At 37.4% G+C, this 72,089-nt stretch overlaps 1 protein-coding gene across 1 annotated transcript; it reads left to right on the forward strand.

Moving 5' to 3' along the window:
* Window positions 1-740: 740 nt before the first annotated feature.
* Window positions 741-60,016, forward strand: LOC124364978 (frizzled-2). The gene is made up of 3 exons (XM_046820839.1): window positions 741-2,302; window positions 53,965-54,191; window positions 54,344-60,016. The coding sequence occupies exons 1-3, from the start codon at window positions 1,057-1,059 to the stop codon at window positions 54,635-54,637; spliced, it is 1,767 nt and encodes a 588-aa protein (XP_046676795.1). The 5' UTR covers window positions 741-1,056; the 3' UTR covers window positions 54,638-60,016.
* The last annotated feature ends 12,073 nt before the right edge of the window (window positions 60,017-72,089 follow it).

Raw genomic sequence — 72,089 nt, forward strand, 5'->3', positions numbered from 1 at the left:
ACAATTCGAAAGTGCAGGTATAATTTTTATTTCATACCATCATTAGTAGATTTGTATTTGTTATTAATTTCAATATTAAACTAGAACAAATATCTATATATTCAATTTTGTAAGAGAATCGGTTCTCAGGAAATTTCGCAAGCTGTGAATACAAGGAAGAAAACAAGATAGGTTTATGAGATTCGTTTTAAAGCTGAGTGCCAAGGGCGGTGGGAAAAAACTAACAGAAAATGACAAAAAATATGCAGAATCCAACCCATTGGTCTCTAAATGTTGAATGAATTTCCATAAGAAAGGTATTAAAGAATATTAGTCTGTATTTTAGTCACATGTTTGAAGTAGGAGTAAACTCTGCATCACTAGTAGTTAATTATAATCTGTTTTAAATATAACAGCCGTTTTAAGAAAAGCTGATGTAAATATTGCATATATTATTGTTTATTAGTACTAACGTTACGAGCCACTAGTAATTTTATAATTTTTTATGGCAAAAATGACAAGACAACAAGATAATTAATATCTAAGATAGCAATGAAGAATTAATTCCTTGATTTTAGCCATCTATCATGTAAAACTAAAATACCCTAACATAGGATTGTTTAAAAATTTGTTATTTTAATCACGTATTATTGTATGTAATAAATCATTTGAGTTGTGGAAGGAAAATGAGAAATTTAACTTTGTTCTTTTGGCTAACTTGATTTGGGTTCTCCATTCCACCACCAGAGGCAGACAGTACAGCAGCCATGTTGGATTTTGTTTTCTTTCCGCTCAGTTCGTTCCGTCAGTTGTCGGCTAGATGTCTTGATAAAATTTGACGTAGTCTTGTCGAAATGTATTAACATTTTCGTGTTGTGCTTTTAACGTGTCTTACTAGTGCGTAGATAGTTGGGTCATCAAACGTGATGAAGTGTTCAACGCCTGTGCTTTTAAAATTACTTCGATGTGGTGTATAAAAGTTTGTGTTTACTATACACATAACCTTAAGTGTTGTGCTTTGTTTGGTCAATTTTAAGAAGTGTAAAGTGAAAATAAACAAATCTACCATCTTCGGACATGGGCATATTTACTGGAATTCTACAAATTTTAATCATCTGCAAATTAGGAGTCTGTTTATCTTCACAGCATGGCTCTTCAAGAATTTCGGACAGGGATAGTTTACCTCATCATGGGAGATGTGAACCAATAACTATCCCCTTCTGTTTGGATATAAAATACAATGAAACAATAATGCCAAATCTGTTGAACCACCAAAAACAGGAAGATGCAGGCCTAGAGGTTCACCAATTTTTTCCACTTGTTAAGGTTAAATGTAGCCATGATTTGCAATTCTTCCTCTGTTCTATGTATGCTCCAGTTTGTACTATATTAGATCGAGCAATTCCACCTTGTAGGTCATTGTGCTTGTCAGCTCGAAATGGTTGTGAGGAGCTGATGAATAAATTTGGTTTTCCGTGGCCTGAGGATCTAGAGTGTTCTAAATTTCCAGAAGCGGGAGGAACAGATATTTGTGTTGGAGAAAACAATACTGCAGGTGCTAATAGTGGTTCCAGTAAATCTAATATTGGCCAGACTGCACACAATACAGGTATTGGGTACCCAAGTTCTGTTTATGGTCGTGTTTACAATTCAAGAATTCCCAATGATCCTAAAATGCCAAATTTTCCTCATATTCCTGAAGGAGCACGTGATATTGGGTTTGCTTGTCCAGTTCAGTTCCAAGTTCCTAAGGGCATGGATTATTCACTTAAGGTTGGTGACAAAATTGAAAAAGATTGTGGTGCTCCCTGTGATGGAATGTTCTTTACTGATGATCAGAGAAGGTTCGCTCGAATCTGGGTTGGTGTTTGGTCTGTTCTATGTTGTGCCTCATGTTTATTTACAGTTTTAACATTTATGATTGACACTGATCGTTTCCGCTATCCTGAAAGACCAATTATATTTTTATCAGTGTGTTACCTTGCAGTATCTGTTGCTTACGTCATTGGTTTTGGATCAGGTGACTCAATCGCTTGTCGTAAACCTTTCCCTCCGCCTGTAAACATTCCACATCTTCATATGGTTTCTCTGATTACCCAAGGTACAAAGCATGAATTGTGCACAATAGTTTTTATGGTATTGTATTTCTTTAGTATGGCCTCCTCGATTTGGTGGGTTGTGTTGACATTGACTTGGTTTTTGGCTGCCGGGTTAAAGTGGGGACATGAAGCCATTGAAGCAAACTCTCAGTACTTCCACCTAGCTGCATGGGCAGTGCCAGCTGTAAAAACCATCACTATTCTTGCCATGGGAGAAGTTGAAGGTAGGAAGTATTTTATATCTTAGGCTATCTTTAAATTTTAAGTTTAGCTATCTACACTTAGAAGGCAAACTAATTCATTAATAGCGGTAAATTGGATCTAGATTTTTGTTGGTAGTACGTATCTGTACAGTACATGAGCTGGGTGATAAAATATTTATAGCATACACAATAACATATGACATGTTTACATTATTTTTAGTAAACACTCAGCCAAATACCATAGAAAGACATGCCCATCATTAAACACAACATTTCTTTTAAGTAAAAATAAAATTAGTCTACATGCAAAATTTAAAGTCTATAGCTCAATTAATTCTCGAGATTTCACCCTGGGCTCCAATATAATAAGTAGCGGGTAGGGTACGATAAGCGGACCCGGTTTTTTTATATTGAAGAATGTACCTAATATTTCCATATCAAATCCTACACTATTAATCGATATAAAAGTATATATAGTCCTCAATAACAATCATATGTTTTAAATTAAAATATGAATTTAATATTTACAGTGATCAAACACATTATTATAACCAAAAATTAGGAAAACTGAAGACGACCATATTTGCTCCTCTCATAGTTACAGTTGTTTCTTTCCCACAAATTTCACATAATGGGTTTTTCGGTACGAGTCCAACATGTTGAAATCACATAAAACATGTCTTATCATCTTTCCAAGCAAAGTCGTTTAGTTTTCTAAAAGTTGACTGTCATTTTTAATAATAAAATGTTACTTATAAATAATTGAAATATTACATTACGAGTATTATTTCAAAGTGTTTAGAGCTGTTGATGTAGATTATTTAAGTTAATGGTTCAAAATAATTCATCAGTATCGATTGATTATATCGATGGTTATGATTAAGTAATATCGTTTGCCAATTTCGATATAAAAAAACCGGGTCCGCTTATCGTACCGTACCCGCCACTTATTATATTGGAGCCCAGGGTGAAATCTCGAGAATTAATTGAGCTATAATATAACCCTAAGTGGCCCCTACAACAATAGAATCATCAATATAGGCCTAACTACTGAAATAAAGTTACATTATAAGTGTTTCAAATTACAGTATAGTTCGGTTGTTTTTATATCTTAAAAAGATAATAATTTAATTATGAGTAAAAATATATTTTAGCCTATGTATATTTACAAAATGTCAAAAACAAAACTGTTTAAACTTTATTTACGTTTTACTATTTTAAAATAGTTGATTTGATTGTTGTGGTGGTCGCTTATTATACTAAAGTCTTCACCCTGAGTTACAGGATTTGCTAAAGCTCAGCTGAATTCCATGCAGGGGTATTCCCCATAATCAAACTATGCTTGTATGTATACAAATAAACTGATACAACAGAGTATTGAAGGACCCGTAAAAATGTATCAAAAGTCTTGCCAACTATTTGAACAAAGTAACCTCATAATATGTAGTTATGTCATTAAAATGCCAAATGGTTGTACTCCAAAGTTTGTTTATAAATTTATTCATCGTACAATTTTCTTGCCATTGTTATCCCTAAGACTTTTAATGTAAAAATGTTTGCTCATGCTCAACCAAATACCTATAGAGTGACATGCACCATCATCCAAATCGATGTTGGCTTAATGTATAAATGAAGCTTCGTGGTGAAATTTCAAGTCTATAGTTTGTTTTCGAGATATTGTGCGGACAGATAGACGGAGAGAAATGAAATTTTTTTGCCTCTCCAGTGATATGTTGTGCTAATGCTAATAATAATTTACAACTTAAAAATTTGACTGAGACCAATCTATTCCTGTTGCAGTAGGCTTATGCCTAATGAGCCCAATGTCCTTACTACAAACGCATTATTCGGATTCGTGTAATGTATTTATTGACTTCATATGTTTACAAAAACATTGAAATGTAGGATGGCAGTTGGGTATATTATATAGTATAAATAATACTCTGTGTTGGTCTTTGATTATTATTCAGGCAAATGAAGTCTCCAAGTACAATTGTTTGCAATTTAGCTGAAACATTAATTTTTATTTGGCACAGGTATATCATATATCTCTAAGATTAATTGGTTTCATATTTAAATTTTACACGCACACACACACACACACACACACACACACACACACACACACACACACACACACACACACACACACACACACACACACAATAAATAACATATACATTGTGTTCTCCATAGAGGTCACAGATATTTTTTATTTTAGTGTTTTATGGTTTTTTTTTTAACTTTAACTTGATTTATTTTCAGTGGTACAGTCTTAAAACAAAGATAATATTCTCAGTAACTCAAAACAGGGCTTACTTAAGTATAATATGTATCTATACAATGGAGTATCAAAGAATTCAACAGAATGTAATGAAATCCTATCATTCAATATTCTGTCGCATATTTAAAATTTCATATGACTATACTCAGTTTGTTCATCCTGTGATTTTCGTGTTGCAATGTACATAATAATGCTGATTATCTACTCATGAAACCAAAGTAAAACTATTAAAATATTAGTTTTTACCTTTTATACCGAAAAATAACACGTGCAGTTTCTGGGACCAAGAGGAACCTATGTACCAACTTTCAGTCTCTGGAACCTTTAAGAGTTATTGTGTGGACGGACTGACAGGCAAGGGCATGATTTTTAGAAGGTTAAATATGTTAAAGGATATATGTTAAATTTAATTATCAATTCTAATGCGATACATGTTCACCTCTATCTACACAATTAAAAGCACTATTTCAACAATCCGTTTTTTTAATTCAACAGAGGTCTGTATTGTTTTCAAACTGATTTCAGCAGTCTCGATTACAACTGTAACAAGCTGTGTGATTATAATGTGCACAAGGACTGAAAAACGTATAATTTTTTGTAAATAAAGTAACATTGTGTTCAACATTAACAACCACTTTTACAGTTATTATTTATTTAGACTTAAGCTGTGCCTACTCTTGGCGAACATTCACGATGAACATGTTCGGCAAACTAAACATGTTTTACAAAAACATGTTTGCCGAACATTTATTTGCTTAGATGTGTGCCAAATAAATTACGGTGTACGCTGTGAATTCAGTATTTTGTGCTGAGTGAAAATGGATGTTAGTGCGCGTCGGCATTTACTTGCTTGTACTGCTGTTTCTATTGCAAATATCAGGTGTCAGCCATCAACGACGTCAACGGTGATGGGTATGGGAAGTTATTAAGACGATACGAGTGTAATGATGCAGACTTCAAAGCGGACTTGACATATGGTTGCTACCTCTCCAACTTCACTGGAATGTCGAGTTTGAATTGCTACATTAATATTGATCAAATGCACGTCATACCTATATTAGAAATTAGTAACAAATCCCATATTATAATAAAAATAATAGGTCCTGAAATTTCAAAACAGAATATGATATTTTTAAATTACAGAAACGTACAGCTTATTCTCCTCTATCGATCTATATAAACTTAAATTCCTTATCAATCTTTCATAATCTTAAATGCTTCAGCCTTGTTTGGCATCTTTTTTGGGCATCACCATACATTATATCGCTACCTCTCTTCCTCTTGTACTGTAAAGCTAGAAAAAGTAGGTCTCATTTTTTCTTTTCGGCCATCCCTATCCAAGACTTTGCCTCAGCAATGTTTTTCTCTCGTCTGTACTTTGCTATTATATTGCTAATTTTCTTCTTTAATAATTAATAAATTAACGTCTGTACCAGTTTCTGTAGCAGTTGGTTTTAAACTGCCATTGTGTCTGTTCTTCGTTGTATACCTTTTTTCTCGTGGATTCCGTAGTATTATGCTGTTCATATATTTTAATAATTAGAATAAGATAAGGTTTTCTTTACTGTCCGAAAACTAGTCTTTATTCAGGATTGCTTCTTCACTGAACTCAACAAAAGTTCGCTCACATGGCCAACACTTTTGCCGAACGAAAATGGCGGCGTGCAACCTCTAAGAATGTTCATGGGGGCGACCATACTTACCGAACACCAAACATTCGCCGGCGAACAATAAAATCTTCACTGAGAATTTTTGGACGAACAATGTTCGTACAGTTTGGACGCACCTTAACATTACAAAAACAGGCACTTTCTATGTAGGAAACAGAATTTAACTTCGTTAATGTAGGTTAAAACATTTATACAGTTTGATGTTAACTATATCAGTATACTTATTGTGGAATAACAGCCAAAAATACGGAGCAATCATCTTTTTAGGATTTTGACAGCTAAAGAGCACAACATACACAGCTAGCAGAGAGTTGTACATAGCTACTCGAGAACTCTTACCATCCAGAGACGAAACTTCATGGAATAAAGTAAATAATAGTGAAAAGTAGAAACTGAATTATAAATAACATTATGATTGAATTAAGGTCCAATTCTTTTATCTAAAAACACGCTGTCTGCTGCATTGTTACCAAATCCAGTGTTTTTATTATAGCACGAGAAGGTATCTTATTTGAATTGCGTGTGGTTTCTGTTTTCAATAAGAGGTCGGCCAGAGCGTCCCGTCGTGTTAGAACAGCTTGTCAGGCTGTCTCTAAACACCTGTTGGTTTTTTACCTGGTATTTTTTGTGTAACCAGTTTGATTTAGGGCCTGCCTTACAGCCCTTTGTCTGCCATCCCCTTCTCTCCCGCCTTCCAATCCACAAATCAAACACCACTTTGCCCAAGTCGACCTTCTTGGGAAGGTGTTTATTTTTTATGTTTATTATTTTTTTACACATGCTTATCTTTTTCTATATATACGGTAATAAAGAGTACGGTAATGGTACACATTATTCTTGTTATAAAAGTCAAACAATTAAGAATAGCGATAAAAATCAATACCTATAAAGAACTACATGAAATAATAGCTAACAAATAATGATAAGATAACCTATTATCACAGTACATTACGTTGTATTTGATTTTAAATAGTGAAAATGACAATGGTTTAACAAAAATAGTATATAGTTAACATTTAATTTAAAAAATTTAGAACTTTTAAAGAGTCAAGGTGTATTGGATTGTTTCAATTCATTTATATACTGAATTTACCTATAAATTTTAAATTTTGTACGCGAGTCCAAACAGTTCGGCACCTAATATACATACACTGTCACTAGAGCCAAATATTATATTTTGAATATTCAACTTTTAAAAATATAATATCTTAATCTCATTATTCCGAATGAGAGGATATATAGATTTTCGTTATAGTCAGCGTTGCTGCAAAACTATGATCACTTCACATTTATTTGCCATTGACATATTTAAATTATACAGCACGGTGGAAATTATATTGCTATACCGTACAAGAATCTAATGGTGTCTGAATGTGTGTTAATGTGTGTGTTACTAAATCACATAAAAACTACTGGACCCATTGAATTGGTATTTTACGTGGACATTTTTAGGGCCCCTGGTTAATATATAGACCTATTCTTTTTTCGAAAATAAATCCATCCAAACTACTCCCCACTGGTCTCTGAAGTAGCGAAAGATCCTATCTTGGTGTCTAAAGTTACATTACAGCAAGCAATTATTATTAGGAAAGAGCCCGTGAATTGCAACCAACTGTTATGTGTGGACAATGTTTTATGACAGCACAACCATACGTTTAATTAATTTAACCACTATTTGCAATTCTTTTACTTGAGAGCATAGAGTACGCTTGATAGTAACTACACTTCTTATTTCAACGTTTTCTGCAGTCACTGTTAAGGTACAGAATAAGGAAATATCCAGATAAGAAAATTAAAAGTTATAGTAAAAATAAACTTTTAACTGTACATTTTAGCAAATATTAAGTATGCAGTGCTTGGTCAATACTAACCAACTTTTACTATAAATTTACAGAGTTATACAACCCGTCATAGTGGTGTTTTGATAGAAGTAGGCTTCTCAAATCTGTGCATGTACGATTTTCTTCATCATGGAAACTAAGGAAAATCAACCATAATGGAAAAATACTAAAAGTAAATTGCAATAGCCATACACACACGCGTGCGCACGGACATGCACTTTTCGATATATTTTCTAATTCAACTTTTGGCGTCGGAAATATAATTCGCTCATATGCGTGCGAAGCCACGGGTAACTGATAGTAGTATTATAACATTAATTATCAATAATAGGATTCCATATTTTTTGTGGGGTTTATTATAAAAATTGGGTGGGCAGTATTTTTTTCTCTTTGACGAATGGAACCACAAACCTGTCTATTCGCCTTGAGAGAGGAACCCCCCGAAGAGGCCTGACAAGGGTTCTAAGGCAACCCTAGTCCCCTAATAAAGGAAACGAGAAATGCCCTTTCCCAACAGAGATTCCAATGAGTCATAAATCATTCGTAATGTACTACTGCATTGCAGTTGCTATGAAGTCTGTAACACACTACGGAGTCAAGTTGTTTAACCTTTCCGGAAGGTTAAGAGTTAAACTTACAAAATGTTGATGTATAGCTGCCATTACATTTTGATTAGGCTATTTGTCTGCAGTTTCGTTCGTAACTGAGCGAACATCATAATTATCGTTGACTTTACGACAAACTCTCCGACTTTGCCAGGTTATTGCACTTTGTACTTAGTATCCTGGACTATGTATTCATCTATATATTTAAATCTGCGTGGTATTTAGCTAGGAATATAATTAATTTTGTCAAAGTAAGATGCTTATTGCGAATACATTAGCCACTCCTTTACATGAACGCGAGTTGTGTAGTAAATTGTTAAATCTTTGCGGTGAAGAGGTTTTCTGGACTATTGAGGGTACATTATGAGGCGAGGATGCTGGTTTGTTAACTGAATTGTACGCGTTGAAGAGGTATTCTGACTATTGAGGGTACATTATGAGGCGAGGATGCTGTTTTGTAACTGAATTGTACGCTGTGAAGAGGTATTCTGACTATTGAGGGTACATTATGAGGCGAGGATGCTGTTTTGTTAACTGAATTGTACGCGTTGTGAAGAGGTATTCTGACTATTGAGGGTACATTATGAGGCAAGGATGCTGGTTTGTTAACTAAATTGTACGCTGTGAAGAGGTATTCCGACTATTGAGGGTACATTATGAGGCGAGGATGCTGGTTTGTTAACTGAATTGTACGCGTTGAAGAGGTATTCTGACTATTGAGGGTACATTATGACTGAATTGTACGCTGTGAAGAGGTAGCATTCTGACTATTGAGGGTACATTATGAGGCAAGGATGCTTGCTGTTTTGTTAACTGAATTGTACGCTGTGAAGAGGTAGTATTCTGACTATTGAGGGTACATTATGAGGCGAGGATGCTGGTTTGTTAACTAAATTGTACGCTGTGAAGAGGTATTCTGACTATTGAGGGTACATTATGAGGCGAGGATGCTGGTTTGTTAACTAAATTGTACGCTGTGAAGAGGTATTCTGACTATTGAGGGTACATTATGAGGCGAGGATGCTGGTTTGTTAACTGAATTGTACGTTGTGAAGAGGTATTCCGACTATTGAGGGTACATTATGAGGCAAGGATGCTGGTTTGTTAACTAAATTGTACGCTGTGAAGAGGTATTCTGACTATTGAGGGTACATTATGAGGCGAGGATGCTGGTTTGTTAACTGAATTGTACGCTGTGAAGAGGTAGTATTCTGACTATTGAGGGTACATTATGAGGCAAGGATGCTGGTTTGTTAACTAAATTGTACGCTGTGAAGAGGTATTCTGACTATTGAGGGTACATTATGAGGCGAGGATGCTGGTTTGTTAACTGAATTGTACGTTGTGAAGAGGTATTCCGACTATTGAGGGTGCATTATGAGGCAAGGGATGCAGGATGCTGGTTTGTTAACTAAATTGTACGCTGTGAAGAGGTATTCTGACTATTGAGGGTACATTATGAGGCGAGGATGCTGGTTTTGTTAACTAAATTGTACGCTGTGAAGAGGTATTCTGACTATTGACATGATTGAGGGTACATTATGAGGCGAGGATGCTGGTTTTGTTAACTAAATTGTACGCTGTGAAGAGGTATTCTGACTATTGAGGGTACATTATGAGGCGAGGATGCTGGTTTGTTAACTGAATTGTACGCTGTGAAGAGGTAGTATTCTGACTATTGAGGGTACATTATGAGGCGAGGATGCTGGTTTGTTAACTGAATTGTACGCTGTGAAGAGGTAGTATTCTGACTATTGAGGGTACATTATGAGGCGAGGATGCTGGTTTGTTAACTGAATTGTACGCTGTGAAGAGGTAGTATTCTGACTATTGAGGGTACATTATGAGGCGAGGATGCTGGTTTGTTAACTGAATTGTACGCTGTGAAGAGGTAGTATTCTGACTATTGAGGGTACATTATGAGGCGAGGATGCTGGTTTGTTAACTGAATTGTACGCTGTGAAGAGGTATTCTGACTATTGAGGGTACATTATGAGGCGAGGATGCTGGTTTGTTAACTGAATTGTACGCTGTGAAGAGGTAGTATTCTGACTATTGAGGGTACATTATGAGGCGAGGATGCTGGTTTGTTAACTGAATTGTACGCTGTGAAGAGGTAGCATTCTGACTATTGAGGGTACATTATGAGGCGAGGATGCTGGTTTGTTAACTGAATTGTAGGCTACGCTGCGAAGAGGTATTCCGACTATTGAGCGTACATTATGAGGCAAGGATGCTGGTTTACAGCTTGTCTGATGCGAGCTTGTTTACTTGATGATTTAGGTTTAGTCAGTTTTGTGTGGAGCCATGGTATGTTTGGCGGCGGTGGGGCAGGTAGAGTGGACTCGGGCCCGACCGGCGTTAATGGCACACCCTGTAAATCAAGCTGACAGCCCGCCAGATGGCGGCCGCCGTACTATTCCGGGCTCAACATGTGCTGTGCGTCCGCGTCCGCAGTCGTCTCTACTTAAACAAGGTCGGAGCTTTCATTGAAGAATGCATTTCAGAAGCTGAGTCTACTCATGGCTATTTTAGATGCAATTTCTCAACCATCCAAGATAAAGAAAGCCAAACATTAAATACAAAAGATTTTAGTTTTTTAAGAGCGCTATTAGTAGGTGTAATTAGACTCATACCTTGCAATTGGACTTTTTAAGGTTTTACGAGTTTGAAATAACCTAAATTTGAACTGTTTTCAAAAATTCGAAATGTGCTGAAAAGAGACAACTGTAACATATTTTTTAGAAAGAGAACTTGTTTGATAACCTTGGTTAAAAATCTGGATTTGCTAAAATGTTTATAGAGGGGAATAGTAATATAAACTGTGAAACCGTACAACTTTGTCATTTTAGACCATCCTGTATACAAAGAGTGAAACAAAATTTTTCAAAAAGATCAGTGAATAGAGAGACCTCTAGAATGACGTACATCTAAAAACTTTTAAATGACCCCTACAACTCTCCTCAAAGTGCAGAAACTTTAGTGAGCTATTTTACGGTTATTTTATTCTCTCCCTGGTTGAAGGACCACGTCATGTGTATTGGAGGAGAGTCAGTGCCGAGCGCCAGCGATATTCACAAGCGCGCCGGCTGCACAGATACTAACATGCCTTAACTGAAAATCAATGGGGGCGAGGGTGCATGTGATTGGTAGGGTAGGGTAGGGTCAGCTTGGCTCCGTCTCGGGGAATGACGTAAAGGCAAACAAATCTGTCACTGCACCGTAAGTTAATAACACAAATTCTGTATTACTGTTTATGTTGAAACGTAAAATAGTTCTTAATTGCAACAGTAATATTTACTATTTTATATTGGCTCTATAGAATGGGGTTGACAGGAAATCATTTAAAGTACCTACACGCGTTTTCCTAACCTGGAAACAAGACAGGTTATATTATGTAATCTCTATAATGTACAAATATTTGCACTCTGAATGTTAGGTTTTAAAAGAGCGTTCTGCGAGAGGAAAGTGAGCTGGAGCTTAATCACCATTCACACCTGGCATGGGTTGAACTATTTTCAAAGTTTTGAAAAGGCATTCGGACGTTCTTGGTTTGGTACTTTAACGGTGTCCAGGGGATACTATCTCTCATGTTAGTAAATTTTATTTTGTTTTGTTTTAGACACACCAAACAACAGCCTCGAAATCAGAAAAATTACCGCCTTTAAAATTTAAAGAGATTAATTGCAATACTAATGAATGGTCTCAGCAAAGATCAGAGGCATATCATGTAAAAAACCTGATGACTTATAGATATTTGACTTATAATGGGCTATTTATAATGTTATACAGATTAGAAAATTAGTAAAATGTCGTTCGTTTACGTATGCAAACATTTCTAAAGTTTGAATTCGTCAAAAACACTGCTATTTTGTATCAAGGAAGAAAATACTTTTAATTTGATGCCGATATTAAACAGTAATGGGTAAATATTAATGTACTTCTCTTGGTTCCTGATGAATCGAATTTTTGAATGAGGGATTTCAAAACCTAATATGAAGTGGTTATCATTTAAAGATAAATATCTTCCAGTTTGGTAAAGTTTAGTAAACTACTTTTATGGATTCAAAAATAGCTTTTATCATTCTTTCCTCCAAGAAATCACTGTTATATACATTTAGCAAATTTCCTTAACATAAAAATGAGAGAAGCTTCCCAATGTTTAAAGCCCAATTATTTTCAAAATTCACTTGATAATCTTAATGAGAAGTCCCGAATACTTCGTGTCAGTCATTCGTTACAGATGAATATAAATATTAGATAAATATGGGTATATAGCCTTCAAGATATGTAAGTCTATGATAAGAAGTCCATTTTGTTACCTAATTATATTCGATTTTAGATAATTAACTTGTATCCAGATTTTTTCATTGGCAGTAATGCACAATAGACAGACATTTATGAAACACGATGTAAAAATAATTATAGAAAGGCTAGGAATGATATAGAGGAGCTATATGCCTAAATGTAGAGGTACCCTACTGTACGTATCCCTTTGACGACATGATGCCAACACAACAATCGTGTGTTTTATATCGACCAGATGTATCGAAACTATATTTACTATGTGATTTTTTAATCAGCGTTGAAAAACAATAATCTATTAACTTGATAATTATTCTGGAATATACGATTAAAAGCCCCTCAATATCTAAAGGGGAATAGAAAAAGTAAAAGTTTATAAAATATTAAGCGTCGAAACAAACCCAGGTTACATACAACACGTGGCGTAGGCTGCATTAGATAGCATTAGCGGCATGTGGGAATGATAATGCAGTGGAAACGTGAAATCAATGTTGGTTATGGCGCAATCTTCCCCGCATATACGCACCCCTTGTAACTAACTGTACTGCTACACGATGTTAGCGTACACCCGGCACTTGTACCGTACACACTGTATTTGTAACATCCACTGAGGCGGAACGTTCCAATGTTTGTTTATGGCGCAATCTTCCCCGCATATCCCGTAACTAACTGTACTGCTACACGATGTTCGCGTACACCCGGCACTTGTACCGTACACACTGTATTTCTAACATCCACTGAGGCGGAACGTTCCAATGTTTGTTTATGGCGCAATCTTCCCCGCATATCCTGTAACTAACTGTACTACTACACGAGGGATGTTCTCGTACACCCGGCACTTGTACCGTACACACTGTATTTGTAACATCCACTGAGGCGGAACGTTCCAATGTTTTGTTTATGGCGCAATCTTTCCCGCATATCCTGTAACTAACTGTACTACTACACGAGGGATGTTCTCGTATACCCGGCACTTATACCTTACACACTGTATTTCTAACATCCACTGAGGCGGAACGTTCCAATGTTTGTTTATGGCGGAATCTTCCCCGCATATACGCACCCGTTGTAACTAACTGTACTGCTACACGATGTTCGCGTACACCCGGCACTTGTACCGTACACACTGTATTTGTAACATCCACTGAGGCGGAACGTTCCAATGTTTGTTTATGGCGCAATCTTTCCCCGCATATCCCGTAACTAACTGTACTGCTACACGATGTTCGCGTACACCCGGCACTTGTACCGTACACACTGTATTTGTAACATCCACTGAGGCGGAACGTTCCAATGTTTGTTTATGGCGCAATCTTCCCCGCATATCCCGTAACTAACTGTACTACTACTACACACGAGGGATGTTCTCGTATACCCGGCACTTATACCTTACACACTGTATTTGTAACATCCACTGAGGCGGAACGTTCCAATGTTGGTTTATGGTGCAATCTTCCCCGCATATACGCACCCGTTGTAACTAACTGTACTGCTACACGATGTTCTCGTACACCCGGCACTTTCTTTTACATTAAAAATATCTTATTGGTGCATCCAAAATTAAGCTTGTCCATTTTGTTATGTTGTATAAATTTTCGTAGATTACGTATAACCGCTGGCGTAACTAGAGACTTTAGTAAGGGAGGCTCCATGTTTACCTTTTTCCGATATGTTTTGTTAGCGGTGAGGTAAGCAGTCCTCATGGTGTTGCATTTGAAATGACCTTTAAGACGACAATTTGTTTACTTTTGTTGTCACCAATGATGAAATAAAACGTGTTACGGTCAAATTTTAATAATCACGTTTCAGCTACTTATTTTTGTTTATACTTTAAACTATTCTATTATTCGTCTTTGAACTTAGAAAAATAATAGTTAAATTAGGGTTCGTAAATAAAATGCAATACACGAACTCTGTAATGTACTTTAATATTACATGTTTCTTAATGTATAATCCCGGCGGAGCAAGCACTTTTTGTGATTAAATGTTTATTGAAATTAAATCTTGCTATTGCCGTTTATAGAAATTTATTGTAGTATATACATACACACACAATAACGAACGTATTCACTGTGCTTCCCATGATTAATCCAGTCAATAGTTCTGTGCAGTCTTCTGAACTAGTTCCTTCATCAGTGCTGTCAGATAAGGTTTGATATACAGCTCTAGCCGTTCATCTTCAAGCGGATCTGCGTCACTGAGAGTCTAGTCGCAATATAATAATAAATTTAAATGTTTGTTTAGACATAGCAGTTTACTGATATCTGTGTTTTTACAGTTAAATATTACTATGACCCAAGGTTACCTCACAATTTTGTCATATCGTGTTTTAGTTCAAAATGTAATTAAATTACATTATACGTTAATTATTTTATAATAATTAAATTACATACTTATTAAGTAGGGCTAGATTCTCTGCTCTTGAAAATGGATGTCAGAAATATATTTTAATTTCCTATAGTGAACCAATTGAGGACTAATAGATCAAATATTGTTGTAAATTAATAACAATTTTAAACATATAAATAAATAAAGTTGTATTTAATATTGGACCGTTCTATATGGGAACATTATTTCCTAGCCCAATATTTGTTGATCATAAAATGGTAGTTTCAGAAGTTGGGGAGTATTATTGCTTAGTGAATCAATTTGAAACAAATGTTAATTAAAGTATGAACCCGCAAAGGCATGAGAATTTAAAGTAATTGGAGTCTCATTAAATCGTTATTCTATTCTAGGAACACATCTCGGTCTTGGACAACACGATACGCCACTGTTAAGTACGCGCGACCAGGTTCCGGCCTGCAATCTTGAATAAGCAATCAGGACTGCGGCAATGGCTACGACAAGCGTACCTCCGATGTCTTACAGATTACCAAGATACCTCTCTACCATAGACAACATGATAGGCCAGTATAATGTTTAGGAATAACAGGCTTTGTTGACATCAACAACTGTGTCCTATACTTCCACAGCCTCAATATCACAACAAACTCTTCAAAAAGCAACGTTTTGAGTTTTGCCTTGCGCACTTCTGGCAACCAGAGTGGGCCTGCCATCTTGTTAGCTGACTCCACTCTGGAGGAAGTCAGCTCTTCAAAATTACTAGGAATCCATCGATGGCTGACTTGGAATGCGTACATTGACTAGGTTTGTGCCACAATCCTCTCAGGAATGTTTGTTCTGAAATCTTAAGCTAAATACTGCCCGAGTCAAGTACTGATTAACGCGTATTAGCGCCTGATTTAGTCCCATCTGACTTACGGAGCTTTGAAGAGGTTGACCAAATACACAGTTTCAAAGAGCATTCAGACTCCAAAAAAGCGATTAGAATAATCGCCAAAATCGAATTAAAACAGTCGTGCATTAAAGCTTTCATGAAATTGCAGCTGTTGACTCTGCCGTGCCACTACATTTTGGAAACAACTTTGTTTTGTGTGAGTAAATGTGCCTTACCAGAGGTCAAGACATACACACGTGCGTGAGCGAACTAACGAAATGGGATATACAGAACGGTGGTTTATGAAAGCCTGCCCTCGATAGCGGGTGTTCATTTCCTCAACAGACTTCCCAACTCAGTTAAAGAAGCTCCAACGCCTAAGGAGTTACAGACTCGCCTTAAACGCTTCGTGGTGTCTTAAGCACTCTATAAAGCAGGTGAGTTTTTGGCATTCGACTTTGAGTCTGCTCTACTAGAAGATTGACTCCGCTGTACTAAAAGGATTACATTGGCGATGCATGAAAGAGGAATAATTGTAAACTTGTATGTATGGGTGTGTGTATTTGTATGAATGTCATACATTTAAAAACCCCGATCGGTTTGTCATACGATATAAATATTGTGACTGCAATAAAAAAATTTTAGTTTTGTTTTTGATCGTAGGCAACATGATACGCCAGTATAAAGCACGCGCGCGCGGGTTCTATCCCGCAATCTTGAATAAGCAATCAGAACTGCGGCAACAGCCACGACAAGCGTAGCGTACCTCCGATGTCTTACAGATTACCAAGAGACCTCTCTACCATAGACAACATGATATACCAGTTTAAAGCACGCGCGCGCGGGTTCTATCCCGCAGTCTTGAATAAGCAATCAGAACTGCGGCAACAGCCACGACAAGCGTAGCGTACCTCCGATGTCTTACAGATTACCAAGAGACCTCTCTACCATAGACAACATGATATACCAGTTTAAAGCACGCGCGCGCGGGTTCTATCCCGCAGTCTTGAATAAGCAATCAGAACTGCGGCAACAGCCACGACAAGCGTAGCGTACCTCCGATGTCTTACAGATTACCAAGAGACCTCTCTACCATAGACAACATGATATACCAGTTTAAAGCACGCGCGCGCGGGTTCTATCCCGCAGTCTTGAATAAGCAATCAGAACTGCGGCAACAGCCACGACAAGCGTAGCGTACCTCCGATGTCTTACAGATTACCAAGAGACCTCTCTACCATAGACAACATGATATACCAGTTTAAAGCACGCGCGCGCGGGTTCTATCCCGCAGTCTTGAATAAGCAATCAGAACTGCGGCAGCGGCCACGACAAGCCTACCTTCTAATCCGTGAGAGATTACTAGGAGACCCCCGCGACTGATAATGGTAGGCCGAATTGCAGATTACTATTAGCCAGTAATTTACCAGCTGGTTTTGTCCGGTTCCCACTCCGCCTAATTCCCGTATAACAAATTTCATTTTGATTGGGAACGCCAAAATATTGATATTTTCTCTAATTACACGTCAGCCAATTTAGGGAGTTTGATGGTGGCCTCGGGCGAATTCATAATTTACTGTAATTTCGGATTAATTTGTTCCGAACTGAGCGTTCGCCGTTACAAATTGTTAGTGACCAATGGTTTAGTGGTGAAAGAACACAGAGCGGCGGCGGTTCCTTGCAATTTCCTGCGGTGTTTTTATTTAAATATTTTAATGTATGGCTTTAAGTAAATAATTTATTTCTTTAAACAAACCTGAAGCGCATTGTTGATTGGACTGATTGGAAATGTAGCAAATGTTTTTTTTTTTAACTTTGATTTAATATTGCTTCCTAGTAAACGTGTTGCAGTTCTGTTTCTTGATGGTTATAAATCGTATATTATACTACCTAGTGTACTATTGTTTATTGTAAAAAAAACAAAGCCTTTCTTTACTCCCCTCCTCTCCTTTTGTACTAGTTTTACTCCTCGCTCTTGCTTCTCACTATCCTTGTTCCCCTTCCGGTCTTCAAAGATATCGTCTCTTTTGGGAAACACACATACTGCTGAAAAACTGTAGTATACTAGAAATATAAAAAAAATTCAGCAAGAATTCTGGCATTGATAATATTACAGAATATGTTTCTACATCTACAGGTGACAAGATGTTAATTGTGTGGCCACATTGAAGAGATGGCTATATAGTCCCAGATACAGTGGGTTTTTTACAAAGAGAAACTTGTCGAAATATCCTCGACGTGCATAAAACTCTTATTAAATTAATTAAAAGCTTTTCGTAAAGTTTATTATGCACATCTTTTTAATAAGCCATTAGCAGAATTAATACGCCCATTTGCGTTTCCAACCCAGTCAGCTATGGTTGTACCGAATTCTTGGACCCGTTATTCTGGTTATTTCGCTGCCATTGACACTGTAACTTTCCACTGTCAAAATAGTGGTCTGCTTTTTCTCAACGTCTATTGAAAGGACGAAACAGGACAAAGGATAACACTTGTGGTTTCATCCTAACTAGGATAGAAACATCTGTGCATTCTAATAGTGAAATAGACGTGGGATATTATTTTGTTCGGCTGTAATATGTTCGGCTTGGGTCGATTTCCATAAATATATGGTGAAATGTTACTTAAGTGATGGTGAAGGTACTGAACAGTTTTTTCCTAACCATTCTGCGTTAAATCGTTGTCTAATATTTTTATGTCGTTATACTTTTAATACTGAAGGTTGTGGATAATACTGCACCTAAGAGCTGAGCAAAGTTCTATAAGCTTAGTTGAGTTGCATCACTTAGTTTAGTGTAGAGAACACTTTTACTCAATGCCGTGTTGTGAAGGAAGTGTGAGGTGTGGTGAAGGGAACAATGGTTTCCGCGGAACAGTTAGCATATGGAACGGTGAAACTGGAACAGGCGTGACCCACTGGAATACTCAAGTAGAGTGGTTTTGGGACCGTGACTCCCAGACGTAGGGTCCGCTCTTTGTGAGGCGTGACACATAACATATCTAAAGATAATATTTCCGTACGTTTTTTATATTTGTGTAAGATTGTGGTTCGCGGGAAGTAATGGATGGGTTTAGATTTTAGACAAAGAAAGACCAAGCCTACCACCTTAGTATTTTAAGGTTATAATTAATCTTTCTAGTAACATCAGACTGACATAAGGGGTTTGACATAAATCTATGAAATGGAAAGGATTTAAAATCAAGTGTCACAAATGTTGCTACAACTAATAATGATCATATAATTTTCCAGTATTAACTATTATTATTGGAAAAATACAAATTAATCTTAGAAAATTGTGTAGTCGTATCAAATTTAAAATGTTCATATTGCTTCAAAAATCTATATAATTATTGCTGGTATTACAGTCAACTTTTCGCGTGCCGATGGCGACAAAGTGGGGATTGGATTTTATAAAATTGCTGTCTAAAAATACCACCGAGTAAACTAATCTTACTACACACTGATTAGGAAGCCATGGTAACAAACGTGTTAAGAAATACTTAGTGTAATGATCAAAAGGTGAATCAGGAGTTGTTTACTTGAGTTTCATAAAATAAAATTCTGGTGCTCTTCGACCATTGGCGTCTAAAGACAATTTTGAGGGGCTCACACACTGGGTGGTTTAGGAAGTATAAAATACCCTCAAAAAGTAGGGATTCGCGAATCTTCCTTCTGGACATAATTGAGCTTTGAGACCTCATAAATATGTTCTGACTCAAAGCAAACTACAGGGTGAAATTTTAAGGTGTCTTTCAATATTTCGGGGGGGGGGGCTTGAACCCTCTGAGCCCCCGCCTTATTACGCCCATGGCTTTGACAAAAGGACAATATTTAGAGATATATGAGCTTTTAAATTTCAGTGTTCGTTGTATTGGTGTAAGTTTTCAAATACAAATTGTATTGTTCCATATCCTTTGTTACTTTCATATTACATATCTGTAGGATATATATCGGAGGAAGCACTCCAAAGTTCTATCTTCCAATACAAGTGGGTGGAGTGCAGGAATACAACAGCACCCGCAATGCAATAAAGTCCAGGGTAATAACCACAAGTACGGGAGGACGACGTTGGCTGAACATTGCGGTGCGGTGCGATGGTAGCATAGCGTAGGTGTCGAGTGAGACGCTCCCCATTTAACGACCGTGGAGGACAAAAACACGACCACGACCACGACTGCTCCGGGCCGGGCCAGAATGTCGCGGGACCGGTTGTGCCTGTGATAGAGTCATTGCCGTCCCTGCAGCTTACACGATTCTTTTTGTACCATTCGGTCGCAGCAACCGCATTTATCGGTTGGAGTAAGATTTTCCGCTTAGAAATAAACTTGTTATGGAGTAATGACGTGTTGAAAAAAGTCAGTTTCTGGATGTTGATATTTTTTTTAATATACCGAAGTAAGGATGGAGTGAATAAGGAATCAACAGTGTTATTGTTTTAAGTATGACAAACTCATTTTGTCGATAGGGTAGTAGTGAGATCAAGAGTACAAGCTTAGCTGAGTACAAGAGTAATATGCTTCTGTCCTATAGAAGCATGGTCATGTTAAAAATGAACGAACTGACGACGTTAAACCTCTTTTGTGTGGATCTATTATGAACAAGCTTTTGACTTGGGTGCACAATTTCTGCTAGCTAATACAAAAAATAAAAAGACATAAATATTCGTCAAAAATATCCCATTCAAACTATGTAACAGGATCGCCATTTCGGCAATTCACTCTGTGTACTCCAAGGGCACTTTCCTTTTGAATTTCGAGTACAGCCTTTGTAAAATTGAACTTAAATTACCTTAGAGCTCTTTTTTGAAAGTGGTTTCTAAATTGCCACAAAACTGGCATGAGTCTGGATTGATTAGACAATTTTATTATCGTAGTACTAGTCTATTATACCTACTGTTAATTACGTGGAATCGATATCCGAAATAACATGATTTTACAATTGTCATAACATTGTTAGGATCTCGTAAGTCCAGAGTTTATCTGTTAAATAATGTAGATCTAAACGGAACATTGGTTCTTGAATCTTGTTTTTGATAAGGAAAACACTTTTGCTTGCTAAAAATTATCTAATTAAGTCTAGCCTGAAGTCATGCGATGAACAATACTGGAGTAGAACATAGGTCAGTTAGTTCTTCATTCGCCTTATTTTCTGAAACTGATGGAATATAAACTGGCATGAGAATGGTTTATCGACATAGTAGTAATGATCACAAATTGGAAGTTGCGTGGTTGACAGCTTTTCTCAAAAATCACCGAATGTCCCATTCGGTTGTTAATTATGTTTAATACCCATAAAAATGTAACAATTAAAAGTAACTAATTAAGATAAGTATTTCAGTATTATTTTTCTACTACTTATTTTTTACTTATTTCAGTACATAAGTGTGTATTTATATGTTAAGATGTGAATAACAGGAGGTAGATATTACGTGTGAAAAATAGTATTTACATCATGGGTACATTCCTTCTTGATGCATTTCTTTACGCATAAACGCCGGATAATACGATGTGTCGTAAGATCGTGAACGTAGCTCAACGTGCGCTGTAATTTACATTTATTGCTGTCGTTATCCCTCAGTACAAAGTACCCAAATTTAATGCGTCTCGACGAACAATTATCAATTATTCCTGATAGTGAAAGGAGAATAGACGGGGTTAATGAGTTCAGCGCCTTCCCGTGCCGTTGTTAGGCAACCAGCTTCACGCTTCTCGTGAAATAATCCCCTTGGATTTCGCTGCCAGCAATCCGATAAATTAAGCGTTCAGCTTAATTTAGATGTTTAATTCGTATTGCACTTATTTCAGCGTTACGGAACTACTGATTTATGATTATCAATTAGGGGATTTATCACTATGTGTTGTGAGTATGGTAGATCCTCAAATATAAGTTTAAATGTTGTGTTTATATTGAGTTAAGTTTTAAGATTTTAAAGTAATAATTTTCTTTTTTTTTGTTCCAGGTTTGTATATTAAGCTGTCTAACAAGGGTTTGGTGAGCGAAACTTAGTTTTTATATATTAGTGACCTATTTTACTGACCAGTGTAAATGACACTTTTCATCGACATATTTCGTGAAATCGTCTTTATTAACCAGCAGATAAATATTTTCGTTTTCAGAGGGTAAACCACGTTTAAATCCAATTTTAGTTCATAACATATGCCATTTTAAAATATAAATTATAGAGCTCATACAGTACATGCTATATACATATAGCAAAATATAAATCGGTATGATTTAATAAATGTGTATTTTTACGTGCGTGTATTTAAATCTCATACGTTAGCTATTGGATCAAGCTATTAGCTACACTCCCTCTCGATGATATAATCATAAATAGACCCTTAATAATTATTGCGGCCAGATTGTCAATGTGCGAGTACCATTTGAGGCTGAACTTCAAGCCAATCTCTCTGAACCAGAACGAAGGCAAATTCGTAAGTCCTGGACTTTCTGCCCATTTCAGCTCAGCTTATTGGCATTACACCGGTCATCTATTTCACCTGACTTACAGGTAACAATATCTTTAGCTGTCTGAACACTAAATATCGTGATCCACAGGTCATCTGCAACCATAAAACACTTACATGTTACTCTATGAGGTTGGTTTGAAGATCATTCATGTACATTATGAACAAGGTAGGACCAATTACAGATCCCTGTGGCACGCCTTATACAGTCTGCAAAGAACTAGAAAAAGAACCATTTAAGTATACAGAATGCCACATATTTTTCAAGCTGGATCTAGAAAAAAAGATATGGCAACACTGCCAAACGAGTAAAAATACAACTTATATAGCAACACCATTGGACACATCATAACACTAATGAGATCTAAAGAGTACACTCGTTTTAGCCATCAGACCTTTAGAAATTTGAAGAATGTTTTAATCATTTCTTATTTAGAGAGACTTTTTACTAGCTGTTCTTTTTGATGCGTTATTTAAAACGTCTGTTTCAAGCGTTTAGTTGGCATTTCTATTGTCATAATATGTATTTTAGTTAGGGTCTGCGATTTACTTTTGGGTTTTTATATCATTGGAGTCGTGGCTTTTTCGATATGTATGAACCTATTCAGTGATGGGTTGTCTTGATCAAAATTTCCACTCAAACCACCCGAAATATTTCACTTCTGAGTATTTGGAGTGAAGTGCAGTACATTGAAGTGAAGTAATAACACACCGGATGTTTTGATAGCCTCAGACCGTATCTGTTGTGCGGGGATCATAGAGGTCAAGAGCCACTGAGTAATGATCTAATTACCCTTATTTAAATATCCAATGCGGTTGGTATTCAGATTGAAAGTCAGTTAGGCAGTTAAGAGATACAGCATGAATGGCAATGCATCACAATTATAGCCATTATAGGAAGGTATGTAATGAGAGCCCGGCGGCGGCGCACAGAGGTATGTTAGCATAGAGGTATGTTAACAGCGTGCACGTCACAAGCCGCTACTTGTCGACAGTGCTGATGATGAATAAAGCTGTTTAATAGTCTTTGCTAAAATAACAGTTATTACAGTTTTCATTAACATTCTGAATTATGATATGGAGTTCAAATTGATTAGTTGATAAATTCAAATTAAAACCTCCATCTCACTTGAATCACCAGAGAAAAATAATGAAATTCTCTACAGAAATGTATTCTTGCTAATAATTTTGCTGTGGCACATTTGCTGGTAACAATATAAATGAACAAATTTTGATTTAGGAGTGAGAAAATGTTTATTAGTTTCTTCCATCCAAATCCTACAATTATGACGAATTCCCGATCAGCTCACGTCTCGCATCGCGAAACTTCGTTTATTATTGTGAATGAGAAAATACGAATAACATTAAGATTGTTGTATTAAATTATACATACATTTAAATTTGGCATTGCCTGTTTAATGAGTAGCCTATTGAAATTGAAGTTTATAGATTTGTATTGCAGCTAGATCACGATTATTCAATCCGCACAAAATATTAGTTGCTTGATTTGGATCCCTTCAAAGTCAAATCCTGGATCTCCTATTATCACTGGGGTGGATATGTTACTGGTATTTTCACTAATCTCTCTCATGATGGCAGGTTTACTTTAGTGTTGGTACTTTTAAGCTGCAACTATACGAGTTTCTGTGATACGCTTAGCTTCCCGTGGTACCGAGCAGAATTATGATTTTTTGTCATCTTGGTTTCCTACTTGGTCAAGGTGAAGAAAAGAACTCGCCGGACAGGCGGGAATGTGGGGTACTCCGACGCTAACGAAGCCCGTGTACACCGCCGACTCACGGCCACATAAAACCGCGCCGCAGGTGGCTTTTTACCCTCCCGACCTCTCGTTACCTGCGCGTCGGCCATTGTAAGTGTCCAGATAGCTCTTCCGTTAATAGCGCGTTAGAAATAATTGTTACACCGCTCAATTGATTTAAATTGACATTTTAATAAAAAGCACGGTCCACACAAGGCCTGCAATCTGGCCTGTCGCCGCTCCTTTTCAATTTTCACGCCCTCCGTTTGAGAAACGACGTGATAGAGTCGCGATCGCACACTGAAGCCCGATTTAGTATTCAGATTGAGCTATAGATTTTCTGTGAACATTGGTTTTGGTTTGAGTTGTTACTCTAAGCTTCGACCATTGCAAATTTGCGGTTCCAAATGAGTGGATAGACGAAACAGGCCTTTGAAATCTATTTTTAATAATCAATTAATAGTTTTGGTTAGTGTATTTTTTGTAATTTTTCAATAGCGAACTCTACCATCTGTTTGTAATGAAATGTTACCATTAAAATTATACCACTAATTAAATGTAGAAGGAAAAAAAAACTAACTGAGATTATGGAAGGTTTTAAATTGTTTTAATTTACCGTAGATAATTATGGCGGTGTCTGGACAGTGTAGTGCTAATCATATCGGTTGATAGATAGCGACAAGCATGGTTTACTCCTGCGGTACGTGACCGCTTATGCATCCGGATCTTTCAAGTAATGCGGCCATTGGTGATGGATGATTATAAAGTTGTTGCGAATGTAAAAGTGGGTTCTTGGCCTAATTTCCGAATAACAACCTTATACTATTACAATTGCTTGTAATAAGTAAATACCACCAGCAGTACTTAGTTTATCATTTGAGTACACTTCTGCACTTGTACAACTTGTAGTATATTTCAAATTTGGACTATCCTTTTTAAGATTAAAAGGCGGTATTTAAAATAATAACTTAATACACTTCGTCGCATGTTGAAGACACGTTTAATTAGTCTTGTAATTAAGTAATTAAACGGCCAAATACGTGTAGATAATAGGTTAATTACACGTATTAGTATTGCGCCTTGTGAATTTCTGTTTATAATTTGATAAAGTATTGTGGTTTGAATAATTTATTTGGCTCGTACGTAGCTTTCTGTACTCATTGTTGTTTATCTGTGAGGAGAATAATAACATGTTCAGGTACATGTTGTCCACTGCAGTCAAAGAGGCGGGCTCTTGTTAACGCCTACAGTTTTATAACCGGTAGATTCGCCGATAACTCAACCGGGCTGCCGGTTTTGTGCTCGTAATCCCATTATGTACCTACTCTCTATAACTCTGGTTTAGCCGGACTGCCGAGGAGTGTAAATTAATCAGCATTAAGCAGCGCGGCTCGGTCTGTGACCCCTCTGGTGCGCATGCGCGTACCTCAGTATGTGGTAGCATTACGCGTGCGCACGCCGCGGCGCTCAGATACGCTATACGCATATTGTGCCAACTTTACTGCGCATTGTGTGCAGATCCTCCAGTAAACTGGACAGACTAGACCGGTCCTCTCCAAGAGCTGCTGTTGTAACTGACCCGTTTACCGCCCATCCATGTACGCAAAGAGCGTGGCGAACATAACCTGCAAGGTTGTTCCTGCACGTCCAAATTTGTTGCGTTATGTCATCCCCACGTAGTATTTTTGTACTGCTCCTGAACACTTGCCATTATTACAGTGTTGGCCTCATATTTTCGTCGTTTCTATGAAATTGTGCAAGTAATGCTGGTAACCGATACACTAACTCAAAAGTTTGGAGACCATAATGCTTAATAATTTAGTGTATTTCCTCTTTATAGGAGAGTTTAAACCACATATTCTTAATTTGTCGTTAAAACATAATAATCCTTTTATTGCATTATATTCACAATGTACATTGTATCGGAATATGAATGTAAAATATGGATGGATTAGGCCTTTTTCTTCGTCCATTCTTGGTTTTAACAAAAATTTAAACTGCTTTTGAGAATTGAAATTGGTCCTGCTAGCGTGTAGCCTGTGACACACTATCAGCACACTTTATCTATTAAAGATTTAACGCATTTTCCATCATTAAGGAGTAAGGGTTAGAAGTCCCCAATTCGCTGTTTATAGATTACCAATGGTAAATATTAATAAAAACGCTTAAAATTCATATCAGTCAATAAAGTTCAAAGGAAAGAATCTGCGTAAAGTTCCGGACTTTTGTAGGCGTTTAGAGAATAATAAAGTCCAGATTCATTCGGGTAGAGTTCTGCTGTGATTTACGCTTGGCTGGCGGTACTCTTGAGTGCTGAGGAATAGGCTAGGCAAACTGAATATTTATGAATTTATTACATCAGCTCTGGTCTGGTCACTACTTCATTTACAGTAAATCACATAGTTGGGTGTCTTCGCCAGGTCTTGTTTGTGGAGGTCACTTACATGGAAATAGATGGTGTATGCTGAGGTCAAATGTTGTTGCATTTAAAACTCTAACTTTAGTTTCACTCATCTACATTACCATGATGAACACGGTTAATTAACGTGTGCATAATTTCTTGTCTGGCGTGAAAATAACATAAGGCGATACACTGCCGTGTGTAACTAAGAATAGGAAGTTTGAGTTAATCATTCGCGTGTTCTAAAACCTTCTGTTCCGTTCATGGCGGTTAACTACTTCCAGCAAACCACTCTCCTTTCTTACATCTTTCGTCACGGCTTGCCTACAGTAATATCTTCTATTTACAGACCCTTTCTTACTTTTGTTGCAGTAGCCAATGCTTTGTATAAGAAGTACTCAGTATTTCTTACATGCAAGTCCATTAAAGCTCACTACTCGATATAACTATTGATAACATTTATCAAGCAGTTCGTTCGCTTCGTTAGTGTTTTTTTTTTTGTAGGTACACAACCGGTCAGGTTGCTTCGGCAGATCTGAAGAAGTAGAATCCTCTGAATTATTTCTTTAACTCGCCAGTAGAGTAAGAACGCGTCGGTTGTGATCTACACAGCGCAGCGGTGTCCTGCAAGTCGCCAACGACGGGACGGCACTACCGGTTTTGTCTGTTTCCATCACCGTCCACTGTCCAATACGTGCGATATCCTGGATGCGGCCGATCCACACTGACTCTAACTGTCGTGTATGAGTGTTTTTAGTTAGTATCTTGGCGTGAGTTAGTACAGTTTCAAATGTTGCCGCCTGAATAAGAGACAGCGTACAGTTTGTTGGGCAGGTCATTACTGTACTCTCACACGAAGTTACGCAATCGTCGAACGGGTTTAACTTACTGGACGTTTTCATCGATTTCAAACCCAACCCACGAGTGCTAACCTGTCTGAAACAATCAATGCGTACAATTGACGATTGTTGTCCTCTTAAGGGAACATAATCCGGAAGTAGATACTGGTAGTGCATGAGTCCTCTTGTACAGCTAGGACGATAAATAGAATGAAGCCACAAATGGGGATAGGTCAGAGGACCCTTACTCCATCATCAATGCGTTGCCGATTTAGGCGACGCGTCCTACAGCTCGACGGCAAGAGTGATGCGACCAATAAGGACGAAAGTATCAATATCAGTTCTTGTATCGGTATCGGTAAAAAAGTACTCTATACTATTCAGGTATCGGATGAAAAGTATCGATACCTGATAGTATCGAGTACAACGAGCCAATCCACGTCCGTCTCAAGTCATTCGTGGTTAATTTCGTGTTATGGAGTTGTCTTCATACTGTTAAGACACTATATTAAAGAACAACTTCAAAGAATTATTAATATTAGTTTAAGGTTAGACATTAATTTATCCAAGTAACAGTTTGTGTAGTGCATGTTATTGTGAGGAAAAAATTTTAACAATTAGTGAAACTATAAGTTACAAATTATATGTATAATAATTTAAACACATTAAATTTACCCATAAATTACTTGAACTATTCATCAGCTGACAACCCTCTGAGAAACAAAAGCATATCTAAGTGCTTGCTTGAAAACCTATTCCTTGTTTCAGTCATTGTACCACCAGCTTTGAAGAATGACCTTTCACAAGGCCCAGGTGATGCAGTAATCAACAGAACTTTTCTGGGCTCTTTGTACAACACTGGGAAAACATACCTCATCTCCTCCCATTGTACAAGGGGGTTTGTTAAGAGATTTCTTTGGAGCCATTTTTAAAATTTATTCTTGGTAATCAACTTAAATATGGCAAGCTACAATAAAACTTCAAGTTGCATGTACGAAAGTGTTTAGCATTTTAAACAACACTAACAACAGGCCAAAGTACTCATATAATTTGATACCAAGTACTGTCTTCCGATACCAAGTATCGAAACAAAAGTAGCGATACCAAATGTACTTGGTACTGAAACTAAAGTATCGATACTTTACTAGTATTTACTTGTATCGGAACAACCCTATATGTGTCCACAGTGAGCGGCGCGACATGGCGGTGCTTGGTCACCTGACGACGAGCTGTGGTGGATGCCGCTCTGTCGCGTCGCCGGTGTAGCTCTACCAAATAATACAAACCTGTTTGTATCTTGAAGCGCTTGCAGCGCGACCGACACTCGCGACTGTCGCCGTTGCTGCTCAACTAGGACACTCACGTTACTTACCATGTGTTTATAGCCGTCCAGCTAGGACGTCGCCCTCAGTGACAACTTTGCGACTTCATAATGGCAATTAAAGGGACTTTTACAGCGCAGTTGCAAATTTTCCTTTATTTGCCGTCGCTGTTTGCAGTTAGAGATTTAGGTTTTACAACGTTTTGTAATTTGGGTTTACAACGTAGTACTTTTTTTTACTTTATCTTTGCCTGCAACCGAATCAGATTATGGCAGGTGACACACCCAATCAATGTCTAGTACGGGCGAGGTGGGGTGATAAAGATATGTTAAATTTAAAATTACTAATTAATTTAATTTGTGATACTACAGATTTTTTGGCAGGAGAATATTTAGATGTCTAACAACGGTTTTGAAATTTTAATTGTTGGTATTGAACATATAATTTGCAAGAAAGACACTTACTAGGAGCTGGAACTCGCATTTCCCACCGGAGTTGATCTTTACCAACTTCCATCGGAATGAAATGTTTAGTGCCAACCCGTAAAATCGGCCTGCAACCACCCAGTAGTCAGGCTTCCGCAAAGAGCACTTATTTACTTACAGATTGGCTGCCATTCCCGTGGTATAAGGAATAGAATACGTGAACATTGATTCTAGATAATACAACTGCAGAAGTTATTCCACGGATCTGTCGAATCTGGAATATCTAATGTGGGTATCCCGGATCAAAAAGTATAGATATATACCAGAGTTTGAATGTCACAAACTCACTTCGAGTAAAGCTGAATGAAAATGAATGAATTGATTTATTTCCCAAATTATTAGACAATATACAATCTGTACAATTAATTTCTAAATTGTTACCATACCGAACAAAGTTTTGTGAAGAAAGGTATAAGAAATAATCATCATAGAATAAACAACATAATACATTTTTCATTTATAGTCATGTATTTAAAAACTTTTGGGAAATGAGCCTGCATGGGCTATGATGCCTGTGCGCAGACTCGAGTTGCTCACGCCTGAAGAAATAACGGACTGGATTATTTATAAATATAGTACAAAATAATACACCATTACACACCACACACATACATATATACATATATATATATATATATATATATATATATATATGCATGCACATACACATGCGAATATGCAATGAATATATTAAAAGGTAAAAACCGCGTAATGATATAAAGCATTAAATATATATTTTAAAACATATATATTATGGTAATTAAGCAGGGTATATAATATAGTTAGTGATAATGAATGATGATGGGATAGGAGTGGTGGCTGTTTACATGTCAAACTCACTAGTAGCTACAATGGGGAGTTACATTACAATTTAGCTTGTTATTATTTGTTATTGAAAAATATTCCAGTTTTTATGCCGGTAACAACGAAAATGATATAGGTGTTGGTGCTTGTTGACCAAACAAAGACTTTCGAAAATTCATAACTCGGACGGAACTTATGGTCCGTTTATACCAAATTTTTTTAAAATATTTTCTGTACACGAGTGTTATTTTTGAGTATACAGTTATAAAATATACGGTATTTGTATATATTTTCCTTATGTACTTGAGAGTATTGTTTAAATAAAATAAAAATTGTCAACCATTTTACTTGTCTACCCTTATGCATTCATTTATTACCTGCTTGAATGAATGCCTATGAATATATGTCTTAAGGTGTATTATTCAAATTTATATATAACATTAAATTGGTTAATTAAATTTGTGGAAAAGATTCAAGATTGAGATACAGCTAATTTTAGGGAACTACATAATTTTAATATATTAAGATACGTGGGTTTTCCAAGTTGTTAATGTCCCATAATTCATAATATTCTTCAGTTTATTTTCATTGGATATGACACCAAGAACTGTTTACACTTTTTCGCGTGACTGAGTTTTGTTGCGAGACATTTACACAGGGACGAAAATAAATCACACCTTGTCATGAGTCGGTTCCAAAACAAGTTCTGCTGGCTGTAGAACGGCCTGCAGCTACAGGCCAGTTTATTTATTCATCCAGCTGACAAAGGCGCCCAGCAGCGGCTGCTATTCACCAGCAGCCCCTGTGGATGTTTCTCGGCACAGAGCCTTTGTGTGGCTTCCTGCGCGTGTGAAAGCGTGTCACCCCTGACGCCCTCATCTTTGTCCCCTCCTCAATGCTCTCCGGAGGATTGCTGCCAATTTGTATTTTGTGTCAACGTTCACAGTGCCAGGCGATTGTAAGGGGCGAGAAAGGCGGCTAGCTCTGTGGGATCACAGGCCTATCGCATTCCTTCCCAGGTTTTCAAGACGAATTAAACATCTGCGAGTTGATCGCCGCATTTCCAGATCGGGGCTAGCGATTTGTCAAATGAACTGACGAGTCCTTAGAAATGGCCGATTTCAAATGGAAGAAGAAATCTTTCACGCCATTCTAAGTCTCGTTTAAATGAACCGGATGAGCGTATTCCTTCCTGCACTAAGATCAGACGGCTGCAGTTGTCTGTCATATGTAAACTATTATCTTTATTTGGCTTTCTATATACAGTATAATTAAATACAGTCTCTTTGATGCGCGAACTCTTGCCTGTTCATCACATTGCGATTTGTTTTTATTAATTAAAATAGATTAGTTTTATTATTGTTTACAACAGAGGCGGCTTTCAGCATTTTCTGACCTACCACAAGATTCTTGCGTAGAATTTCTCAGAGGCTACTTACTTACAAGATGACATGAGAGCGGTTGTATAACGTTGAAAACAGGTTTATTTCATTGTCCGTACAATAGAAGGAAAATTTGTTATTTATTGTTGCTCAGTATAACCAAACAAAAGCTGTCCAGGGCAGTTTTTCCTAAACAGCAGCGTACCACACTATCTTTTGTAACACGAGATTTTCTACGAAGGCTCGGCTTTTTGTGAATGGACAGTTGAGTTAGTAAATAACGTACCTATCGTATTTCATCTACTGACTGTTTTCTAAACACCCGGTTTAGGTTGACGTTCCCATCAAGATTTATTACAGACCTTTGTCAGTGATTTTGAAAGGAACCCAAAAATTTAGTTCTGAATGAAGCAATTTGAAAAGCAGCCTGGATTTCAGTAAAGTGATAGGAATAGTGTGGAGGACAACTTCCGGCAAAGGTGTTCGATGTTGGGTCCTCGGAAATCTTGATAGTGGTGAATTGTTTGGAAAATCTTAAATATCATGTAATTTAGAATTTTTTTAATGTCATGTGCTACCAGTATACTTGTTAAAAGGATAATACCTACTTTGATGTCAGATCGGATAGAGTTAATACTGTAGTTTTTACCAAAAAGTAAATTATGTCCAGCGACTGGACAGATTTTACTAAAGATTTACTGTATCGTCAGGTAACATTGTAATCGTGGATTACGAATTTGAAGGATTCAAAGTAGGCGCTGTGCTTGCTCATGCAGAGGATAGTTTAGTTAGGCGTTAGTGAGCCTTTTTGCGTCTGAAGGAAGATCTATTGTCTGGAAATAACACGGTGGATTTAGTGGAGTTGCTCGTGTTCCTGTAGTCACAGGCTGAGCGGCCCTGGTGGAATGCTTTGTCTACTCCCCCCTCGCTGCGCCGTCCGCGCATAAATCAACGGTAACCGCCGCGCCAAGCCTCTGCCTCGGACCACGGGCCGCCTGTATAAGGCGAGCTGGCCAACATGGCGGCCTAGACCGACCTTCGTGCTGGCTGTCTCCGTCTGGAATCTTTGGGAGAAGCTGAAAAGTCAGGCACCATCTTCTGACTACTCGTAACAAGAATTGTGCTTTATTTTGTTGCGTGGAATATAGGAATGAGATTTCCTGAAAGATACCATCAGTGTTATTACTATTGAAAATCTAATTCCAGGTGTAATTCTCATTTAGCCTACTTTTTTACAAGGTAGAAGTACCCCACACTGCTTGTCGCATGACATGCTTCGTTGAGGTCGCATTGCAAAATTTAAAGTTTATAGCTCATTTCATTCTGACAGGTTAGATACGTTTACAAATTTCTACATTCTGCGATTGTACATTTACAATCATGGTTACCCATATGACTAATGTAAACATGTTTACCAATTCACACCCAAATTTCGTGAAGTGACATGCATAATGATCAAACACAATGTTGTTTGTAATGGAATGAAGCTTAATGCAAAATTTCAAGTCTGTAAGTCAGTTCGTTCTTGGGATATCGTGGGGACAGACATGTAGAAATGAACACTTTCAGCCCCTAAGCTTCATTAACGCTCAGCCAGTTAGAGCCGTCATTTATTCTTCCTGTAAGTAAGATAGAATACATTGAAATGTTGAATAAAAAAGCTCCCGAACGAAAGTTATGCACTGAAACTCTTAAATAATGTAGATGCTCGGCTAAACCACCCTCGTAGAGTTCAGGGAAGGTAGGAGATAGACATACAAGAGTAGGAAGATAGGAGATAAATATCACTCGAAATTTAGACATTTACATAGATTGAAAAACATTCACTTCGAAACAAGAATATAAATATTTTTGTATTTTCAAGTATTAATAAAGTTAGCTAGTAAAGGTTGCACATTTTTGTACTAATAAAACCAGCAATATGCACTATATAGGTACTTACGACAATGGTGGCACTAATCAACTAATGTACACAATTAGTGTAAAGTTATATTTCGGCTTGAATAATTAAAACGCAAGATTAGTACACCTTACTGAATTCTACACTCTGCTCAGAAAACTTCTTGAAATTTCCAAATTAAGTACTTGATAAATTCCTCTGCACATCCACGTTGACATTACTGTCTAATCTTGCTTATTGCTCCAAGCATACCTGCAAAGCATCGTACACTAAACGATCTTTATAGTTTTTAACGTGTTTGACAAACTACAAACTACACTCGTATAGTGAGTTACAAAAGTGAGGGAAATAATTGGAATAATTGAAAACGTGCGTAATGCTTAGTTCAAGTTCTGACAAAGCACGATTTGACAATTCAGGTCTTGCTGAGCTTTTAAATGTCAAATCTATGATTGTTTATCACCTTTTTATAGACATCACAGAGTTCCTCAGCGAATCAAAGCTCAGTGATTCGATTCGTAACCATGCAAATAGTATAATATGCTTCCACGAATCATATTATAGGGAAGCAACTGATTCTGATAATTATTGAAACAAATATTTAAAAAAACAAACTCGAATATATATTTTAGCAAGTCAACTGTGAATGACCAATATTAGTAAAGTATAAATTTAATCTGGTGCTTTATTTTGAAACGGGTGTCATAAGGAAACTGTAAAAAAAGCGTTGATGAAAACCACTACCAGTAATCCATATTCACTCTCTTGTGTGACCATATCGGTTCCATCTCGTTAGTAGACAGCCGCCGCCGCCGCCGCGCCGCTAACTAAGCAGTGATCTTCTGACGCCCCAGATACATTAACATTCGGTCCGTGACAAACCAGACCTGGACTCCGGAGTGGCGACCATCCGGTACACTCGGCCCCGCCCTGTCCGGCCACTGTCGAGACGGATGCGACACACTCCACGTGTCCAGTCTTTGCGATCATTTCTTCAACAGCTGAACAGCTCACTCGGGAGTGGCTCTTAAGAGATAACCTCTGGCACGTATAAGAATACAAGGGTATGCACTTGCCCTGGTTCCCCGACCGACTTGCAGAACTGTGACCTATTGTGGCTTCGCTTGACTTCCACCAGAAATAATGTTGCAACGACTGAAACCTGTTGTTTCGGGTGTCGGAGTAAGAAGTCCCAAGACAAACTCCCGCATCTACTCAAATAGCGCTGGGATTTACTCCAGGATTCTCAGGTCTCTAGCTCTATCTCAACATGCTGATTCCACGTAGTTGTCAATAAGAGGCATTTATTTCGCATTAAATAGGATTTTAGCTCTATAGTAAAGGGGGGTGTGCTCGCCCCCAACAAATCACCAGTCACTCTCATCATCCCCAAACCCTATGAGAATAGTTCCAGTTAGTAGTAACATCGGTGAAAGTTCATTTCACGATGACGCAGATGTCAACAGTTCTAAACCTAAATCAAACAAGTACACATTATCACTTTAGTTGGAATTAAAGTTAAGTTTAAGTCTAGACTAATCTCGTCCCGACGTCATGAGTGCCAGGCTGTTGTTCTTCAGCCATTTTCTTGAAACGAAATTTAAATAATAATATGTATAGACGAAAAACTTGTTGTATTTGTAAAATTTATTGCATTGCATGTCTAAACGCAAAAATAAACAAGCTAGCTTTTAATACAACTCCCGTTATTATAGGTCTGCTATAGGTATGTGTGTGTATAAATAAATATATAAATATATATATATATATATATACATTTTTTGACCCGAGAGTAGTGGAGTGTCAAATCTTAAAGGGCGGTGAATGTGTGTAGTGGCCCTACAAGCGCTCGTGGTTCGCTCGCAGGCAACCATTTGCGTCTCTCGGAGGAATTATGAGTCTGGCCAGTTAGAGATTTACTGTGTATTTAATGGATTTTCAGTATTGGATTTGTAATGTATAATACTATGTCACGCTGTGACATACTGATAACGCGAACATAGTATTTGTAGTTCAGAACTGACGGGACGGTAGTTACGTCATCGCCCATTGTAAAATTGACTAGTTTAATTTATTGAGGTCTACCAGATAATATAAATATATCGAAACCTACCAGATAAACATGCAATATCTCTAGCAAAGAAATCATTTGTACAGGCAGATTAGGTCGGAGCAGACGATGCTTCTATAGAACATAACAGGCAATCATCTCGCCCAACGGACCAGAGTGTGGTCTGGGGTCTGGTCACATCCGTGATGGCTGGCGGCCTACGCCGTGGTCCTGAACTCCTGTTCGTGATTCTCGCCGGGTTTGACCGTGGTTGTGGTCGCCAAGGCTGATTATTACCAGACGTTCGTACGTGCTGTGGTACGCACTCCCAGCTTGTCTATATAAACTCCGTAGGTGATTACATAGTGAATAACAAACAGTTGGATATTAGATGTGAGTTACCACAGTTTAAGTTACACACAGCCTATTTTTGTATTGGTAGATAAGAAAAGTAATGATGTATATAAGGTGAACTTTCGGTAGTCTATTCGGGACTAAACAACTATTTTTTTTATTACACAATTCAATTATGTATTCTAACACTTACCTTTCAAATATATTTTTTTCTAATTTCTAAGACTAAAACGTAATTTAAAATGAACTTTTAAATAATTTTTATTGAAGGTGGTAGCATATTTTACTTGGTAAAAGGGAAAGAAAATTATAATTAGTAAATTTATGTAAAACTTGGTGGTTGATGAGGCTAATCTTTTATAGTTACTTTTAAAAATTGGAATATAAGAAAGTTAGTTTAATTTAATTTCATAGTGTCATTAACGTGTAGGTTTCATTAATTTTAACTATGAATATTCAGGGATGAAATTGAAACTATGTAGTTAATGGATTTACAGTTAAATAAACGGATGTAATATAAGTTGGCAAGTAAACGTTCATTTTATACGAAGCAGATTTGCTTACTTTTAATTGAGCTAGGCAAGCAAAGGTAGTAAAAATATTTAGTTTGTTATATCTAGCGTTCCTAAGAACAACGATTGCTATAAGTTGCTTCAATAGACCACAATAGTCTGGACATTATTCGATGGGTAGTGTTCAGGAAGATCCACAGTCTCGAGTTGTTGGTGTACCCACCAGTGAAGAACGAGAGCGGGGAATCGGCAAGGACAAGATGTGGTGAGCCTGCGGCGGTACAGGTCCTGAGTCCTGCCTCCTGATCCTGCCTGTCATCCTTCAACAGGCTCTGATAGACTGGTCCTGGACCCGCGGCAGCAACTGTAGATCTATCATCGGACCAGTTCCGCACTGCTGGAGCCAAGGTCGTAAATACCTAAATACAGCAATAGTGAGCGATACGGTGTTAAACGGTTTTATTTGGTTCGCTTTTTGAAACACTGTTTTACTCCGCTCCAAAATCGGCTTTCAAGATCTTGTATGGTTTAATGTTGCCATGCAAGTCGGGCGAATACTACGTAAGTACTTCGAGGGCGCAGTGAATAATTTTGATTATATTGTTTTGATTTATATACGACAGGATATGTTTAATATTTAATTAGAGGAAGGTTTCATGTAGTCTATTCCAAAGACGCCTTTGTTCAAGATAGTAATCGAAAAAAAAAACTAAACATAGAACACTCAACATGATATAAGTTAAACACGTTCTACAAAAGGAAATATAAAAGATGCAAAATCTAAAAATACATATTTTTTATGAAAGCAACCGAATTTTATAATTTTCGTAAAGGAATGGCCATGTTACCTCCTTTACTGTAAGATCGTATAATTCTTTTGAGAAGTAAATTAAAGAGTACCGAAGTTGCAACTATGCGATCGATAATAAGGTGTATAAATATAAACAAAAACAATTGCTTTAAGTAACGTTTTGATTAACATTTTCATTGTATTGGAGTGTGGTTTGCAGGGATAGCGAACCCTGCTGACTCCTGGTAGTGTTTGTTGTCTAGTATTCGTACCGTTCGTTGAGTTGTCACCATACTGTACAAAACGAAAATGACAGTACAATGGAATTCTGCAGACTGACCTCATTGACCCCTCTATAGCGTATTGGTTTGGTTTGCCTTAATTCAAAAGATTTCACAGTATGAAACTGAACACCATCGCGAAATGTCTTATTAAATGATTTCATCCGAGATTGAAATTCTCGGGGCGCTCCAGGAATCCAGCATCGATTCCGAAAGTGGAGAACAGCTCTATCAGACTACGTCGTGACGCAGCGCTCAGGACTCGAGATTCCTGGGAATAGTGGCGACCCCGAACCGGCCACTGAGGCATTCCGGCGGCAACTCAGCACAAAAACCAAGCGCAGCGAGCCTGTAATTAGGCGCAGCTGACATAACCAAATCACTGCCTAACTGATGCCGCGCACAGCGAGCTTCAACTGCGCGCGCGATTATCGCGTTAGTCCATCGCCAGCATTCGTCCAGTACCTAGCGCGCCTATCTCGCCAGGAGATCTGTGTTAGCAGGGTTTTTACTTCACTTTCGGAGGGGTGGGTGGAATATTTTTTACTTGGTCTGTTTAAATACGTACACTTGTTATGGTACCCTTTGATCCGGAATTTACCTTTAACATGTAGACGGTCATTTCAAGGGAAAGAGTTGTAAATTGTGAGAATAATCGATAAACTATGGATAGTAACGACTGGATAGTTAGTTAACCAAGTACAATAACCACGGTGGGTATACAACTGATCAGGAGAAGGCTGACGAATTGATTAAATGTGACTAAACGTGATGTTCCAATAGAAAATTAAACATTACTTTACTATACACCACCAAGGGAGAATGTAAACTTCAGGTTCCAATAGAAAACCACGCATTACTTTAATATACACCACCAAGGGAGAATGTAAACTTCAGGTTCCAATAGAAAAACCACGCATTACTTTAATATACACCACCAAGGGAGAATGTAAACTTCAGGTTCCAATAGAAAACTGACACATTACTTTAATATACACCACCAAGGGAGAATGTAAACTTCAGGTATGAAACTTCAGGTTCCAATAGAAAACCACGCATTACTTTAATATACACCACCAAGGGAGAATGTAAAACTTCAGGTTCCAATAGAAAACCAAACATTACTTTACTGTACACCACCAAGGGAGAATGTAAACTTCAGGTTCCAATAGAAAACCACGCATTACTTTAATATACACCACCAAGGGAGAATGTAAACTTCAGGTTCCAATAGAAAACCACACATTACTTACTATACACCACCAAGGGAGAATGCTCTTCTGTAACAGTTTCACCTTGAATCGCTCTTGTTAAATAAACTCCAATAGTGAAAAATAGAACAGAAAGATCAGTGTGCAACATTCCAGTGGAAAACAGGCAGCTAAATTTGGCTTCCTACCATCCCCGCACTCGTGTGTCAGCGATCGTTGCAGAATTTACAAACAGACGGACAGCCGATAGACGCTGAGAGGGAGCCTTGTTTAGGCAGCGATAGTCGTTCTGTAAATAAAATCGGCCGGTTCGATAATAAATGCCGACTGGGTGTCGGGCCTCTGACGCTACCAACAGCTGATTGAAAGTAAACGAGGGGCGCTTCCGGCGCTGGCTCGTGTCAGCTGTCACTCACTTCCGGTGTCCTGTCTTTCTGACCGATACAATCAACACATGGTCAGCAAACAGCCGACAAATGATGTCAGTGTTCCCGGCTGCTTCTGCAGGTACTTGGAGATAACGTCTTTGTCGTTGAGTAACTTTTGTACGGGATAGAATATTTAAGTGGTTTACATTGGGCAAACGCTTTTTTTTATAACAAGCTGAGGTACTTTCAACAAGAATTTCGAATAATTAAACTGCGTAGGATCATATGGTGCACGAAATCAATTTAACGGTTTACTGGGCGACACGTTAGCCACATATGAACGTAAATATGAGTTGTCTTCTGGAAAAAAATGTGAACTACTAAAAATAAATTAAAATGCAAAAAACCTGCCCCAAACGTTTAGTAGGAATAACAGCGGTTGAAAATTAATTGCTATTTTTGTAATACAGAAAATGACTTTATGAGAAAAAAGTGTGTTTTGTAACTAAAGTTGTTAGCTTAGAACCGATTCGACCATTAACGAGGTCGCTTTGTATTGCCGTTTCAAATGCGAATTGGTCCTGGCAGAGACGGCCACCAATACGAAAGGAGAGGCAGGAACATCAGAAAATGAACAACATAGAACGACAGCGTTTCAACACTTGCCGTCACAAATTGGCGTGAAACTAATTAATGAGCTCTCTGAAAGTATTAAACATGTAAATAATCCCAAACACTTCAAATCTCGATTAAAACACGTCCTAGTGTCAAAGGCGTTTTACTCCGTGGAAGAGTTCATGATGGGCTGCTGGGAAGAAAATATTTGAAAATTGTAATTGATAGAGAAAGTGAAATCCCAGTTCTGATGTCGAAGGATATGTCCAAAGCCTTATTATTGGCGCTATAATTAGTATATTAATTTTATTTAGTATTGACGCATGCCATGCAATTGTATGATTGTTTATGCAAAAGGATACTATTATTACTATTACTTGAATCAGTGATGTTGTAATATTAACATGGGCGGTACATATACAAACTTCAAAGTGTCGAAATCGAAAGCTGAAGCGATCCGATTACAGATTCTCTATAAACGGAATATGCTAATAGCACTGCGAGTCTCGCCTCTGGAAAATCTCCATTATTTAATCCCGAGTTGCGTGACACGGTCGTTTGTTCTCCACGGCCTCGCCGCGCCGCCCAGCGCCGCATCCTTCGGCGGTTTTGAAGAAGACGCGAGAATCCGGGAGATGAGGACGTCTATCAACCGCGCCCACATCGCGCCGCGCCGCCACAGAGATAATCCGGATAGTCAGATGGGATAATGACCGCCAGATGGGGTGATCACGAGTGTGGGCCTGGGCGCGTTGATGTGTGTGTGGCTGTGCTCTCGTTTCATGAGTGGTTGGTGAGCTGGAGATACAGTAACAGTACACGTACAGACATACATTTTACAGTTTCCACATATTACAATGAGAATCTGCCTTCGAAGGGATTGCGCTTTGTTTGTGTGTCGTTTGGATGGTTAAGTGATGGGCAGTAGCATTGGAATTAAACTAGCTCACTGGTGCTATATGAACTAGTACAAATAACACAGAATCCGCAAGGTCTAACACGAGTAAACAATGATTGCCAACTTTTGTTAGTCTAATAATCTTACCTAGCAACAACACCTAGCATTCATTATAATCATCACTGTAATCTTTCATTCACATTTAATATGTCACTGATTGAATGTTATCGGTCTTAGTGACGCTTAAAAATACGTTGTATCAGATTATTCCCTGAAAGTATTCTTACTTAATTGTATTTTTTAATAAATTTGATATGAAGGAAAATTTTCTTTTTCCAATTACATCCTTGGTCTCAAGGAAATTTGAAAAATATAAACTATAAATCTGATGTTTCTCAAATGCATGTTTTGTATCACTTGTACAAAATGGAAGTGACGGACATATGGAAGGGAGTGTCTCTGGTGATACGTTTAGTTCCACTCTTATTCCTACAGTTGAGTCCCACTAAACTTCTCGGTCCGGAAGACGGACAGACGCTGTGGAATGCGTCAAACTCATTATGTGCCAAGAATGTTTCAGTTTGTCAGTCTGGGACTGGGGCACAGTCTGGCTTTGGCTTTAGTTCACACCGCGTCTGGGTCGGACTGAAATAGTGAATGTTTGTTTATTCCCGATCTAGCTTTGATGAAACATCGACAGAATACAGTTGTCCATATCGTGTCATCGTATAGCTCTGAACTGTCAGTGTTGTGTTGAGCAAGATACTGTTAAGTTTGGATGAATTGGTTTATTTATTTGATTTACGAAATTTCAGTCTAAAACATAATCAACTAACTGTCAAAAGCAGATGGAAATATGTACCTTTAAACAAGGCATACAAACAGTTGATTACTAAAAATGCGAACCAACTACATTACTCCTACAAATGTTAGTGTAACAGTCATTCACTACTGAATCTAAATAAAAGTAAGGCGAGAAGGAAGTTATAAAAATTTTAAATTTATCCTGTATGCAGATTAAGATAAATAACTTGTTGTAAAAATATACCCGCTTAATCTTGAAATGCATGCAGTTATGCTTACAATTATGTGCCTCAGTGCATGTAAGCCGGTTCACCGACCTACCGAGAGAGAGAGAGGGAGAGAGAGAGAGCCAGTCTTGTAGGCATTAATGAAAGCCTCAGTATTAATGCCCCAATCCAGCAACATAATTGAGTTTGCTAGGTACAGCGGCTATAAATATAGAGATGGTATCAGACCGTCCCACGCCACAGCCTCCAGGGGCGTGCATAGTTAAGATTCTTACGGGGAGGATGGGGGTGAACGTATTGTCTTAAATGTTGTCTGTAAAATATGTCGTAAAAAGTTCGCTGCTCAAAGTAAATGAGTGTAAATAATGTACTGTACTTCAGTATATATATATATATATATATATATATATATATATATATATATATATATATATATATATATATACATAGTCTCATGATACTGATCACCTCCTAATAGTGAAGTTCATTTTAGTTGCTATAGTAAATTGTATATGATGCCACGCATAATATGGTAATACAACTATTTTCAGGTCTATATTTGTTGTAATGTTCGTTTTTAGTTTTAAAGAAGTGAAGGCTTTATGATTCATAGTCTGATTTGAACCACAATTGTATGTATACTGCAACTGGGGCATAATTTCAAAAAATAATTATTTGTTGAGGTGAGAATACTCATCAAACCTCGGAATGGCAATAGGCTAGAAAATTAGGGCGAGAGATGAGTTTATGAGAAGATATAACGATAATTTGCTCCAGTGCTCTGTATATTTAAATTTTATTTGATTTCTAATTAGTTTATGCAAGTCATCTTGGTTTTAGCCATATTCTGATGTAGTGGATATGGCACTGATATGTGTAAGAACTAGTTGAAATGTTTCCGTATTATCTCGTTTAATTCATATTCTAAAATTGTACACGTACCATTCGGCAATCCAGGGAGAATTTCTTTGGTCTTATTTGCTCTTGAAAAATCTGGGGACAAATCAATCCAATTCTTATTCTCACATTGTACACGTACCATTCGACTATCAATGTGGAATTTCTTTGATATTGTTTGCTCTTGAAATATCTGCAAACAATATCAAAGAAAGATCTGGACAAATCAATCCATTCCCGTAGGGATGAAGTGAAATGAAGGCCCGGTCCAGGCTTTCAGCTAGTGAGTTCAATACAGTATAAAGTAATGAATGTTTAGTTGCGCCAGACAGAATAGATCGTTTCTTCCGTAACAAAACAGCGACGATTGTAAATAAGAATTCATGTCGATAGCCGTCGTGGTTACCTGGTGGAACTTATTACTGTATGTTGCTTGTAACACGCCAGAACATGGCTATAATTAGAAGTGCAACCGATTGCTTATACTGGACAAGCCACTTTCCCTTTCACTCGATCACGCTTTTGCCGTTACTTGTTATTACTTTCCACAGGCCGTATATGTGCGTGAGGCTAAATTTTGTTGAGTATACCTTTTACGCACGATGAGAATTACAATTTCTGACGTATCAGTAATGATGGTGTAGCCTAAAGGTCTTTGGCCTACAATTCTGTGAACTTTTCTTTCTCTCTCTTTCACCGATACTATTTATTAAGTTTATAAACACAACTGATTAAGCGCTAGAGTTTTTGAGAGATTGTTGGTAGACTGGGTTCTTCCAGGAGTCGACTTCTAAAATCTTAAGTGAAAGATAATTATGTGCCATATACAAAATGAAAAATGTATGTTGCAACCAGAACTCAAATAGTTATTACAGTTTCTAAGAATTTTTGTAATTTGTGATGTTGTATTGCGTTACTAGACTTTGTTAAAGTGTAAAGAATATCTAAATAGAGTAGTGACGTGTATGCTCTTGGCTCTGGTTGTTGATCACTGGAATTGTACATCACAGTAGCAGTGGAATTGTGCCACTATGCTTTATCAACAGCACGCTGTACTGACATCTCAGAAGGGTTCACTTATGGCTGGTTTATACCTTGCAGTTCATTCCACACTGGGTACATAAAAAAAAACTGGTGCCTCACCTAAATCAGGGCAACCCTATGGATGCCCACGACATCACTTACTGCAAGGGTAGATCGATAGATCGGTCTACCGCGACGGATGCTTGTTGGAGTTGGTGGGAGTCCCTAAGTGTTGAAGGGAGTTACTAACCTTCACTTAAGGGCGGCCCCCTGTCCGCTTTGACCATAGATATTGGTTCAGAGCTGGCCTCCCCTTCTTGCAAGGAAACATAACCGAGATTAGTACCCAAAATCCATCCTCATGCATATCGACAGGGGGCGGCCCCTACCCCCAATCTTATCCATCCTAAATATCCTGTGACTCTGGAAGCAAGTGCAAAGATGTTTTTAGTACAAACTGCAATGAGAGGTTGGTTTCTCAGCTTCTTGTCCTAAGGGAAAAACAAAAGAAAATATTGGCTGAACACAATGGATGTTAACTCATTAAACTATACTGTACGTTAAACTGTACCACTCCCTCATTTTTGCCATATTCCTCTTTTCCTAATTTTAATACAAGTTGTTCAACTTTTAAGTTTTTAATGGAAATGCTTAGTTAATTAGTGATGTAATGTTTGCCATTGTTCTAATTGAACAAAACTCAAGATTTTTAGTACAGCATGCACCCCAACATATGTCGGTCTGTGGATTACAGAGTTATAAATGTGGAACCAGCTTTGTCAACAGGTTTATTTCTGCCATGATTATTCGTAATAAAGAGTTTGCGTGCGGCTTGGAAACCACAGCGAAAAAAAAACAAAAAAAAAAACTAACAACAAACATGTGAATAGTGATTTCGAGTTCGTGTGACTCTTCTAAGAGAACAGAAAATCTGTTGCTTCGCTTAGAGATTCAATAATTAGTAATGTGGTGGTCGTAAACTATTCATTTTGTTATACATCGTGTCAGATTTTGTACTGATTACACAATAAACTTTACACGGGTGATATATTGATCCCTAGAGGAACCATCACTGAAAATTTCAGTTTGTCATTAATGTTTCTCTAAGTTTGTGAAAATCGGTGACAGCTCTGGTTACAAAATATATTTGATTTGGAAGGGGGGGGGGAGGGTGAATTTGACCGAGAAGGGAAGAAGGCGCAACATTTGAAGCCGCAAAACCCGCGAGTGTGTGGTCGCGCTCCAGTTACCCAAGGTTCCCCGCAGCCTTAGCGGGACTTTCTTGCATGAACTGATCCGGTAATGAATCTTGAGGTTTGGTGAATTAGGTTTGGAATGCGATTATGGTTGCAAGATTTGAGTGTAGAATATATATATATATAACAGTGTTTATAACGGATTACAACAGCGATGTGACATACAAAATTACGGCCGTCGTTTTTTTTTTATTTTGATTGACTAATTTAAGTTTTTAAAGAATATTCTGTTATGTCATTTTCTTATAAATGATCGACAGAAAATTAATCCCTAAGTCTGTAGAAAGAGAAACAGTTTTTAAATACAGTAAAATTTTTGATCGCTTAAGGAGTTAGGAACGGTAGTAAACGTATTACTGAACATATACATATTTCAGTAAACTTTTTTTGTAATTCAGTTTCCAGTTGAGAAGATGAAGTGATGTCTGTCGAATGATTACCCCAAGGCGCGTCTACTTCACTTGTGTCTAATAAGTTACGTCTGAGATAAAGCATAAATCAAAGCTGAAAGGAGAAGTAATCTTGGTTTCCAAGATAATGATAGTTTTTGGTTAAAATTATTGGTATAGCTTTAGGTATATATTGTTAGCTGTAACAATCGTTATAGTTATAATTAAGCTCGACATATCTGATGATTATTTGACCAATCCAGTTATTAAAAAATATTTTAAAAATTTGTATTCACGAAAATTAATGATCGTTTACGTTGAAGGATTTTATTTAGTCGAGCTTTGTATCCAACAGGGACAAAAGCAAAAATGACAGCAAATCTATTACCTGGTTTTGTTGGTTTCTTTTAATTCCCATAACATCGTGAATAACTCGTATAGTTTATTATGGATTTCCATATTTATGGGCACTTTAAAGTAATTTTTCACCGTCACCCAGGCGACCTGTGCAGTGTGCACGGACGCGACTGTGAACGCGCAAGGTGGGGGGGGGGAGGGGGTGATCTATTACGCCCGTGTGTAGAAAACTCGGGGCACGTTCTAATACAAGTGTGATCGTATTTATCTCACTGTCCCGGCCAATATTTCATAGCGGCCGTGTTTGTCACGTACTTTGCATACAGAGTGGGAACGAGGTTGTGTGTGTTTACGCAACGTTCTCTTTAGTATACTCTAGCTAGCTTCTCGCTGTCATAAAAGTGGTCGTCCTGAAAATATAGTGATACATATTCATGACAGGAGCCAGTGGTTCTATTTTACGTGATAGAAAAGGTGGAATAATGACGTGCGCGTTAATATGTTACGTGATATCAGTGATTTTTGTCATCACATCCCACTTAACGATACCATTTGGATCATTATGACAAATACACGTTTGTACACGATAATGAATAATTCTATATTCGTCAAGAATATAAATTAATGTATTATACTTGTACTTAATGTTTTATAGTATATTTTAATGTACACACGTTAAATAGCGACTGACTAAATAGTAGTGACAAAAATATGGATATGGATATGGATAGTAGTGGAGATATGGATGTGAAATGTGTGTGTAAACACATCAGATTTCACGAAAAGTAAAAATCCCAAACAAGGAGAGTGGTTGAAGGTAGGCCTATCTCATCCTCATTGTCACTTATGCTAAAAACTGGGAGGCCCGTGCACCAATGGCGCAGTGTAGCGGGTACGGCGGTTATCGCAAGATAACCAGATCAAGCAACGTCGAGCGTGGCCGCTGCTTGGATAGGTGACCGCTGAGCGATCCTGTTCTTGCAAGCGGCCCGCCTGCCCGGCCATTGGTGGTGGTTCGGAAGTCACCTTTAAGCCGTTCGTCCCCAGGTTAAGTGTTAGAGAGGGCTTCTTAGCCCTAACTTCGCCTGGTAAAATAAGACATTCTTTACTTTTTTCACCTACAACAAGGTTATCATTAAGAACACATATTTGTTTAACATTTTCTTCTCCAGCTCGGATATATGGGGCACTAGAGGAACATATGTGGCAAACTTTGTAAGTTCATGTTGAAAGCATCGTGTTGCCTAAATAAATACAAACGTAACAGCAATGCTTGGGACAGGGGAGAAATCTGCTGAGGAAGACCACCTGTGGGTATGTTTGACTATTCGTCGATGGCAAAGGTCGTCCTGCATCTGATTCTCTAATCTACATCCAAATATGAAAAGATAAAAGAACAAAGAGCCCTTCAGGCCGAATCATGAGATGTTGTGAATGCATTCCTTTCATTGCTTAGTACCTACATACTTAAATTACCCGTGTATACAGAAGCATTATACACTTTAAACAAATTAATTTAATTTATTATGCGTTTTTACTGAAATTTAATGTATTATTCCAAACGTCTTCTGTTTTGCACAATTGGAAATTACAGTATTTTGAGTACGTCAATTATACAATTGATTAAACTGCCATGCAATTTGCATAAACTCTTGTCTTACCGAGAAGTGTTCTTTAAAATCTGGCTCAGCGCCCTAGTGTGTAGAAACTACGGAAATATAATCATATGAACCAAATCCAAGGAAATTTTCAGCAGTTTATATTATCCAATAGTAGTAGTAGCAGTTTCGTTCTCCGATGACGCCCAATGATTATGTTACCTGTTCGTTTACCTTTCAGGCATTCAATTAATATAATTTATTCAAAGGATTTCTGGCCAATTGAGTGAACATGTTAAGAAAGCATGGCGATAAAACCTGAACGTACTTCTAGTGTTGTTGCCTTAAATGTATGCTGAGCAAGCAGTCTTATTATTGTATTAAAGTCACGCTACAATTTTGTGTTCAGTATGTGTTAACGTCGCCTACCACGACTGGGACTGGAGGTATGATTCTATCTGTATTCTAGCCATTTGGAAGTTGTATTTTTAGAACTGATTGCACGTAGAATGTGTTCGTTGCAGCCGTTCTTCCTACGACGGCGAGCGTCCTTACGAACGCCTAATGTGATATATTTCCCACTATTCATTCCAGTGGTGTAATTACTGCCTAACTTACAGCATAGGTAGACTAAAAATGTATTTTATTCTAAATTACGAAGTAGCTGAGCAATAATAACTTGTCTAAGAAGTTCTCAATAACTTATAACAAAGCAACAACACTGCATTTACCCGAGTTACTGAAAATTATTTGTAACTCTTACTCAGGATTCTTTACCTATACGAGTATTTTATTCGAGTTAGTATGATGAATTTATAAGTCTAAAAGTTATGAAACTTGATCTGTTGAATGTGAAAAGTAACAAGTGATTACTAAATTTAGTAGCGAATGCGAGCGCGCGCGCGCGTGATTGTTTACACACACTTGTTCAGAGTTACTTATGAGGACTTGGCTTCCAGATCGCATTCCCGGGGCCAGTGGCCGGAGTCGTCTCATGTATTTTGTCGCCGTCGCCGCAGTTATTTACAATTACCCGGACACTTGTTCTGTGATTGCCCCGGCAGCAGCGCTGAGCCTCCGCCTGTACTACTTGTGGCCGGCTGAGTTATGTCTCTCGCCGTATCTGTATGGGAGAACACTCGTTCCCGTTTATTATGGCAGTTTAAGACCTTCACTTAGTCAGCTTGGACGTGAAATAGCGGACAAATTACTAAATAACCCTGTTTTACTTGGACAAATAAGGGGAAATTAATAATTTCCTAGAGTGTCCAGCTATGTTCGTTTGAAGTCATATCCGCAGTGGTTGGAATTCGCCTATATTCCAATATTGGCGAATTCCATCCAACCCCAATAGGCGAAAAGACCAATAGTTGCCCTCTCAAGGCCTTTTATTCCGTACTCGAGTTTGTTCCCAATACCTGTAAAAACTGTAAAGGTCAGATTAATGAAAAGAGAGATTTGTATATACCCAGTTAATAAAATACAGGTGTTTGCATGATACATTTTCGTTGATTCCCTAATCCAATTTATAATTTTCAAGTCTGGTGTACAAATTAAAAGGCTTATTCTGAAGCAGATATAATTTAACGAATAATCGATTTCAGAAGTGGTTAACCATTTTGAAGTGGCTAATTTAACTGTACCTTTTAACCGCACACAGTTGCATCTATCGTAAGCTCACAGTGTCATTATTATCACTATATGTGTCACTGAACGAAAATCAGATGGTAGGAATCATTTAATCGTCAAGTTATTCAGTTATCAAACCGATTCTAAATTGACAAAAGATATTATTTTTACTACAAAAATAATACATAAAATAAATAAGCTTTCAATCAAGTAACTTGTGGTTCTTTTAATTTAGTCGCAAACGTGGTAATAACATTAAATACCATACAATTAAACTTCCATATGTATGTTGTCATGACATTTTGTAAAATATACAAGGCCTTGTGGACTAATCGGCTATAAGATTGTGGTAGATTCCGTCTGGTATATTTTTGCCCCTGGATAGCTCGAATTGTATCACCTTAAGTCAGTATCAATTTCATGAAGCGTTCTTGTTAAGTTTCCTCTGGTGATCTCTTTTTCGAACGAACATGACCTTGCATTTACTTGTAGAACGTCAATGTTGATTTTCGTTCACCCAAGATCCATTAAGAATTGGGTAGTAATTTTATGCAACACAAATCAAGATCGGTTTTCAAAAATACAGTTGATCATACAAAATACACCTAAAATTGCATTTTTACCAACCGAACCCACTGAAAACATCAAATGGCATGCCGTACACCAGGGGTGCCCAACCGTTTTTACTCAAGGGCCATATTGTAAACCCTTTATGGACAGGCGGGCCAACATCCCAGGGGATTTGGAACCCCAAACAAAACGTATTGCCCGGGGTTTGTTCCAGAAATCTTGTGCAAAATATGAGTTTTGAAGGTTATTTGGCCCTTGTTTCCTGATTATTGTAATTTCTTATTATTTATTAGTTGTTAGGTAAAGGTTTATAATATATTATGTTTTTAGGTTCTTTTAGTAGAAATAAATATAAACCCAGACTTTTGGATGTTTGCTCTAATTCTGAGGGAACAATAAAAAAGTCACCAATAAATTGAATACATTGATTTAAATTAATCCTACTAGGATACTAGGACATACAAATTACGTGGCGAGTGGTGACCTTGAGTTGGGTAGGGGTTACGTCGCCGCACCGCGCGCTCTATTCGCCAGCCGGCAGCCACCACCGTAGTCAGTGAAATCTGTCTGCAACTACTTTACTTCTTTCAACACTCATACTCCAACAAATGAATACGGCTCGTTCTAAGTGAAATCGGCTGGACTGCTTGGTTCTCAAAATCTGTATTTATTTAATATTTCAAATTCTTGTAAACAAATTGGGTTGTTTTGGCAACAAGGTGGGCCACATAAAACTGACTCGCGGGCCGTAGGTTGGGCAGCCCCCGTACGCAGGCCGTACGTTGGGCAGCCCTGCCGTACGTTGGGCAGCCCTGCCGTACGTTGGGCAGCCCTGCCGTACGTTGGGCAGCCCTGCCGTACGTTGGGCAGCCCTGCCGTAGGTTGGGCAGCCCTGCCGTACACGATTGAAGTTAACTATATTGTGCGCGAGATCAGACGTTTGAGAAACGGATAAACGCAGCTAGCTTTATCAGAAAACGGAGGACACTGACAAATTTATAACGCTATAAACCTGTGCAAGTGAACGATATAAATAATTGTAAATGCACGGGTGTGTAAGCGGAGCGACCCGGACATGATTTGTTAGTGCGGAAAAGGCGAATTAAGTAATGCCGTATTGTACATGAGACACGTGTTGTGGTGGAAAGAACTCGGTACAGATTGATAGGAGTTTGACTCCTAGAGGGCTATGATAACGATGTCTAGCGGTGATAACGAAGCGCTGGACCACTTGAGTGAAGCAGTCGAGTGGATATTTCGTCAAATGAATTTATGATTGTGCTGATATCTTTACTAAACATTTAATTTAACTATATAATATAAAGTGAACGTGTTGAAACGGAGAAATATAACCTTTCAATAAAATTAAAACTTGTTGAATTACTTGCGAATGTCAGACCTCATATTCAGATTAGTTCTGTTCTATTGATATCAGCGAAAGTGCAATCAGAGCGCTAATATTATGGATTTTGGTCAATTTAGTAATATTATATTTATAAAATGTAGGTGGTCATAATTTGTAATAGTCGAATTTTTGCCAGATATACTAGACATTAGTAAAACAAGTATGTATTATTAATGTTTAGTCAAAAAATGTTGGGTTTGTTCTCTTCGTGAGATGGTTTAATGAGATGACTGAGTAGTGTAGTTTGAACATTTGTACCAAAATATGGATGTATGAAAATTCCAAACTACTAAAGCGCCATTTTGAGTTCAAGATTTCGGACATTTGCCAACCGCAACCTATAACGATGGCAAATGTCCGAAATCCTGTTATCCTTTCAAACATTCCGTCCTCAGCAACAAATTTAAACGAAAAATATTTTGAGTTCGTTGTAAAATATAATTTTCTTTTGTCACAGGACTTTTAATTGGCAACCGAATACGTTAATCTTTTTTAATAGGTACTTAAAAATCTGACTATTGAATAGTTTGATACCGGAGTTGAGCCAGTAGGCGATCGGCGGCGTGGCGCTGAAAATATCGGTCGGTCATCAACTCTACAAGATTAGCGAAGACGTATCACTTTTCGCTTCAAAACAATGCTGACCCGAAATAAACGCCTTTGAACTCCGACTCGGCGCGAGTGGATAGGTTCTTTGTTGACTGTGGTGGCCGTCCAACTGGCCTCAGCCTCACAGAGGAATGTCTCGCAGTCGAGAGTCCTGGTACCGCGCCAAGTGAGAGAGTGGCTCCAGTGTAGAGCCCTGCGGAGTGCCTCCAGACAGTTAAGCCCGAGGGAGACAGATTTACAGCTTCCCTGTGAACATAAGGTTACAGATAGGTGTTATCGCTAGCGGAGCGTCAAATCCAGCTTAGCGTTTCATTTCTGTCTCTACATCCTTGCTTCCTTTCTCGTAGGACACAACTTCACTATTCTCGTTGATTCTATTCTTGACTTTTTTATAATTCAATCTGAATATATTTTAAATAGTAAGCTTAGTACGACTCTGAAATACTTATTTAGAATTCTTATCGTAGATAAATGTACACGTTTTGTACATTTTAGAGGGACAATAAATGTAACTATAATAAACATTGTAGTTGTTACGTAATTGTGTATATTTTTACGATTCTGTGGTTGATATCTTACTTGAGTTTCGTGTTGAAATGGCCTTATCTAAATTAAAACCATGAACTTTGCAGATTATATTTTTGAATAAAAAAATCTTTCTGATTGTACTTATTGATTATTTACAGTGTATCTACGATAAAATTCAGTTGTATTGGATTCCTATTAAGAATTACATCGAATTCTGGACATTAACCGTAGGTCATTCGTAACATCGATACAGATCATGTTCGATATAAAGTAAATGAAAAATACAGTATTTGGAATAACTGCCCATATATTCTTCAAGGCTCTAAAAATAAGCGATCGACGGAAACTGGTCAACGGAAAATGGTCCACTTATATTGATGACGTCATGCACACACTACACGACCGCAGTAACGCCGATATGGGACAGCCACCCTGTAACCTAACGGCCATTAACTGACATTAACAGGGCACCCCGTCATTATGCTAATGCCAGATTAACCCATTAGCCGTTAATGACACTGTTTGGCCAGCGAGTGTTTAAGTCCTATTAAACGCGGCCGGCGCCGGCTAGCCGTAACCGCACGGTACCCGGTTGTGCGAGAGTTTAGCGTGTTTACCGTGTCGCAGATTCCCTCACTCGATCGCTCTAATGTGGGGCAATTAGAGTGAGTACGTTTCCAGACGAAATGATGATTTAATAAACTGCTATTTGAAACGGATCCCAATATGTGCAGACTAATGTTTGGTGTACAACCCTCAATCTTGTGCGGAAAGATCGGAATACCTACTTCAAATCCGGAGTGAGTGAGGTTTCAGGGTTTGTGTAATGTAATTTGTTCACCTGGATGGATGTCAGTGGTATTTCTGTCAATAACGCACTGTCTCGTTTCCATCCTGTTTGACTTTCATTAATTCCTATTCATATTTGGTTTTACATTTACACATTTGTATTGATGATGTTGCTGAACCGTATAGTAAATGTTGTCTGTCTGCAGCGTCAAAGGGCTGTGGAACGTAGAGACACTGCCCAGTTTCGTGTTGGCTCCGCTCCTTAGTAAACTGTTGTTGTCTGTCTGCAGGTGATATTCTGACGGGGGTCTGCTACGTGGGGCTGTGGAACGTAGAGACACTGCCCAGTTTCGTGTTGGCTCCGCTCCTTAGTAAACTGTTGTTGTCTGTCTGCAGGTGATATTCCTGACGGGGGTCTGCTACGTGGGGCTGTGGAACGTCGAGACACTGCCCAGTTTCGTGTTGGCTCCGCTCCCTAGTAAACTGTTGTTGTTGTCTGTCTGCAGGTGATATCCTGACGGGGGTCTGCTACGTGGGGCTGTGGAACGTCGAGACACTGCGCAGTTTCCTGTTGGCTCCGCTCCCTAGTAAACTGTTGTGTTGCCTGTCTGCAGGTGATATCCTGACGGGGGTCTGCTACGTGGGGCTGTGGAACGTCGAGACACTGCCCAGTTTCGTGTTGGCTCCGCTCCCTAGTAAACTGTTGTTGTCTGTCTGCAGGTGATATCCTGACGGGGGTCTGCTACGTGGGGCTGTGGAACGTCGAGACACTACGCAGTTTCGTGTTGGTTCCGCTCCCTTAGTAAACTGTTGTTGTCTGTCTGCAGGTGATATCCTGACGGGGGTCTGCTACGTGGGGCTGTGGAACGTCGAGACACTACGCAGTTTCGTGTTGGCTCCGCTCCTTAGTAAACTGTTGTTGTCTGTCTGCAGGTGATATCTGACGGGGGTCTGCTACGTGGGGCTGTGGAACGTCGAGACACTACGCAGTTTCCTGTTGGCTCCGCTCCTTAGTAAACTGTTGTTGTCTGTCTGCAGGTGATATCCTGACGGGGGTGTGCTACTTGGGGCTGTGGAACGTGGAGACACTACGCCGTTTCCTGTTGGCTCCGCTCCTTAGTAACCGTTGTTGTCTGTCTGCAGGTGATATTCTGACGGGGGTCTGCTACGTGGGGCTGTGGAACGTCGAGACACTGCCCAGTTTCGTGTTGGCTCCGCTCCCTAGTAAACGTCTGCAGGTGATATTCTGACGGGGGTCTGCTACGTGGGGCTGTGGAACGTCGAGACACTGCGCAGTTTCGTGTTGGCTCCGCTTCTCGTGTACCTGGCGCTCGGTACTGTGTTCCTGCTGGCCGGCTTCGTGTCACTCTTTCGAATCAGGACAGTCATGAAACACGACGGCACCAAGACCGACAAGCTGGAGAAACTCATGATCCGCATCGGCGTCTTCAGCGTGCTATACACGGTGAGTCAAGCGTGTTCCGTGAAAACGGAGATTTGGATATTCTTTTCTTGCCTATTTTCGAAGGTCACAGCATTTGAGAGTGTGTAAAAGTTGAAGTTGTTACTGTTAAAAAACTTATATGAGTTAAGGAAATGACAATTCCTTTTCTGCAGGTGCCGGCGCTGATCGTGGTGGCCTGTTTGTTTTACGAGCAAGGCTACTTCGACCATTGGATGCTCACCTGGCACATGGACATGTGCTCACGCCAGAACGTGTACTCCATCCCTTGCCCGCTGAGCCGCGACGTGGGCCGCAAGCCGGAGTTCGAGGTGTTCATGATCAAGTACCTCATGTGCCTCATCGTCGGCATCACCTCCTCCTTCTGGATCTGGTCGGGCAAAACCTTCAACAGCTGGAAGGAGTTCTTTCACCGGATCCGAGGGCGTCGCGTCGAGGCCTACGTTTAGACCGGTGTCGCTGTACATATGTATATCTGTACATATTTGTGTAAATTATTTTTACTTTTTTATCAGATCCGCCCGAACCTCTCGACCGGTCGGAAGGGTGGGCGATGTACATTGGTTTTTACTGTTGACAGAGGTTTTAGTTTGTATTCTAGTTTGTACAAAATCTCGGCTTTCTCCTGTTAGTTAAGTTTATATAGGCTTCTTCTGTGATTTTGTTTTGCCATTGGTACATATTGCTATTTAATACAATGTTCAATATTACTAATTTCACGTCGGTCTGTCTTTTTATCGTTTGGTAGACTTCGTTGTCGTGCTGATTGGTGGTGAAGAGTTGTAAATGATGATTTCTTCCAGTGGTTTTAAAGGCAGTAAAATAGCAACTCCTGCCTGTATCATAGTTGTCTAATAACAATATTGGTTTAATTGCCTTGAAGTTGCTTTCAGTGATAAATCTTCAATGAACTGTAACTATCGAAGAGAATCCAAACCCATCCTTCTCACTGAGGTTGGTTGTAATAAAAAAGCTAGTCAACAGAATTCACTAATGTGGGGGATGTGTCTCCAATGGTGGTTCATAGGTCTGGCAGTCGGATAGCGCTGTGAATAGTGTTCCAGTGTGTCATTTGGTCTGTTGTGGAAATTCTCAAAGCACAACTATTATAACGCAAATAAAGTATTGTATTTCTTCTACAATTGATTATCACAGTTTTGATAAAATTTTAACTGGAAAATGCCACAACCTTATAATCTGTAGAATCTTGTATTATCTTATAGAATTCAAAAAATTATAAACTGTAAAACAACAAATCTGAATCAATTAACAAGTGAAATTTTGATTTAAAGCAGTAAGTAGGCATATACCAAAAGTGGATCATTGTTTAAAAGACTGTTAAGCTCAGATTTAGTTATTTTTAACTCAAGGAATAGTAAGCAAAACTTTAATTGAACTGATTTCAAACTGCAAATACCAATGGTAAAACGAAATTACAATATTTATAGCGCGAAGAATAATGCTCAACTTGTACCTAACTGGCTTTTTTTCTTTGAGCATACGTGAATTTAAGACTAGTCGAATGCATTAATTTTTATACCTTTTAAGTTCCTTTGTTAACGGAAGAAATTAACTCATGACACCAATCGATGGTAATGAACTGTTCGAGCAATTTTGAACTTGTTATATTGTTTGACGTAGTTTTGTACATTGTTGATGCAATTTTCGCATTTATTCTTGTTGTTATAACTTATAGTAGACGATAGAATAGAACAAAACAACTCAGTAATAATGTAAAAAAACCTGCAAAATCAGGGCAGGAGTTCGTGCAGCTTGATGATATTTATTACATGACGATATTATGATTCACTAGAATGACATAGTTCTATTTTTTTCACAGTGGCAATGAAAGAGAAAAGTTTAACTTATATTGAGAAATATTGTAGTGGACTTATTTGTTTAGTAGACAAGACTCTTAGAATAAAGAAATACTTTAGTCATTTGATTTTGAAGAAACTAAATTAAAAGGCAGCATTGAATGAGTTTCTATCACTTGCTTAATGTCATAAAACATTGCTAAAATGTTTATATTAAGATGCCTTCGGAATTGAAATAAGGTTTTTTACTCACACACATCACACATACATACATACACAAACTTTTCAGTTGATATTATTGTTTGTAATATTTTGGTAAAAACACTGCCAACACAAAATTATGAGTTAAATATTTACTTAACCATGTTTGGTTGTTTCAACATGTATTTAGTATAATTTACTATTTCAAAAAATGTGATTTGTGTTTTTAGTAAAATGATATGTAGTTTGATAATTACATTTCACTTTACATATTATTAGCACAAAGTGTCACTTTGATTTCTCAATGAGGGTATTCAATGGAAATTTATAACTGTTATTTAGTTTTTCTGTACTCGAACATTTTTGTACTTGTTGTCCCTCCATGTTTTACTGTTCTCTTGTTGTTTATTATATGGCTTACGCTTGGTGTTATGTGTCTAAATGTTATGTATTTATTACAATATGATGTTTATTGTCAATTATGACGGTGCTAAGAGATTCCACCCAGTCCAAAATATAATTTAACAAACATAGGTGTTCTTGTAAATGGTTCAATATTTTATCAATACTTTTTTTCAAGGTTAGTTTCCTCTGAGTTTCCTGCTGTTGAACACTATTAATTTTATATAAGTGGAAATTTAATTATGTAATACCTTAATGAGCGTTGTTAGAATATATATTTTATAAAGTTTCTTTGCTTTTTGGGGTTTTAAGTAAGTAATTTTCTCAAAGTTAAGATATACTTTATATTTTGTCTATGTGAGGCCCATAAAGCCACTTATTAATATTTCAAATTATGTTGAAATGAATCATATCAATCAATAGTATTTTAAAGTAGCCTACTGTGTTATTTATTGAGTGTTGTTAGGTACATTGTATAAAGAATGCGTTGTATTTACGTTACAACTATTTTTTCCAGTTAGTCCAAAAAAATAATTAGGTGAAACAACATTAACATAATGTAAATCATAAAAGATTCAGTTTTTAGTGCAAGATATTAGTAAAAGGATTGGATTGTTTTTAAAAAAATTAAAAAAATAGTTTATTTAAATGGATTCAAGGCAATGTGTTAGGAAAATAAGAGACAATATATTCGAATATGTACTATATTCGCGATAAAATGTGTTACAAAACATGAAAACGATCATTTTGCAAAAATGTCAGCAATTACGTTTTGCATTTCTTTTATTTTTAGCTACACCGATCAATTACAATAGAAAAGACTTTCCCCCAATTATCAGTGCAGTTTTTAGTTCTTCACGACCGAATGGGCATATTGAGTGGATGGGAGACGATTGTTGTTCCTTTCACTGTAAGAAAGAGAGAGAGGGAGGGTGAGAGAGAAGTGAAGCTGTCCGTGGGAGAGCTCGTGAATGTGGGGGGAGAGGGTCATTGCTCCATGACTACAGCATACGAAACCGACATAGACAGATGCACCATCTGCATTCAGGCACATAACTTTGTGTCATATTTCCCTCTCTAGGTGTCACGCCAACTGTTTATGTTGTCAGAAATAGGATTTGTGATGCTATTAAGTTGTTAAATTGGTGAACGTAAAGCCTGAAACAAGCCGCTTAAAGTCACTTGAAGTTACTTTTTGTCAGTAGGAATAACTTTTTATTTTTGGATTTTTTACTTCGGTTACTATTGAATTGAAAATTTTGGTTATTAAAGTTATTGCAAATTGAATAACGTTCCAACTATTACAAACTGAGACAGTTATTGTCTGATGTGGTGCATGGCATAATTTGTCAAAACGCAATTACTATATGGACACACATGCACACTATGATGTATAAAATGCAGTGACACATTGTTGTAAAAATCTGAAAAAGCGAACACTATACAAATGAGTACTTATGTTTTTAATTGTGTTCTTAATTAACGTACCACTTTGCAATGGATGTTTTATTGAAATATAAAGTTGATACAAATCTTTGGAAAGAATATGTTCAAATTAATAATACTTTACAAAAGCGAAATAAAGTGTGTTTGGGATAGATTTCTAATTAGTTTTAAATTGTATTTTCCAAGTTATTTTTGAGTGTCGGGGGAATAGGTAACTTAAAATTATTTACATCAGCCACCTGAAAACTACTAGGTTATGCAATGGATTATTGAAAAACAACAGTGAGTAAGGAGACCATAACAATTATAAGGAATTGTATAATTTTTATTAAAATGTAGAATTTTAATTAAACATTTTGAAACAAAATGTTGGCCTTTTCAGTATTACGTGTTTGCCAAATGATATTTTATCTATTTTCTCTAAATTTTATCCCTGAACTTGAGAAAAATTCTGGTAATATCATGATTTTTACTATATTTTTACTGTAGATTTAGATTGCTATTGTGGAATATAGGCTCGTGAGAATGACAATATGTAACTAATGGCTGACTTATTTTTTAGGATTTTGACAAAATAACTGACCATTTCAATTCATCAATGGTTTACTAATCAGCATATGAATACATTGCTCTCATATCAAAGCATTCTCTATAATCATATACAGAATAATAAGATTAAGATATATGAAAAGGATGCAAGCCAACCAACTTTGTTTACCAAGTTTATATCTTACAAAGCCTATTTATGTTGAGATGATTTATCACACTATATGATCGGTGTTATTATGTACATTATATTATGCACAAATAACTTTTTTCTGAAAACCATGGACCATAGTAATAGTAGCTCAAAATAAACATTTTTGGCCAATGGTAACAACATAGCATGCCAACTGCTGGTCGTTTAAGTTATGATGTCTAGTCAAGTCATGTGAATTTTTATCTATCCTACAGTTGGACAATCTGCCCCTTCATAGAAGTGACATCACAAGCTTTTTCCAATATCTTTTTGGAGTTAGTTCATACACCTGGTTATAAGACAATTTGAAACATGGCATTTCATAGAATATCTGGTATAAAAATGGTTTGGTGTTTGTCATTATGTTAATAATAAATTGTAATGTGATTTTAATAGCTTTCGTAATAACATTTAAAATCATTTTATGTTTATGTAATTTTATAATAACTGTGATTTATCGCATAAAATTTGTTTACAAGACGTTTACAAATTTTACACTTCTACAAACTCAATAATAGAAACCAATCTGTAGTTTCTTCCAGAATCTAAAATTTAAGTGCAATTTTTTCCCATGTTATGTACTGTACAAGAGCATAAAAGTTTGATCGTTCAAGCATAAATCTGTATACATAGATTAGCTTGAAAAAGGTATAAGATATACAGGTTCAATATGCTGATGCACTAACAGATTAGAATAATAAGATGTAGCATAATATTATAATTAGCATCTAAGACTGATTTACTGTTGCTAAAAATAGTTTTAATTTATTGTAAGAGCTGCAGGATGTTATTGTAAAGGGGCGAACAAATGACATATTTGCCTCTTTTCTGGTTAAAAGCACTTTGTAGAGTAGGTTACAATTGTAACAAGTTTATCAAGGTTTGAGCATCAAAATAAGATGTTAAATCATCATCAACTTTCTACTATATCGGATTACATGTGAACTATATTGTTCTTTAGTAAACTTACCAAGAAAATTATTTAGTTCAACCCAAAACTTTTGAACTGAAGTGCTTTCTTACAACAAATGTACAACATATTTATGTTACTTGACTTGTTTTTTTTTTTGTATATTTATATGTACATTGTTTATTTTATACTCTATTGTTGCACTACAGCGTCACTGTTCATAGTTTGTTTAGTATACTTGTAAGTTACCATGCTTACATCGCTGTCCTATGTTCAACCCTATGTTAATAATAAACGCTCTTTGTACATACAACTTTGTGTATTTCATTTATTATTCCGTTGTTGAAAGTGTATAGCCTAAATGCACAAGGTAGTAGACAGATGACAGGATTCATTGATGGGAGTGACCTGGCAATCACTAGGAGAAAGGGATGTAGTTATATAAAAATTTATTCATAGATTTAGTTTGCATACTCTTATGCTAAATTTTGGCGGTTTTGTAATACCAATACAGCAATTAAGAGCATTTTTTAAAGTAAACACGTCCTTTTATATCTGTATGTGAAGAAGGGCTACATACAGTTCATCTGTGTACACTCTCTGCACACATGCATGGAAAGCACATTTGGATGTGAATCTGAGTAAGGTACAATTAAACTGAGTACTGTCTCCATGTACCTGGGAGTGAGGGTGGGCCAGACAGAGATTAACTGTGTATTATCTCATGTATCTGGGAGTAAGGGTGTCCTGACAGAGGTTAACTGTATATTCTCTCACGTATCTGGAAGTGAGGTTGGGCCAGACAGAGATTAACTGTGTATTCTTTCATGTATCTGGGAGTAAGGGTGTCCTGACAGAGGTTAACTGTATATTCTCTCATGTATCTGGAAGTGAGGTTGGGCCAGACAGAGATTAACTGTGTATTCTTTCATGTATCTGAGAGTAAGGGTGTCCTGACAGAGGTTAACTGTATATTCTCTCATGTATCTGGAAGTGAGGTTGGGCCAGACAGAGATTAACTGTATATTCTCTCATGTATCTGGAAGTGAGGTTGGGCCAGACAGAGATTAACTGTGTATTCTTTCATGTATCTGAGAGTAAGGGTGTCCTGACAGAGGTTAACTGTATATTCTCTCATGTATCTGGAAGTCAGGTTGGGCCAGACAGAGGTTAACTGTATATTCTCTCATGTATCTGGAAGTGAGGTTGGGCCAGACAGAGATTAACTGTGTATTCTTTCATGTATCTGGGAGTAAGGGTGTCCTGACAGAGGTTAACTGTATATTCTCTCATGTATCTGGAAGTGAGGTTGGGCCAGACAGAGATTAACTGTATATTGTCTCATGTATCTGGGAGTGAGGGTGGGCCAGACAGAGATTACCTGTGTATTCTGTCATGTGTCTGGAAGTGAGGGTGGGCGAGACAGAGATTAACTGTGTATTCTCTCGTGAATCTGGGAGTGAGGGTGGGCCAGACAGAGATTAACTGTGTATTCTGTAATGTATCTGGGAGTGAGGGTGGGCCAGACAGACATTAACTGTGTATTCTCTCGTATATCTGGGAATGAGGGTGGGCCAGACAGAAATTAACTGTGTATTGTCTCATGTATCTGGCAGTGAGGGTGGGCCAGACAGAGATTAACTGTGTATTCTGTCGTGTATCTGGGAATGAGGGTGGGTCAGACAGAGATTAACTGTGTATTCTCTCGTGTATCTGGGAATGAGGGTGGGCTAGACAGAGATTAACTGTGTATTCTCTCATGTATCTGGGAGTAAGGGTGTCCTGATAGAGGTAACTGTATACTCGTATTCTCTCATGTATCTGGGAGTGAGGGTGGGCCAGACAGAGATTAACTGTGTATTCTCTCGTGTATCTGGGAGTGAGGGTGGGCCAAACAGAGATTAACTGTGTATTCTCTCATGTATCTGGGAATAAGGGTGTGCTGACAGAGGTAACTGTATACTCGTATTCTCTCATGTATCTGGAAGTGAGGGTGGGCCAGACAGAGATTAACTGTGTATTCTCTCATGTATCTGGGAGTAAGGGTGTCCTGATAGAGGTAACTGTATACTCGTATTCTCTCATATATCTGGGAGTGAGGGTGGGCCAGACAGAGATTAACTGTGTATTCTCTCGTGTATCTGGGAGTGAGGGTGGGCCAGGCAGAGATTAACTGTGTATTCTCTCGTGTATCTGGACGTGAGGGTGGGCTTGACAAAGTAAGTATATGGGTGTGTGCGACCATGCATGTAACTACCTAGTCCTTCAGCTGCAATAGTCCCCACACTTGTCTCCTGTCTAGCCTTTTTATCATCTTCCAGCTAAATGTTTCAAGCCAGGATTTGTTATGTGAAGAAATAAATACTGTAGTCAAATCCCCAAAAAATGATCGTGCTTCTCAATTCATTTTCCTCTTAGTGCATCTTCTGAAATCTGACGCTGTCATAGACTTGACTCCTGGAATCTGGAGTCACCTTCGTCTGAAGAGGTGCAAAAAATTCTTAAGTGGAAGGAGCTCGAAATGAACTCTATGTAATTTCGATATCATTGACAACCAGACTACAAAATATAGAGCAATGTAGGTGAAGAGGTTCTCTCGTTATCTCATCAGGTACACAACTGAGTGTACTGCGAAGTTTTAAACACGATCCATGATCACGGTGGAGCAACCAGGTTTTCTACACATAACGTAGGTATGGTGGGAAGAGTTGAATCAACGTGAATAATGAGATTACCTTCCTGTTGGTAACCATACACTCGTTAGCTACCAATTTCAATTCAGCCTACAAAGTACAATGGTCTGTATGAAAATCATATCCAACAAGGCTGACTCGTTCGCGCACAAGCATCTCTTTCAGTGCTTAATTTAAAACGCCGCCAGTGTCTTGCTCTGGCAACATTGACTACTTCCATGATCAAAGTGGTGGATTTTTCAGTGTAACACTCAAATGATCAAATTTATGATGATAATTTAACTCGGAAATTGTTTCACACTCTAGGAATTCTTCTTATTCTTTCTTTTAAGTCACATTTTCACATCCCTCAGTAATAACTTTTCTATGAATAATCGTAATAGCAGCGCATTTCCACGACATGGCAATACGCAAAATGGTTTATAAGATTAAACAGTCCTAGGGATGTTATCGTTTTCCCGAAATGATTGGTTTACATTACAATGCGATTTAAATTAAGTGCATGGAACATGCAGAATGAAAACCATTATAATTATTTTATAAAATGCTTCGAGTGCAGTACAACACATTATTGTGAGTGGATCCACATTGCGATTGCTATTCAAATTGTGGGTTCTTTTTTTGAGTTTTTGGTTACGAACTACAAATACGGAAGGAAATTTCCATAAGCAGGCAACACCATATGTGCTCCATTGTATTTGCCTCAATTGGTGGCAAGCTAATTATTATACGCCTGAATATATCAAATGCAAAAACAGATTAAGTATGTAGCTCAATTGAAGTCTCATGCATTATACACCGGATTATAATTAGTAGACAAGATGATGAAAGATACCAGCGGAGTTAAATTATTGCTGAGCTTAGATGTATTTATTAGCGGCATGCCGAGCAGTTCCAGTCTCGGAACTGTTGCTGCGAGTTCAGCCAGCGGTGACAAAGGAACCGAATACATCTCGTTACGTATTGTTGTGTCACGTAAGTCGTCGGAATTTGCTTCGTTGAAACGTGACTAAGTTGAAGGATGTACCGGTAATAATCATTGGTTGAAATTTTAACGATTTTCACAAACGTGAAATATTATATAATGTTTTGGTTTTGTATGGATCATTATTACAAACTACATGATATATTAATGTATAGTTTTGTTACGATAATGCATAATGCTGATAAACAGGGGATTTGATTTATCAGCAGTTTTAATCTATAAATTGATAAAAAGTGCTAAATACAAATAAGAACTCCAGCGATAGTATGTGGGATTCAAGGAAGAAGAAGAAAGACACATAGTATCACAGTTATGTCATTGTTTCAGTTCCCGTTCCAACACCAGTCGAAAACCCATTGGAACGGCAGACTTTCGTTGCGATAGTCCTGTTGTCGCTTCACTTCTATTGGAACCTCTTACTTGTCTGTTGTCACTGTTCCGTAACAGTTACAGTTACAAAGCGTCACAACAAGGCAGTTCCATTTACACTGACCAACCTTCTTTTTTTCATAAGTGAAAATGTTACTATAATTGACATAACGTATGGTTTAATAAAAGCTGGAACACTTTTGGTTTGCCACTCGTAGAAAAGATCAGTAGTGTTCTCCAAACATACAAGTACTTCTGACACAGTTTGTTGAGATGGCCTTCACTTAATAATATAGCGGTTCTCCAAAATAACAGGCTCGAACAACAGCGACCGTGGATGGTTGATCGTAGAATAATCTTGTGCCTAGCCGGTAACTCTGTTGTAACGTGGCCTAGAAGTAACGTTTAAGTAATTTGTCTATTGTAGGTGGTAACCTATTAAATAAAAATGGGTACTATTTGTGGCAAAATCGTTAATCGGAAGCCCCCTGCATATGATAGATTTATTGTTTCGTTGGATAAGAACAACCTTAGGACATTTTATAGAAATAAATACGAACTACGGAAAGAACATCCGTAAAAAAAAGCAAGCTCTTACAATATTCTAACTAGACTGAGTATTTATGTATATCCAAGCAATATTCATTTTTGAATCGTTTTCCTAATTGCTTAGTTCAGAACCTCCACAAGTTCACAACTAAAGGGAAGGAAATTAGAAGTTCGATTGAGGGAAGTTAAGGGAAGGAAGTTTAACGGAACGTTAGTAATGATCAACTGCCGGACTGCAGTTGACAGAAGGTCTTGTATTGTTTGGTCCTGTACTCGCTTCACCGGTTCTTTTGCTTTGGCTGAGTCGAACTTTCAGCAATCTATGAGTAATAAATTGTTTAGTAAAACCATGCAGCAAAACGTTATGAAGATAATTTAACACGTAAGTTGCGATGAGTTGGTTTTATGCTAATATCAGAATCAAGTCGTTTTGAAGCATTAACCTTAAGATCTCAAAGGTCATTATGTTTTTATTTTCACGTATATATAACTGGTAACTTTTTAAACCAAATAAATTTAAGCTATTGTATGTGCGGCTACCGCTTAAATGTATGTATTCTACTACATATTCATATTCTTCGTATATCATGAAAAAGTTGATTCGAAAAATGTGTAATAATACAAATTGAAAAGCTAAGAGGATGGTTTATGCACAAATTAATGAAACGAATAGCTTATGTTTGCCTGAACCCAGTTTTAACCTCCAATGTCATTACGTTTTCTTATGGTTTGCTGTTTGGCGATTGGACTTGATGGTTTAAGTGAATGGAGATGTTAAAAATACTGATATTTACTAAACAGTCATAAATGTTCAGTTTGACACTAAGTATTGGCAAACACTAAAAATTGTATTGAAACATTTATAGTTGGGATCTGTTTTACTGAAAGATCTACAAATACTCGTTACATCGGTGGCGAAATAGTGATGCTGCTTTGAGATCTTGAGATGCCTTTTCTACGAGATCTTTATACAGAGCCATACGTTGAATATTCCTGCTAGCACCAAGACAAATGCAATTTTGATCTCAATAATATGACGATGTATAAATCAGTAAGCACCTTCCTGTGCAGACATCACTCTTTCCTTCTATCAAGCATAGCTCTTCCAGAGTCCATATTGGCTTTAGGTATTTCAGATCTATCTTTAGGCAGTTCATCTACTCAGCATCTTCTAAGGTACGGGAACATGAACGAAACATGCATTAGTGAATGTTGAGAGAGAAAATCCTGTACTGAGTGATCCACAATCTCAAATTGTTGCTTTCTTCATCCATAACAGAGTCAACAGATAACACAAGAGTCTTCAGGGACAGTCTGGCAAGCAACCTGCGCCATTGAGGCGCATTGAGTTTCTTGAGTGCGGCTTAGCATTCCGCGTCAGACACCGTCAGTTGCATCTTCTACGTTAAGATGCAACCCAGGAACATGTCGTTTCCTCTAAGAAATGTATTTAATTTTATTGGCAATGGTATTTTTATTTGTAATATATTGCAATAATCGTAAATTTAAAATTTATGTAGATCGCAATTTTAAAACTAACCACTTCATACACGATTTTGATCATTTTCAGTAATTTGTATCTTTGTACAGCATACTTTGATGAATAATGCAAAAGGAATATAGGTACTCGACTGTTAGTGAGAGCTGTATTTTAGATTAAAAATGTAGGTGAAATATAAAAAGAAGCATATTGCAGTTTAAATTTCAAAATCCATTGGTTCGATTGTTTTTATTATGTAAATAATTGATCAGGCTCAAAAATACAGAACGTTGAACTATATAATCGAGCTTCACTGTACCCGTTAGTCATGTACTCTGTTCTTAAATATGTATTGCAAATTAGAGATTTTGATTGGTAAAAAACTTGAACCATTTATATCAACATATTATCCTTCTTAATATAAGATTAATAATATTAGACCAACTTTCATACTGTCAGATCCATCAAAACCGAAGTAATGGACGTTGCGACAAATCTAATAATGGTATAAATTGATACCACTTAAAACATCCAGCTGTCACGCTTATCAGAGGAGCAGTTTATCCACTTAGTCGCGTCAACTCGTCTTTCTACCGAACTCTACATTTACAGATATATAATTATTTATTAACAAAACCATAACTTATATACAACTAGCAGTTACCCGCGGCTTTCCACGAGGTTTCCTATTGAATAACAGGTACGTCAGAGGCATATCCATTTTAAATAGGATAATAAATACTCGTGAAAATAAGTGAATATTACTAGAAGATTTTCCTATCTTCTGATCTCCTTGGAGTTTAAGTTTATAAATTAATTTATTGGAGTCCTGTAGTCCAAGCATGAAACAGTTTTATAAGTACCAATACTCAGCAAAATTCCATAAATATTTGAATGAATAGCTCCAAAATGTTCATCAATATTTGAACTAACTTGGACCATAGTGGAGAAATGATGGGGTTTTATGATAATTTTAAAACGGAGTTAGACCTGTTTCAGGTACATATTATTTCATTGTTTATTGTTGAGAGGTTCAGAAGTTAAACAGAATTGCCACTTGCCCATATTTCAGGTTAAAAGCGGGAAAAGAGTTTGTGGTTCAAACCAATGACATTTCCATCATACGCCATAGTAGAGTTTTGTTGGTACGATAAAAAAAAATATATACTCGGTCTGAGAAGCCTACATTAGTCAAATATTTTCTGTTATTGTCCCTGTAATCTTTTTCCTGTATAAGTTATTATCGGTTCCTTGGTAGCGTTTGTATTGTTACCCTGATCAAGAAAATATATACACACATACGTTGGTCTGAAAAGTTTAGCCTGGTACAAAATGTATCTAATTTCGGCCATTTGATCTACTTTTGGTCTAAGATTTGCCGGTGTCGTGGAAGCATTTGCATTGCTGGTCAAATCAAGAAATATTTTCTGAAAATCTTGTCAGTCGAAAACCATGTACTTCCATTTATAATAATCTACTTCCTTTCTAAAGTATTTCTGGCGCCTTACTACTTTCTGCCTAATTGACCTAATCAAGGAAATACATACATACGCTGGTCTGAAAATTCTACTTCGATCAAAAACTAACTTCTTCCGGTTTAATGTATTTCCGTTACTGGTCGACTGTCGAGTGCACAATGCACACGTGAGTTAAATTTACCTTTCTAGGTCAGCGGGTGGTAAAAAACAAAATACAATTCCTTTATTGGTTGCTAACCTATTTCAGCCTGTGTGGGTAATTCATGTTCAAGACAAATTTTTACTTTGTCTATTGATAGTTTAAGCCACAGCTTTTCACTTTTTCAACGTTCTAGACCATCGGAAAGTTAAAAAACAGAAATATATTTCTTGTAGGGCTGCAACCACTTTTTCAGTTCTTGAGATATGTTGTGTCAAACTTAATCTTTCTAGGACATCGTGGAGTTTTCAAAATATGGATTTTAGGGATTGACCTTCATTAAAAAGCGCGTGTGTGTGTCAAATTTCATCTTTGTAAAACATCAGTAAAACACAAATATATTTCTTCTAGGGTTGTAACCCTTTAAGCCCCTACGGGTGGTTGGTCTCCATGAAAATGTTTTAGTTTTTCTATTTAAGACATACTCGTATATCTACCAAATTTCAACTTTCTGTGATATCGGCGATTGGTAATGAGTGAGTGAGTGAGGACTTTGCATTTTATACGGTAGTGGGTATTAGTTTTCCTTGCTAGAATAGTTTATAAAGTCTTGACTTGAACATGTTTAGAGCGTTAATTTACATATATTAGCGTATATTAACATTTTGTTATTGTTAATCATGACATATATTAAATTGCCCTTATGTACTTGTGATTGACCTCACATCAAGTAACATTCTCATTAATCATACCTCATTTATGTTACGTCTAGTCCTACTCCATTCAAATTTATTATCTAGATTGTGAAGGTCTCTAGTCATCCTAGTATTAATAGTTGGACGGTGATATGCAACATGGAATAACCGCCAACTCCATAACATACTTTGTTTGGAGTTTAGAACCTCTAACACATTTCCTTCGGAAAAGCGTTTAAAAAATACATAATGTGTGCAAGCATACGTGTAATCAGTAAAGTCAATGGGAGAATTTCCCATCTCTTTAGTGAGCCAAGGGTTTATGAACGGGAAGGGGGATTCTTCGCTCGTTGGTTGTCACAGATCCATTATGGAACTGTTAGTCCATAAACATTTCTACGTAAAACAAAACTAACACATTCAAAACCAAATGAACGCAGCCTTATTATAGTGATTAACACAACAAATCACCATGGCAACGGCATGCCCAGCACTGGTCTGCCCTCGGCTAGAACCAACCCCAAGAATTCGCCACAGTACGTAATCATTTGACCATAATTGAAGCATAGCCTAGGGTCTCTTATCACCAAAAGCCCTTACTTGGGAGGTTTAGTTTACTGAGGCTATTTTCCCGTATCTGTAATATCGTCTTGCTGAAACAATTGTGAATAACGTCGCCATCATATTGTTATTGCTAGTTATGTTCTTATTATTCCCATATTTTAAAGTGAACATAATGGCAAAAACAATCATCATACAAATACAACTATAACCATAGACATTTTCGAGAAGAAACAAACACGCGCCTCTGATACAAGACGCTTGATTTGTGCATGTTAAGTAATTTATTCAAACTGTTCAATAATACTTCGCTGTACACTCGACATTTCTTTTTTCACTCTCACTTTTAAGGTTCTCAATTCCAACGGCGTGTAAGGACATATTTGACAGAAAACTCGTTTGTTATGGCTTATTCGCTTTAGTAACGCTATACTAGACTAGTACTGACTTATTTTGGAAATCGTACAAATAATCGCTGCTATTCCTTGTTCTCCTATACAGTACTTATATTTTTCTCTTATCCTACTGTGGATAACCAACCACCTTCACTCATCGAACTTTGATGAAGCAATATCAGAGTACCATTTCAATACTCTGTATAACACAATTCAGGAATAAAGATATTGGCAATGCACTCTCTCTGGAAACATCTTTACATCATCTTCCGCTATTTATTTACCATGTGGTGTTGACTTAGTTCTTTTGAAATATAAATGTGCCTTAAATGTATTGTTGGCAGCAATTTACCATTAACATGATTGCGTACATCTATAATTTACCATATGACATTTGATGCTAAATTAAGATAGCATATAAAGACCGGATTTAGCTTATGACTCCAAATGAGCAGGGCTTTGATGTCAAGCAAGGAATGGATACCAGAGATAATTTGAATGCCATGAGCAGTATTTGTTAACAGGTTCATCCCAAGCCAGCCTCTGACAAAGAAGATTCTAAAGACTACTAAAATCAAAGAAAGTTCAATTTCATTTTTATAATATGTGTGTGATGCCTGACATAGATCCGATGATATTTGATTTGGACTCAGTTTTACAATTGGGTAAATAATTTACAAATTTGGTTGGGAAAGTATTTAATATCAAAGTTCTGTTCAATAAAAAATTCAGTTTTAATAAAAAACTTTTTCAAGGATACATAGAGTAGAGATATTGTAAAGAGGATCACCTTTCCATAATGGAACGTGATGATCTTAATATGTTTATGGTTACGTATATTCCTGAGGAAGGCTGTAAGACAAACATTTTTCAGAGATGAGGTCGTAATATGACCACCCTGATCCCTGTCTTTGAGGTACGACGAGAGTGCTGGGATTACGAGGCAGACCTCGCCGTACATATCCTATAACACCATTGTCACGTAGTCGGAAAATAAATTCTTAAGAGCCGGCTGTTGTGAAGCAACATTCAGTTTTACACAGTAAAATTGACGTTAAGCTCCAAATACTCTGACGCTCTTACTTTTAATATAGAATTATGAGAGAGGTTTCATTTTAAGGATATGATTGACACGCATTCAAACGGTGTTTATTTTTTCAGAAAGTGTATAAATTAGGAGTATTTAATTGTAAAAGTAAAAGAATTTTTTTTTTCTTTACAAACAATAAAAATATTAAAAAACTGAAACGCGTTTATATACGTATTAAATATATCTTTAACATAAGAGACCTCTCATAATTCTACGATCACAAGTAAGGGCGAAAAAGTGTTTAACATTGTTTTCATGGGGGTAAAATCTAGATAACCACCAATATAACCCGCTCTTAAAAATTTTTCAGCATTTTATGGTTTTTGATTTTTTTTAACAATAAGATGCTAAAGATAGAATTTTAAACTTTTAAATTCCATGCGCTTTATTGTGTCTCTTTCTTATATTACGTGATTTAACATGCAAAATCTTCATACATAAAAAAATATGAAAACCAAATTGTTTTATTTTAAGCCACAATGATGACATTGACAAACATTTTGACCCACCCTTAAAACCCATTTTTGATTAACAATTTCATTGTCTATTACAAAGTGTTTAGTACGATGACATAATGATTAGTCTATTTTGAAGTTTACAAAGTATTGTATATAAACTTTCTAAGTCCAGCACGAATGAGAGATTGAATACTCAATTTTAAAATAAAATAGACCAATCAAATGTAACTGGACGGAAGTGACTGTACAGACTCAACAGGAAATGGGTGAAGATGATGAAGACGAAGAGCACATGGCATAATTAGGTTCACTTTAATGGACCACCCCTCCCTAATCCAGTTAGAGGGAGAGAAACCCATGAATGTTGTCAGTAAATCTCCATCGGCCGGAGGGGAGGGAGACAAATGGGATAATAAGTGGAGAGAGATGGATCGAGAACAGACGAGGAGAAAGAGGCCACTGAAAATTATTAAGAGAAATTCGTGTACGTGACGACCGACCTTAGTTTTTACTTCCGGCACATTACAACTAGACTACAAGTAGGCCTACGTCACTTATATGAGTGCACAATTATTAAGCTCATAAACTTTACAACCACTAGGAAATATTTTAAAGCGACATAAACATTTTATAGCTTCTGGAGCCTTGGGTTTTCAGGAAAAAACACTGCGATGCTATAACGAGAAGAATTATTCGATTAAACAAGGTATTATTTACGAATGTATGTAAAACCTGGGTTCTGAAATTATTCGACTCTTTTATGAGTTCATAAATAGGAAAATAAGTCATTTATTGGCTGAGCGTCAGCGTTATGCCAATGCTCCGCCTAAATACCAATGAATAATTTAACCATCTTTAAAAGAAACTGTAAGTAATATTTTCCGTACTTATAGTTAATGGATAGACGAATTTCTATCCTGGAAGAACATAAAGATAAGCAAAGCGCAATCAAAATTTCAATTTCATCGGCTCGGCTCTGCAGCCCTGCACAACTTGTGGCTAACGGCTAAAAATCAATTACACGGTGGGCATCGGCTGAATTTAAACCAGCGTTAAATTGGGCTGTAAATTGGTATGGCGTAATGCGCCGGGCGGAAGGGAGAACTGATATTTAGAACCTGTTGTCCGATATTTATACCGGTCGTACAAGTTATTACCTTTTACAAGCAATTATCGGCGTCCATTCGTTCGAGAGCGAGTATTTAATTATCACCAAGGCATTGGCCACGGAGTTATTGTGGAGGCGGTCGAGTTATTGTGAAGGCACTGCAAGTTATTTTTCTGCGGAAGAGGCTCTTACCATGAGATACTTCCAGTAGCTACTGATAAATTGGCTATTTACCTGCAATGGAGTCTGATGTTTAATTTAATAAACTACTCTCTAATTAAGAATAGGAACGTCGTAAACACTGGTTAACCGTCGCGATTGAATGTTAAAATTCTTGGAAATTCTAGAAGAATCCGTAGAATAGACAGTTACTACACATATCATAT

Source organism: Homalodisca vitripennis, chromosome 6 (genome assembly GCF_021130785.1).
Source record: "Homalodisca vitripennis isolate AUS2020 chromosome 6, UT_GWSS_2.1, whole genome shotgun sequence".
NCBI lineage: Eukaryota > Metazoa > Arthropoda > Insecta > Hemiptera > Cicadellidae > Homalodisca > Homalodisca vitripennis.

Excerpts from the sequence above, each read along its gene's own strand:
- LOC124364978 (XM_046820839.1), top strand. The coding sequence starts at position 1,057 with ATGGGCATATTTACTGGAATTCTACAAATTTTAATCATCTGCAAATTA. Across the intron at positions 2,303-53,964 it reads TGCCATGGGAGAAGTTGAAG|GTGATATTCTGACGGGGGTC; the intron begins GTAGGAAGTATT and ends AAACGTCTGCAG. Across the intron at positions 54,192-54,343 it reads TCTTCAGCGTGCTATACACG|GTGCCGGCGCTGATCGTGGT; the intron begins GTGAGTCAAGCG and ends CCTTTTCTGCAG.